At 47.3% G+C, this 62626-nt stretch overlaps 1 protein-coding gene across 1 annotated transcript; it reads left to right on the top strand.

Annotated features, from left to right (window-relative positions):
• Positions 1–21591: 21591 nt before the first annotated feature.
• Positions 21592–60700, top strand: LOC132322466 (serine/threonine-protein kinase PAK 3-like). Its single transcript, XM_059836951.1, has 10 exons — positions 21592–21727; positions 22014–22096; positions 48909–49043; positions 49322–49657; positions 53827–53939; positions 54603–54720; positions 55406–55505; positions 55958–56154; positions 59084–59221; positions 60600–60700. Exons 1-10 carry the CDS (start codon positions 21592–21594, stop codon positions 60696–60698), a joined length of 1455 nt encoding a protein of 484 aa, XP_059692934.1. The 3' UTR covers positions 60699–60700.
• Positions 60701–62626: the final 1926 nt, after the last annotated feature.

Here is a 62626-nt window from a genome sequence, read left to right as displayed (position 1 = left end):
GGGCTGCTGCACTGACCCAAAGAAGCCACTGCTTTTCCAGTGCAGAACAGAGCAGGGCTTCCATGGTCCCACTGCTGCCCTCAATCTCCTGCAGGAGCCGCACCATCTCTTGGTGCAAATATTTCTCACGCTCCAGCATCCGTTTCACTTCATGCTTATCAACTGAAAGTTCCACCTTCAGCCCAGCATGGGTGGCTAACAGGGCCAGGACGAAGGCCAGTGTTGGAAACATGGCCTGGTGGAAGAAAGGGGGCTCAGCTCGTCTGGCTGGGAGGGAGCAGGGGGCTGGTGGCACTTGGAATGTCCCCAGAGCCTCTCTGGGCACCTGCCACACTGAAAGCCTCAAGCCCCTCTTCCCCCAGCCCTGAGGACAGCACCCTGCCCTGAGGGTCCCAGCTCTCACTCTGGCTTTAAACCCCCAGGCCACCTTTCCCAGCCCCTATCCAGCCCAGCTTTCCCCCTCCATGTGCACTCACTGGCTGCCAGAATCCAACTGCCCAGTGCTGCCCCTGGACACAGATGCCAGCATGACCTGTCCTCTGTGATGTCACAGCCAGCTGAATCATGTCATTCAGCTGCCAAGCTGGCCGTGCCCCTGCTCACAGCTCCCACTGTGACCCATGCCCTGGCATGTCACAGCCCCCAGAGCCACACCTGCCAGGCCACAAGCCCCAGCCTTGCTCCCCACTGCTGGCCTCAGCAGTTCCAGGGCATCCTCACCCTGAGTGCAAAGCCAGCCACAGGAGTCCCCAGGGCACTCTGGATCCAGGCTGCAGACACCTAAAGCCACCACTGAAAGGGACATGGATGGGGACTGCAGCTGGATCTTCCAGTGCTCACCACTCCTGACTGCCCTTTGGGTGAACCCAGACCTCACCTGCTGCACCTTGAGCACATTTACCCTTCTCGCCCATCCTGGAACGTGGTGTTCCCACATCATACATGAGCCCTTTGGAGGGAGTGACCAGCTCCCAGCTCATCTGCTACACTGGCCTTACTTTCTGTTTCCCAGCAATGAACTTAATGGATACACTCATGAGAATCCCAGCAGAACGTTTGCTTCTCAAGAGCTCTTAGGCAAAAAACCTCCACCAATCACTATTTTGTGCACAGAGAACAAACTGCTGACAAGCATAAAGCACATGCAGGGCTCTGACATAACAGCTCCTGAGCAGTAGGATTCCATGCATTGCTGTTCCCAGCTGCTTTGCTCATATTTTATAGCCAGTTCTGGACAGGGGCTGCTGCTGACAGGGTAGGAGGGATGTCTCAGCCTCAGCCACAGCAGAGCAGTGTTAGCAGTGAGAGCAAAAAGCAAAGAAAACAGAACCTTACAAGGGGACGTGTCCTGCACGGTGCCGAGTCAAGGCTCTGCTGCCAAAGCACCCATGAGCACATTGCACCGACTCGGCATCAGCTACAGGTGTTCCTCCTGTTCCAAGGGAGCTGGTGCTGGTGCTGTTCACAGCATTTTTCACCAGCTCTGGGTAGTTTGTTCAGCTCTCCAGCAGAGCTGGACACATGATGGACCTCAGGGACTCCTCAAGAGAGCACAGACCATCAGGGAGCTCATGAGGGGCGTGTTGGACATGCCATTGGGTGCCTGAGGGTGCTCCTGCTGCGTGTGCCTCTGCTAACATCTCTCCTAAAGCAAGACACCCCTAAATAAACAAGGCCCAACGTGGCACAGTGTCTGCAATGTGTCGGGAGTCTTTGCTGTCATTGCTGTCCTTTGCTGTCCCGGCTGCTCCTACGAGGCTTCTCCTGCCCCACCTTGCTGGTCTGGCTGCCTGGGGTCACACCTGACAGAGAAACCAGGGCTGGACCCATGGTGGCAGTAACCCCTTTTGTGTGCTTCTTCTATTTTTTATTGGCATTTCCCCCATCTTCTATTTCTTTTTCTTTCATCTTTCATGAAAAAAAAAAGTTGTATTATCGCTTTGGATTCCCAACATGTAACCTTGTTTGTGTTTTAATCTCACTTTCGGGTATATTTAGAACTACATTTCTTTTTGGAGTTGTGGATAAGGCTCCTTACCTTAAGCCTGTCAGAACATCCTGCTTAGCTACTTCCCACATGAAAGTCATTGCTCCATAAATTCTAGAAAACTCAGTATAAAGATCATTCTTGCCTAAGAGTCACACCTCTGTGGATGTGGAGTTTACAACACACATTCATGTTTATGTCTACAGGGCTATGATGTAATGCTTCCACATCCAGCCCCAAAATCTGTAATTCCTTAACTGGGGTTTGAATTTTGAATTGCCTTACATCTGTGCATGTGTTTGTGCATCTGCAGGAGGGGACGTGGTAGAAGTGTCAGAATAACAGCAAGAAGTTGCAAAGAAAAGAGGCTTTATTATTTTATTATTATTATTATTTTATTTTATATTTATCTGTTCAACAAAAACCCAAACCAACAAACTGTAACAGCTAGTGGTCTTACAGTCTCAAGTCAAACTTACTTCTATTAAAGTACTGTAACCTAAGAGCTGTGAAATAGCAGCATCTCAGAGTTACAGTACTAGTTTAAAAACCAAAGAAACAGCACTGAAATGTTTAGGTTCAAAAGTATACTTTACCTAAATTGGAAACATGACAGTTTTTATTTTCCCCTGAAGCATGATGCTAAATGTAACTTTTTAAAAAAATATGTTGGAAACCTAGGACTTAAACATCTTTTGATCATATGGTGATGATTAATAAAGAAATTCTTTTGATCTTCTTTTGATTTATCTATAATGCTTAATCATGGAATTATGGAATTTTCCAGTTAATTTTACAGCAATTTCTCACCTTTATTCACATTCCCAGCTTTGTGATTTAGTTCTGAAAATTAGTTTATTTTAACTGAATCATGCAGCAACTTGCTTTGACTCTGATGGAACTTTCTCTGATGGAACTTGTTTTGTATACAATTTTGTTTGAAGAAATGAAATGCTGGGGTGGTTGTTGAGCTGTTCTTATGTCCCACAGTAAACAAATAAAAATCCATCTGTTTTATGAGACCAGGTTGTATAAAAAAGGCAGATGAGGCAGATTATGAGGTGGTTAAAACTCAAATATTCTTGAAGCGGTAAGTCTGAAGTCTGTTTCCTTTTGCATGAGAAGAAATTAAAGAGAAAGCAAAGCAACTACTGCTGAGAAAGTTAGCCTTACTGCTGTCTGCACAAAGCAGCTCGGCTGCCTGGTGCACCCACCCCATGCACCAGCTGCTGAAGCATGAATTTGTTTCACTCCTCAATTGAAACTGAAATCACTTTGGTAAAGTGGAGAACCCACACACATTTATGGCGTCAAACATGTTTTATATTCATGCCTGTTGGTGGAATTTGCAGCACATCCTTGGGTAAGGTTGATTCTGTTTCTGGTTTGACAAAGTTATTTCTAGGGGAAATGGTTTTTTCCTGCTTAAATTATTTTCAGTTGCCATTTTTACTTTACTTTTGTTGTTGTTTGGTGAATTATGAAAAGGAAAGGATAGCAATCAGCCCAGGCACAAACAGTGGGAAAGCCTCATTCAGCTGCAGTAATACCAAAATTTCAAGGGAGTCCACAGTCCTACAGCGTGGATGAGCAGAAATGCTTCCTGGAGACTGATCAGGGCTCCAGCTGTGTAAACAGTGGCCCTGTGTGAAAGCACAGAAGGCAAAGATCCCGGCTGGGATAAGAACAAGTTACTGGGAACCACAACAATATTGGCAACAGAAGGGATAAGACAAAGAAACGATTTACAGGGAAAACTGTGACAACACCGACCCGGCTCTTTCGGACCACGTATTTTCTCCCACCTGGAAAAGACACCTTCTCCTTGAGAGAGAGAGAGAGAGTTCCTTTCTCTGTCTCTGGCAGTGACCTGAGGTGGGATTGAAGATAATGACAGGGATGTGGCCAGACTCTCATGTTCTTTGGTCCCACCTCACATCACTGCCAGGTGCAAGCAAAGGGACAGGTGTCTTCCCAGTGTGGATTTTGGGGAATGTGGGTCACCAGGTCTCTGTCCAACAGGGGTCCTGTGATGGGGGATGAAGTTGGAGCAGAGGACAAAGCTCTTTGAGCAGTGGGGCCACTTACAGGGCTTCCCTTATTGGTGGGTTCGTTTTTGTTGGGTCAGGGATGACTGCCAGGAGAAGCTCTTCCCACACTCCGGACATTGTAGAGTCTCTCCTAGTGTGGATGCACCAGTGAGTGATGAGGTTGGAGTTGAGGTGGAAGCCCTTCCTGAAGTCAGGGCAGCAGAAGTGCTCTGCTCCGTGTGAATCCGCTGGTGCAGGAGGAGATTGAAGCTTGTCTGAAACCTCTTCCCACACTCAGGACACTCACAGGGCCCCTCCTCAGTGTGGATCCCCTGGCAGCAGATCAGGCAGGAGCTCGTGCTTAAGCTCTTCCCACATTCCTGACACTCCAAGGGCCGTTCACCACTGTGGATGTGCCTAATGAGGACAGAGCTGTTATTGAAGCTCTTCCCACATTCCAGGCACATGTAGGGCTATTCCCCACTGGATCATCTGGTGACAGATCAGATTGGAGCTCTGGATGAAGCTCCTCCTCCATTCCCCACACTCACAGGGCCGTTCCCCAATGTGGTGGTGGGTCAGGCTGGAGCTCCAGTTGAAGCTCTTCTCACATTCTAAGCACTTGTAGAGCTTCTCTCCATCAGGAAGCTGCTCATACACCACCAGCTCCAAGCTCCAGCTGGATCTCAGGCTGCCATCCTGGCACAGGATGGGTCTTTCCTCCTTGGAACACCCTGGGCTGGATTCGGAGCCCCTCCTTGTGCGAGATCTCTGGGGTTCTTCCTCCCCATTGGATTCCTGCACTGTGGAGCTGCTCAAAACAGCCTCTTCCACGAGGTTCTGCCATGGGGATTTGTCCTTCTGGTCTCCATGCTCAGCTCTTTGTCTGGGGGAAGAAGGACAAGGACAGGATGGGATTTGTCTCCATGCCAGAGGAAGGGGAAGGAGATCTCCCTAATCCGTCCCTGGAAGGACGATGTTGGCAGTGGGGCTGTCCTGCAGACAGGGGCGATGCTGGGCTGGGAGATAGAGGGGAAAAGGGGCAGTGACTTCCTCCTCACCCGCCTGGGTGTTCTGGGGCATCTTCCTTTTTCTTTCTGCCTGCTTGTTCGTCCAGGCAAGGTTTGGGAAAGGGAAATCCTCTTTTGGGGGGAAGCAAGATGAGAGTATATTGGGTTGGGAGTTCCTCCTGCCCAAATCTATCTGTAGAAGTTACCAGGTATCTTGTGTCCATTAAAACCTCTGAAACACCAAGATTCCGAAAACACTCCCACCCAGAAGTTCCCCCACACTGGTCTCTCCTCTTTGGGGTCTCCTATGTGGGATCCCCCCTGTCCTGGCTGCTGGAGGTCCTGGGAATCCCAGAGGTTCCCCTTCCTTGGGCTCCCCAGTTTGTTGTCAGAGCGGCTCCAGGGTCTCGCCTGTCAGGGTCCCTGTTTCAGGGCTCTGGGCCACCCATGGGTCCCCCTTTTCCGTGCTCCTAGTACTTCCAGGCTGCCAGAGTTCCCCTCTCTCTGGGGCCATGTTTCAGGGTCCTGGGGGTCCCTCCTATCCGGACACCTCCCTGCAGGCTGCCGAGTGTCCCCCAGCTCTGCTACTGCCACTCTCCGCTCTCCCAAGCCCGGCCCCGCTGGTACCGGTGATCCCACGTGACTCTGGGCAGACAATGCAGGACCTGTCCAGGCACTCCAGTCCCCTCTGCGGGGGGACCCCGCATCCCAGCACCCCCTGCCGGGGCTCTGCTGGCAGCCAGCACAGGGACCCAACCAAAATTCTGCCGTCTCGGAGCTGCTGAGTGCTCCCCGGGCCGCCCAGAACTCGGCTCCGATGGCTCCTGGGCAGAGGTGGTGATCCGGCCTTGGGCAACCACAGCTCACCCAGGGCCTCCTGTTTCACTTCTATCAGAATATTATCTACCATGTTTACTGTGTGGAAGAAAAGAGAGTTAAAGTAATATAATCAAACAACCATAACAACACTTTTTTTTTTTTTTTTAATCAGAAAATGAGGTAATGCCATGAACTGGAAATAATAATTCTGTTTTATTCCACACTTTATAGATTTCCTCATTGCCAGCAAGTGTTTATTGATTTGCTTGAGGAAATTACAGCAGAACCGTAGTCCAGCAATGAGGGCGCTTTCCTGAAGGCATATGGCTCTCAGTCCTCATGGTGGGCATGCAGAATGGGAAGGAGGAGGAGGAGAATGTAACTTGTGATGAACTTTATGACAATGAACACCAGCATGACCTGCCTGGGTGTTGTGGTGGTGGTAGCAAATCGAGAACCACTTAATGAGGAAAGCCAAGGCTAGTCAAAGCATTTTCAGCTAAATGCAGTTTACATAAAAGGATGATAGATAAAAAACAAAGATCACAATCCTTCTGCTTACTTTCCTTTTTTCCTTCTAACATTCCTTGGGGAAATCTTTGGAAATATTTCAGGATAATGAATCCAGGCTAATTCAGGACAGTTCATAAGAGTCCCCCTGTGACTGGGGAACTCTGATGAAATCTTTGGCCAGAAAAATGTATACGTCCTTCTGGTAGATGGAATAAAAAGAAATATTAACACCCATCTGGTAAGGACAGGGTGTTCCTTTCTGGCAGTCTCTGTGAAGCAGAGTCAAACTGGCTCATCCCAAGCAGGGTTTTCACTCAGTGGATCACAGGTCCCTGCAGAGGTGTCCGTGTGAGCGGCTCCTTGGAGTCCCATGTGCTTGGTTTACATCCATCAAGTCAGTCAAAGGAGAATGTGAGATGACTCACAGGGACAGATGAAGGTGCCCGTTTTGGGATGAAATTAAACATTCCTGCAGCTTCCTTGCCTGTTGTCTGGGTTGTGGATGGCTGTACAGGCAGATCTGCCAGTCTTTGTCCAGGGAGCCTCCTGGGCTGCAGGAGCTGCCCTAAATTCCTTTGTGGAGAGAGCAGGCAGCTTTGCTGAGCAGAGGCTGCCCAGCAAGTGCAGTGTGACTGCAGGATCCAGCAGAAGCAAGGCAGAAGAAGAGGAGGCAACGTGGGCACAAACTGATTGAACAGCAGCACTTTTTAGCACTTACTGCCTCAACCCTTAATTGAGGGATTCAGCCTGTGTCAGAGAGAAGAAAGTCCCTAATCAGCCTTGTTCATTTTCCCATCCTGGAAAAGTTTTTTACTTTCCTCTGGAAACAGAGGATATATTGGATAGCTGTGTTTCATTTCTTAGAGGGTACTTTACTTTTTTTTGTGAAAAGCACAGGGGACTTGCAGTCACTCAGGGTCTGGCCCAGATGAACAGACCCCTGGACTGCCCAGGAGATTGGTGAGAGGTCTCCAAACTTGGAGATCAAAATGAGGGATGGGCACAGATTGGTGACCCAAAAATGAAGAGGATTTATTAATATGAAAATAACAAACAGGATGAAGGCAGGCCCAGTACAGAGGAGAGCACCAAAAAGGCCAAGGGCAAGGGTAAACACAGCTTGTATCAAGTAGGATAGAGGTGGAGTTTGAGGGTGGGGTCCAATAGGAAAGAAGGATTAGGAATATGCAAAATACTGCAGCACTTTCAAACCAATAATTTCACAGAGAACAGAGAACTTTCTGGAGGTGATGGCATGGGGGATGCTGGGACGCCCTTCTGCTTCGGTCTTGACAACTTTATTTCACCCCAAAAAATCATCATTAAACCCTTTAAATTCATTAGTATCAAAAAGAAAAAGGAAGTGCCTGATAAAATGCCATGCATTTGTGCTATGAGTATGTGCAGGAACTGCAATGACACACAGCGATGGTGCTAGCCCCAGAGCACTTGTGCCAGTCACACACCCCTGGGATGAGTTGATGCTGAAGAGCCCCAGCAGAGCAGTGAGAACTCAGTACAGAAACAGCCCCAGCACCTCTCTGTGCTGTCCCGGCCCTTCCAACCCTTCCTGAGGTCCCACAGCTCAAAGCCACAGCCTGGGGCTCACAGGGAGCCATCGGTGTCCTGGCTCTCTTGCTGGGAGGTTTGTGATGGTATTGCTGGGGGTTTCCTCCTCTCCCTTGGGAGGAGGAACACACTGATGTTGGTAGCCCCCTCCTACCTGGCTTTGGGTCCACCTGAGTTGGTTTTCATAGGTTTTCTCCCCAAAGTCTGCCCACAAGCTCCCTTTTATCCCCTTGGTTCCCCGTTCTGCAGTTTTCCTGGGGTTTTTGCTGTCTCCAGAGCCGTCCGTGGCCGATGAAGCTGAGGGACCCTGCAGTGACCTGTGCCCAGGCTGGCCTCTGTCCCGGTACTGTCCCCTCCTCTGCCCCAGTGCCAGTGCAGCCGTGGGGCTTCACCCCACACCAAACAACTCCTGGCACCGTGAACTGAAGAGAAGCTGCACTAAGCTGGGCTGTGCTCTCCTGCTGGTGAGAGAGCTGCCCCAGGCTGGAGTGGCCAGGGCTGGACAGAGCCCGGGGCAGCCTGGAGACGCTGCAGTGTCTGGCCAAAGCAGAATTGGTGTCCCTGGTAGCACCCAAGTGTCACATTCCTGGGCTGGGGGCACAGAAGGTGCAGGACAGGGACAGCATGAGGGTGAGGCCCGTGGGACTGACCAGCCTGCTGCTGTGGGAGAACCTGATGTCCCTGTGTGCTCGGAACAGGCGTGGAGGGTCCCTGAGGCACCCTCAGAATGGGCTGTGCCGTGAGCTTTGCTTGGGCTGCTGCAGATTTTGGAGATAACTGTGCATAAGAACAGGCACTAGGACCAGACCCGGGGCTGGCATGCTCTGCATTTCCAGGATGGCTCTTGGACCGGGTAAGGTGGTACCGGTGCACTCTGGATACAGCTGTGATTCTATGGATACTTCAGCAAGAGAAGGTTTTTTCAGGGTGATTCAACCTTCACCCTTGCTATGCTTGCTGTGACATTTGCATCTCTCTTTGGTAAAACTTCAAAAACCTTAATTGTGAAACGTTACAAGCATCAGCAAAAGTCATCATAGTTTGCATTCAAAAATACGTAATTTTTTACATTTGGGAACTGGAAAGAAACCAATTTCTATTGCTGATGATACCAAAGAGGGCAGGTTGTTGCCTTGGGGCCTATGTCTGCTACTGTTGACTGAAAAATACTTTTTGAGGTGGCACCCTATGGCCCTGGATGGCCAGAACCGAGGTCCAGGAGGCTAGACAGGTGTTTACTACCGACTCTTTGACCTTTTAAGCCAAATAAAAGTTATAAATTCTTAGAACTATGCATTTATAAAACAAAAGTATGTTGTATACTTGTGTGTGTGTGTGTGTGTGTGTGTGTGTGTGTGTGTGTGACACCTTGAACATACCACATTATAATAACACACTCTCCAAACATCCATTCTTTTTTATGACCATTATCCATTAGGAAATGCCATGTAAAATTTATTTCTTTGTTCAGAAGTACCTCACCTACTGACAACAATTAGAATTTCTTACAGGGCCTCAGTTGCAAATGCAAAACATTCAAAACTCAAACTAATTGGTTACATTAGAAAACACACTTTGCTTTCCTCAAGAGGTTGATTGAGAGCTGTTTCCTGAGCTATTCATGAAAACATCCTGGGGCTGTTTGCATCAAACACTGGGATCTTCTTAGCAGCAAAAGAGGGAAAGTGCCCCATGTGTGGGAAAGTAATTCCCTCACAAAAGATGTGCTTGGGGGCTACTTAGGCCAAAAGAATTTAGTTTTAGTTCCATGGGCTGAAGAACTGCCCATCGTCTGCTTTATCAGAAGAAGAGGGCTGAGTCTTTGGCCCCTTTCAGAGCCTTAAACGACTAAAGCTGAATAGATTTCCCTCAAAAAGCAAGGAGTGTTTTGAGGAGCGTGGCCATACCTGTCTGCAGAACTGACCATGGGCTAAGGGAAGGTCCTGCTGCCCAGAGCCAGCCCGAGGTGTCCCTAAGGATTTGTCACATCCTCTGCCTCCTCTGGCAGTGCTGCCACAGAGCACAGCAGGAGGGATTCCAGGGATTTGTCAGCACGGGGAGGCAGAGCGTGAGCTCCTACTGATGTTTCCATCCAGGGCTGGCACTTTCAGGCCCGCAATGACAAATTCTGCAGCTCTGGCTGCACAGTTGTTGTTGGCAGTGCTGTGACAGCCTCTGCCACCGAGCAAGAGCGTCTGCAGGGGCAGGATGATGCAGAGATGTCTCTCAGAGAACGGAGAGAACACCTTCAAACAGCATCTGGCAGAGCTAATGAAGGGGTGGTGAATCCCTTTGAAGGGCATGGGTTATAAAAACCTCTCTCTGTGAAAAAAAGAGACCATAGGAGTGAAGAGGGAATGGGAAAGGGGAAGGGAAAGGTAAAAAAAAGAGGAAAAGGGAAGAGAAAGGGAGAGAGGGAGAGGATAGAGTCCTTGGAATTCTGATTTTATCTAAAGGACATTTTCTGACAACACAGATGTTTGCTACAATAAATAGCGCTTTCCCACAGGCTTTGGCTTTCTAGCTCTTGATATTAACTGAACCCAGCAGGTTTTAAAAGAGGTAGAAAAAAAATTAGTACAAAGTTTTCCTTGAAGACCAAATATCTGCCAGAGACTGAATGCTATGGTTAATGGCTTTTGAATAATAACAGGTATGATTGAAGCATTAAAGCAATTAAACTGGGCTCTCAGAGTCCAGCATAGGTTGTACTGGTGAGGAGATTAAACAGAGATTCACATTGCACTGTGTGTTTTACAGTCTTGAAAACAGAGGCTTAGTAACAGTATTTCATGCACACACAATACCATAAAGAATGACAGCTCATGCCTTTTTGTCTGGTATTTGCTGCAGCAGCCACATTTCTTCCAAGTAAAAATGTGTTCAAAGGTTTTTTCCCTGTTTTCTGTTGAAAACTGTTTCATATCAAAAAAAGGATTAGACCCATATGTGGTCTTTCCTTCTTGTCAAGGAACGAGCTCAAATCTCCAGGCAAATATAAAAGGCTACAAGATTGTAGGAGTATGTAAATTACAGTGTTAATGAACCTGAATAGAGTTCAGTTTTGACTTCTGAAGAATTAGAGATCCAACTGAGAATGACACAGCCTCACCTTTCCTTAGTGATATGTGAAAGGTCAGAACAAGAAGAGAGAATCTGACTTACTCTGCTGGTGCCTGCTGAAATCAACATGTACTGAGAAATTATTGTTGTTATTGAAAGACCAGTTTAAATTACAGGAGGGTCTCTTGCCTTGGTGAGCTCTTGGCCCTCTGTGGTACACCTCACCTCAATGCAGGCTTGAGGTGGTTTGTTGTTTTCTTTTTCTTCCTCCAAAACACCAAGAGACCAAAATTCTTGGTAAAAACAGGACTTCTACTTTCAGTCAAAGCCAAAGAGAAGCTCTGCAGGGCTTCTTCCTGGACACAGATAAAATACTCTGGTGATCTTACCACACCCTGTTCTCAAACTTTTGGCCCCAGATTCTACTCTTGAACACCATGACTTCCTGCAAGAGGGAACAAATCAAACCTCATGAGTAGGTCCTACCTTTAAAACCAGTGTTCCTCCCACCAGAAACTTCCTTTCCTGTGCTCTGCAATCCTCACTGTTTATTACTATAAAATACATCTTTTTAAACTAGGTTTACATCAGTTGCATATGCTTGGATGAGCTTGTATGCCTTTGTATCTATATATGTTAAATACCACTATCTGCTTATTGCAACATTCCAGGAATCCCTTTTGACTCTTCTCTCCATATTCCTGCAGAAGGTCAGGTCACCCTGGGTTTTACACCAGTAAAAATCCAGGTTCTTCAGATCCTAGGCATGACAGGCAGGCACAATTTCCCTGCTGACACAGAGACTGAGGACAAACCCCTCTGCTGTCACTGAAGGCAAAAGAAAGGAGGAAGTTTCTGCCCATTGGAAAGTCCCCGTTGGCCTGAAGGACTCTGCCTCTTCTTTCTCAGCAGCAGCTCAGCAGTCGGACGCCAAGAAGGACAAGAGAGGGAGGGATGGTTGACTGGTGTGACAGTGTAACAGCACTTGCAAACAAGAGCTGAGTCTGCCAGTAAGATCTCTGCGGAGGCAAGTCCTTGCTGAGGATGAGGAGCTGTGTCACTTGTGCTTAGTTTGCATTGAGTTAAGGGCACGGTGGGTTTTCATCCTGCAGGTGTGGCCCCTGTGACAACAGCCTGTTCATCCTTCAGGGGGCTTGTGCCCACAGGGACAGTGCTGCTCTTGCCAGCACACCAGAGTTTGTCCTCATGCCAAAGAGTCCAGGCAGAAATTACTTCCTAAAGTAACATTTTCCTTTTGCTCTCAAACCAAGGATTTAGATGTAATGGTATAATAGAAACAAATCTTTTTCTCCGTTGTCTGTCAGGACAGGAGGAAAATCCTATCACATGCAGATAGCAAGGCATTGATTTCATTTCCACTGTGGAAATGACTTGCAGGAGCAAGTGAAGTAAATTCTGTGCTGGAACAGTGAAGTCCTGCCACCATAAATCAGTGTGGTGCCTGAAGGGTTTTTTAGCAGGTTTGCAACTTAGTTGGTGCTCAAGAAGTTTATAAGGTCCAACATAGACCTAAGGTTTGCAGAGCAGAGTTTAGGAGTTTAGGCTGACAGCTGAGGGAGCATAAATTAAATGGTCTTTCCAACCCAGAAGGCTGATGAGAAATGTTAGTGTTTGTGCTCTCCTTCCTTGTTTAAAAGGATAGCAACATGTTTGATGAGATTCTGGAATTGCAGCTAAAAATCATGGCCAGATGAAGTCACGTAAGTGGCTGCTGTGCATTTATAAATGTGGAGGTCAGTATCAGTGTAGCTGCTTCTGGTGATACAAAAAGCTCTTTCAAGACACTTCTTAAGAGAAATGTCTTTTTCCTTTTCACTCTTAACTGCAAAGCCCCTCCAGGACGTACAGCAAACAAGTTATCAGTTATCTAGATGTCTTTTCACAATAACAGAAAACTTCCCCTTTGATCAGCCTGAATTGCACAATTCTCATCTGTATGAAAGAATTTCACTTAGTCTCTGCTGTAAATAAGTGATTTCTATGCAACAGGGTCGATAAAGGACAGACCCAAATTAACAAGAGGGGTATTTGTTACAGCTACCATTACTCATCAAACACTTTAAACAACCCATTCCAGGGCTATGGGATCTAGCCCAGAGCTAATATGGCTCTGTGTTAAACATTTCTGATGGATTACACATCCTTGTGTGAAGATGGAATTAGGATTTAAAGCCAGTATTTCTGCAAATACAAGCATTGTGCAAGAACATTGCATATTCAAAATGGAAACCAAATATCACCTGTACAGGGTAAACGCTGCAATAACATGAATACACTTCTCCCTTCAGGTTCACAGGCAGCTTAACCAATTCTGTGCTTGCAAATCATCTGTTCTGGCATCTTTTGGGGCCCTGAACAGAGAAAATCACACCGAAATTCTGTGGGACCATGCAAATTTCTCCAGATACAAACCAGTCTCCAGGTGACACGAGTGACTGCAGCACCCTCCAATAACAGTGGGGGGCCAGTTTTGCTGTGCTCTCTTTGTCATTGTGGGTTTGTAATTCAGACTCACAGAGGGGCTTGGGTTGGAAGGGGCCTTAAAGACCCTCTAGATCAACCCCTCTGCCATGGGCAGGGACACCTTCCACTAGACCAGGTGGCTCAGAGCCCCTCCAAGCTTTGGCAAATACCCAAGGAGACCTTTTTCTCTGTTTTGCAAGATCAGATTTCCATGCTCACCTTCACAGATGGCTCCAGTCTCACACACAGCATTGCTGGTTGGTCACTCTTATCTCCACAGCCCAGCAGAGATCCTATTTTGGATGGCTCTCACTGCTCCCAAGGCCCCAGGCACTGGCCACTGCCTCTTCTCTTCTGCTTTCCCTTCCAGGATCAGAGATTTCCTGCTGCTTCCTCCACGTCTGAGACAACTGGAGGAGATGAGGGGCTGAGGATGTGGCTTCTGACAGAGAGTTGATAACACTCAGCTGAGTATTTTCTTCTCCTGCCACTAAGCTGTCAGGCTGCTTACACAAATTCCTCCTGCTTGGAAAGGGCTGGAGTTAGCAGCAGGAATTGTTGCCGGCTGGAACTTTTCCAAGAGCTGGACAAAAGAAGCATTTTGTGGAAGGCCACCAGCTGCCCTCAGTCATCAGCACGAGGTGTCAGCTTCTGCTGGGAATGTAAAGCTTTTCCCCTACTTTCCACAGCACATAAAGGAGCAAACCCAGCTGCACCAACCCCCAAATTTCACTCTAAAATTGACAATTTTCATTTTCCTCTATTCAAGCCTTGAAGAAAACAAACTTTACTTGAGCGAGCTGGAGGCACAGTGCCCTCCAAGATCATTCTTGAGCAGGACAGTATTCCAGGGGAAGATTGGCAAACCCAGAGTTTACTGGTGCTTAGGAAGCCTTGCAAAACCTTCCCACGTGCGGTGCTCTGGCACCCTCCGGAGCTCCTGGAGCCCTCACTCACCTCAGGCACAGTTTGGACAGCAGGAGAGGGTTCCGTGAGACGTGGGGACAGGAGGAGGGAAGGCTTTGCAAACACTGCCACGAGGGCAGGGCTGTTTCCATTTATGGTGCCAAGTGGTAGTACATCATCTTCGATTTAATGGGAGGTGCGGAAGGGCAAAAATTCTCAGTGATGAGGAGAGAGTTTCTACAGTCACACAGCAAGGGAAGTGAAGGGGAAAGTGCAATCTGTATTTCATGGGAGGTGTTCAGTTTTTAACAAAATATTTTTGCAGAAGACGTGCCAAGGCAGTGGTGATTCCAAGCATTTCATCAGACTCACAGAGTATCCCCACATCTGCTCGGCCACATTTTCTCTATTTTTTTCATTGTGAATGATTGCTCCTGCCAGGGTTGCTCCTGCTTGGAGTTCTGCTCTCAGTGGAGTCCCGGAGTTTTCTCAGCAGGCCTCTGCAGCGAGTTCTGAGCCAAGGCGTGGCTCTGTTGCCAGCCCAAATCTGCCCTTCCCTTGCCCAGCCTGAGTGCAGGTGGGGCATGTGCTGGCCATGGCCGGAGATTTCCATGGCCAAAATCCTCCAGCATTTCCATCTGCTCATGGCTTTGGGTAGCACAAATCACACAACACCCATCGCAGCTGACAAATGGCATTTCCTGCAGATTGCCACAGCCACACAGCGATCTATGAGAATCAATTTGAATTTCAGTTGAAAAATGTCGTTTGTTACATATTGCTACACCCATGCTGACAATACAGAACTAAACAGATCTCAATTTAGGGTAAAACCAGGAATTTATTATTGCTGATTATTACAACCAGTCTAGGCAAAAATATACAAATACTAACTTCAGTTAACAAAACTTGATTTATTGCTAGCCTCTACTATACACAACTCACTATACACAAAGATCAATTAGGCGTTTACCAACTTAATTTATTACATATTACTACCAACGTAGAGCCCATATAGAAATACAAAAATATGCATTCCCTCTCTAAATAGCCCTACACTAAGACATCAATAGAGTTTTACAACTATATCCTCCAAACGTTTGAACAGAATTTAATACATACATATATGCACATATATAAATACATATACAAGTATAACAATCTACAGATGTAAATATAGATTAAACATCACATACTACATACAATATATATGTAAATATATATGTGTGTGTGTATATATATATATCAGTAGATATATAAACCAAACCTATCTATAACTATACAAACACCATTCTGCCAAGCTAAATATCCATCCATCTGCATCAATACATAGAGCTATACATCTGGACACACATGTAAATAATTATTAAGAGACAGAAAAAGAACAATATACATTTAAAAATACACCTATCTCCTAATACAAATTCCAATATACCTATTTAAAAACCATATACCTATATCTGCATCAGTGTAAAAAGATATGTACACAGCAGTAAAGCTAGGAAATAGAACTAAACACAGATATAACAACATACATATATACTTAGATACGTATATACACATTTATGTAATTACAAACACATATGTATATATATGCATACATATATATGAAATACATCCATAAATAAAACAACATGTATAGAGAATTATTCCTATACAGATAGAAGCCTAGACATGTACATATCCATATAATTATCCCTTTCTATTGTGTAAGTCCAGACATCTATAAACCGCACTGGTAGCAGAGGCCCCATCTTCAAAGCCGCTCCCTCGGTCTCCTCCTCCCGTGCAGAGCAGCTCTCCTTGACAGGGACAGCAGATGGGACATCTGGCAAGCAAATGGAACTCTGAGTGAGTACGGGGACGTTTCCCTTGGCAGCAGCTGCACTTCCATCAGGGAAGAGGAAATCTCAGAGCCTCCCCAGAAGGGTTGGAAAGAAAAAGCAGGTGAGCGGGCCAGGCTGTGGTGAGCGCAGCCGCGGCGGGACTGTCCCGCAGCCTCGGCAGCCTGGCACAGGCGGCACAGCTGCCGGGCCCTGCCGGCACAGCTGCCTTGGCCAAGGACAGCCCCTGTGCCGGCCGGGGCAGCTGCGCTGAGCGGCCCCAGCACGGGCAGGGCCCGCTCCTGCCCCGCCGGGCAGTGCCCACGGCCACAGCCCACGCCGCCCTCAGCCCCACCCTGCCTGCCCGGGCCTGTGGCCTCAGCCAGGCTCTCTCCAGGCTGGCAGCAGCAGGTCCCCGTTCCCTGCTCCTGCTGCTGGCCTTCAGCTTCTCCCGGCTGGCTCCTGTCAGTCTCCGGCTGTCCTCAAGATCTTCCTTGCAGCTGGGGCAAAAGTGGAGGCTCTGGAATTGGTTCCAAGGCCTGGCAGAGCTGCAGTCCCGGAGTGCTCTGTGCTCCCTGCTGGCCCCCTCCATCCCCTCAGCCCCGCCATGCTCTTGCTGAACCCCCAACCCCCTTCAGTTTCTTCAGCCCCTCACAGTCCTCTCACCCCCCTAAGTCCCTTCTGACCCATCCTGTTCCCCAAGACCTGGCAGCCCCTCAGCCTGTGCCACTTCCCTATCACCTCAGTGCCACCATGGCCCTCGGCTGCCCCACAGCCCTCAGCCCCAGCAGCAGCTCAGGCTCCCCGTCCCTTCAGCACCACCGCCCCCTCAGCCCCCTCAGCCCCCTCTGTCTCACCGTCCTTCAGCAGCTCCTCAGGGGACAGTGCCTGGGGCCAGCGGCAGCTCCCACCGCTCCAGGGACAGCCGGGGCTGGAAGTGCTGCTCCGGCCGGCCCGGCCACCAGCTTGGACCCAGCACAGGGAGAGGGGACACAGGGGGCACAGGGGGAAAAGCAAGAGGTGAGAAAGGCAGGTGAGGGGGGAAAGAGGTAAAAACGCAGCCTAGACCTACACGAACAGCAATCTATCCATCAATCTATCCATCTAAACATTCATATTTTTTTTACTATATAACTATATACATTCATAAATATAACTTCATATATATTTTTTTTACTCTATTCAAATATAAATTTAACTCTGAAAACCAGTAAATAAAATTGCATATATAGAAATATATCACATCTGTTACAGTATACATATCCACATTTAAGTATACAGATCTATCAGTATATGAAGATATAAACAGAATAGTCTAAACTATAAATAGAACTATACCCATTGATAAATAAAACCACAGCAATCTATAAACATATTTACAAACAGAGGAATTCTACCTGCCCAATGGTCACGGGCTCTCCTCTGTCTCCTCCTGCCATGCAGGGCAGCCCTCCTGGAGATGGTGGTCAGATGGCATCTGGGAAGCCAAGGGAACGCTCAGTCAATATTGGCCCTTGTGCACCTTTCCCCTGGACAGCAATTCTCCTTCTACCAGGGACTGTCGAAGATGGCCTGAAAGGCAGACTCTCACTTGGCAATTTGAAGCCTGCCCTTAAAAGAACAGGGACCATTCCAAGTGTTCAAAAGTGTGTTTCAAAACACTGAAGGATCTCGATAAAGTCTCAGCACTCGCAGTGCAAAGGGCACGCACGAGAGCTTGAAACACACACAGCCCCAGGTGCCACAAAGAAGCCCAGCCTTGTTCTTTCTCTGTGCTGACAGACAGACCTCAGTCCTCACTGAAATGCCTGAAGCTGAAGGCTGCTGGGAGCTGAGTCATGAACCAGCTCCATTACCAGGGCCACTTACCAACTGCCCCCTGCAGCGAGCAGCAGCTGCTCCAACTCGACCATCGGCTCTGGCAGGAAGGGCTGCGAGGGACAGAACTCCCTACGAGGCCTGCAGGCTGCACCAGCTTGGCTAAGGAATGGATCCAAAGCGCTCCCTCTCTCCTCTTAGGTCTCCCTAATCAGGGTTCATTTAAGCTTCCATTCTGATACTGGACTGACTGTGATGTTTCACTTGGCTGGCCTCTGACGTTCTGCTCCTTGTTTTTCTGGTGGGTCAGCACCAATACCAGCAGACTGGTACTACACTGAGTCAGTGATCTGGACTTCTAGCCTGACTTTTTGCTCTTTTTTTCCCCTGTTCCTTCAAGAGTCGCTCAGCTAGGCCTCCCCTGTCAGCCTGCAGCAAATTTATCCACCGACTTCAGCACAAGGCTGGGACACCCAACTTGGTGACACAACTCCCCCAAGGTCAGCTTTATTCCCTGCTCTCTTGCCATGGCACAGGACTCAGTGCCAGAGCCTCTGGAGAAGTGTGGAGGGCAGGGCTCAGGCAGCTTGTGCCAGTGCAGGATTTGAACTCAAGGCACCAGGAAGCACCAAGCCTGCTCAGAGCAGCCATCTCACACCTCTCTAAACCAGTGAGTGCTCTGTCCTTACCAGGCTCTTTGGGCTCCTGGGAACCGTTCCTGCAGCTCTCGGTGCCAGATGAAGCTTCCTCTGCTGCAGCTCTGTCCACAGGCTCCCCTCCTGAGGAATCGGGGGCAACACTGACATTGTCCTGAGCAGAAAAACAGAAAGAAAGGAACCCAAAGATCACTCACTATTTTGCTGGAAAAACATCAGGGATACGTTAACTCTCCTTCTCCACTCCCAAATGACATGGAACACAGAGGAGGGAACACTGCACACACGGTTCACATGAGCAGCCTTTTAAACTCAGGATTCAGGTGGCCAAGGTGAAACTGAAGCTCTTACAAAATGACCTTTGAGACAAAATATGCGCATAGCGAACCAGGAGATACCAAGTGAGGGGATGTGTCCTCAAGCTCTGACCCTGGCTCATGCCAGAGCTGGGAGAAATCAGCCAGCAGAAAGCCAGGGGCTCTCCCTGCTGCCAGCAAGGACAGAGCTCGCTGCCAGCCCTGCCCAGGGCTGGGTGCTGCAAACCCCCACACAAAGAACACATTTCTGCCTGGGCGTCTCACCATCCCCAGCCAAGCGCTCACACAACCCAGCACGAGGTGGTGCTTTTTGGAGCCCTCTGCTGCTGCCCCATGGGTATGATCCAGGCAAACATTTATGCAACCAGGCTATTTCCAGTATCACATTTGTGATCAGTGGCAAAAATCTGTACATTGGGACAGCAGGAAAAAAAAACAACCCAAAAGACAGGAAAAGCCAGATAACCAAGTAGTGTTTCTATTCCACCAAGGAAGTAAATGTCCACAATGAAGCACCTGCAAATTACCTTTGGACACAAAGATATTCTCACTATAAACAGCTCCAGAATATTCATCTCTTCTGCGACAGCTCGGCCATCAGAACCCCTAAAGATCCTAAAGATGGTTCCAAGCCTGCAAGGTTTCCTTTTATTATGGAATAAAATGCTTCTGAAAACTGCTATGTCTGACTGTACAGAAGACAAAAGTCATGCCACTTGAGAAGAAGGCATTGGTAAATCCAAAAAATCCATCTCCCCACCTTGAGTCTGCCCCGCCTCATAATCATAAATGTACTGCAGCCAATGTTTAGCACATGAATAGAAAGAGAGATTCTTTGGCCAACACATATAATAATCTGCAAAAGGACAGAGAGCTGCAGCTCCAGCCCAGCCCCAGCCACGGCTCTGGGAGCGCCTACAGGGCTCACAAAGCACCAGCAGCAGCAGCAGCTGCAGCCCAGCCCTTGCTTTGCCTTGGCCTTCCCACCCAAAAGAGGCACAGCCCACACCTGCTGCTGGAACAGAGGCACCTCTGGCATGCCCCTCCCTACACGGCACCCTTGGCCTTCAGCGGCAATTCTTCAAACACTCTTCTCTTTCCCAACAAGAAAAACCTCTTCTTCATTTCTTCATCATTTCCTCCTTTAGAAACCTTTCTTTACCAAGAATAATTAAATAAACTAAATAATGATAAAATAAGTTCAATTAAAGAAGCCTTTTCTTCTCAGCCGTGTAAAAACTTTCGAAAGCTCTCAGTCCAGCCCCTTTTAACCCCATCCAATGCAATTACCTGAGCAGAGGGAGATCTTTCAGACACGGACATCCTGATCTCCCGAATCATTTTCTCTACGGCAAGGCTTAGATCTACTGGTGGCCATCCCTCCTGCCCAGGTGCGCTCTGTGCTGAGCTGCAGGCCGTCGATGCTGCACAAGCCGCACTGCCGGCTGGAGCGCTGGGCCCTGAAGTGCCCGGGGTGGCTGCAAGAATCCAAACGCGTTGGTCAGGCTTCACAATGTGGCTGGGGGACACAGAGCTCGAGTGCTGCCTTGGGTCAAACATCACGGGAAGCAGCCAGGAAAACCAGGCAGAGAATCTTTTTGGCCCCTTCCTGGCAGGCTTGACAACTTCTGGCCGACAATGACAGAGCCTTGTGGAAAACTACTTCAAAGGGTCACTTTTCTCAACCTTTGGCAAAAGCGAGGCCACAAGTCTTTTCCTACCTTGTGAGTCGTAGGCTGGGGGCTGCTGCTCCCTGGGGAGCTGCCAGAAGCAGCAGGGCTGGATGCCGAGCACGCCGCGCTCGGCCGGAGGCAGCTGCTCACCGCAGAGCTCCTGCAAGTGGCTGCGGGGCCCCTCCCGGCCGAGCGGCAGCGGCTGCTCCCCGTGGAGCCCGAGGAAATGGCAGGGCGGGATGCCGAGCACCTCCCGCTCGGCGGGCGGCGGCCGCTCCCCGTAGAGCTCCTGGAAGCGGCTCGGCCCCTCCCGCCGGGCCGGCCCCGGCCGCTCCCTGTGCAGCAGGTGGAAGCTGCAGGGCGGGCGCCGGACGAGCAGCGGCCGCTCCCCGGGGGGCTGCTGCAGGCGGCCGGGCCGGGGGCTGCGCAGCTCCCGCCCGTCCGGCAGCGGCCGCGCCCCGGGCAGCTGCTGGGAGCCGCTGGGCGGGCGCCGGCGGCCCTCCCGCCCCGCCGCCGGCCGCTGTCTGTTGGCCGCGCTGCGGCGCTTGATGCGCAGCAGGAGGTTGGGGCGGTCGCGGCGAAAGCAGGGGTTGCTGTAGTGAAGCCAGGCCCCGGCATCGCCCGGCGCAGCCGAGCCGAGCCAGCCCGGCACCTTGTGGAAGCCGTAGCGGTAGAGCTGCCGCACGAAGCTGCGGAACTGCGTGGCCCGGAAGGTGTGCGGCGGCGGGGCCCGCCCATCGCCACCGCCCCTCTGGGCGTCGCCCGAGCTGAGCAGCTCTCGCTCGAAGAGGGAGCGGTCGATGAGCAGCCCCGTGGCCCGGCTGTCCCAGTGCACGGAGCGGACGCGGGGACTGTTGGCCAGGCGCCAGAGCTTGGCGGGGAAGGTGCTGGCGCGGAGCCCGGCGGGCAGCGGCAGCTCCGCCATGGCGTCGATCGCCGACTGTGGCCGCAACGCCCGCGGCACAACGGCCGCGGCTGCGCCGGCGGCGCGCGGCCTGAGGGGGGCGCTGCGCTCGGGCCCGCGCGCGCCCAGCGCGGCCCCGGCGCGGGCCGGGCTCGGCTCCGCACGGCCGGGGCAAACCCTCTCTTTCCCTGGCTGCAGTCATCCTTCTGCCTTTGCTTTGCAATTCAACCCCAAAGCACCAAGGCAGGGAAAATAAAATGTCCGCTTTCCAGCCCTTCTTGATGCCCGGGGTTATTCCTGCCCAGGTCCAAGATTTCTCATTTCCCTTCCTTGAACTCCATCACATTCCCCTCAGGCCAATTCTTTAGCCTGCCGAGGTCCCTCTGATGGCAGGAGCATTTGGGCTATCAGCTGCTTCTGCCACTTTTGTGTTCTCTGCAGACTTGCTGAGGGTAAACTGCTCCTCCAAGCGGGCCATGAATGAAGACATTAAAGAGTATCTGCCCCAGCATCAGCCCCTGGGGGTCAGAGCACCCGGGACTTGCCTCCAGCTCTACTTTGTGCCACTGATGACAGCCCTCATCTATTTTCCAGCCTTCCTTGCTGGGCATTTTGGCAGTTTGTGTTTAAGGCTGCTGTAGGAGGCTGTCTCAAAGGCTTGGGTAAGGCTGGGGTAGACATCATCCATTGCTCCACCCATATCCATCAGTCTGGCTGTCCTGTCACGGGCATCGGGTAGGTTAACCATTACTCCCAATCAACTTCTCCATTTGTCTGGAATGGTTTCCAGGATTAGTTACTCCATCCCCTGTCAGGGGATGAAGGCAAGGTTGACTGACCTGTATTTTCCTGTTCTTCTGACTCCCTTGGAAGAAATCAGTCTATTAGAGCAATTCTGGCTGTTTCTAGCTAGGCAATTCCAGCACAAATAACCAGTAAGAAAAATCAAGCTCTGAATAGAGTCTATTAAATTCTTCTATCTGCTACCTTTCTAGGCCACAAGAAAGATCTTGTTTTCTTTCCAGTGTTAAACAGCTGACATAAAAAAAAAAAAAACATAAACAAAACAACAACAACAACAAAAAAAAAAAAACCCAAGCCGAAAGTCTCCTTAATAGAATGTAATTATACCTGTTTTTCAGAAGACACCTAACTTAGATTTTCTTTCCGGATTAGACTGAGGTGATAGGACTTGAAAGCTTCCAGAATTTTGATATTTTTGTTGTCTCCAAGTGTTTGGAAAACTGTTTGAACACAATGAAGACGTAGTGCTTTTGAAAATGCCATTCTGAATTTTATGCCTGTATTACATATAAAAGTACCTACAAGAATTTTAGGAAACCTGTAGCGGAGATGTCTTCCTTTCAAAATGAGGAAATGCCAGAGTTTTTTTGATCTTTGGTTTTTTATCTTGTGTTTCTGATTCCCATACTTTTATATGCATATGTATCTTTTTTTAGTATCGTGGTCACATAGTCCATTTTCCTTCAGATCCCCAAATCATCACTGATCAGAATAGCCAGTGGACAACTAATCAATATTCTTTTTCACCTCTTTTATTTCATATTAAACTCAGACACCATTGATCTCTTGGGAATCCAGGACAATGCAGGGAAGATTCAGCTATCAAGCCCTGTGAATTCTCTCTTCTCTCCTTTTCCATTCCCCTTGTCCTTCATCTCTTGCCTGACCTCAGGGCCCTTTCCCCTCCTGTCAGCCCCTCTGTTTGCTGCACTGCAGTGAAGCTCTCAGCTGTGGGTTCCCCAGCGTGGCAGCTCCAGGCTGGGAGCAGCAGAAGCCAACTGTGGCTGAGAGCTCAGACGCGCCCTGGGCCAGCTCAGCTTTCAGCTGCCAGGGCAGCACGGAGGGAAAGGGGGCAAGAGAGAGCTGAGGATGCTGCCAGAGCAGCCCTTGGGCAGTGCAGGGTGAGAGTGGCTTAAACTGCAACTGAGCCCCACTGCGGGGGCACAGGAGGCTGCTCTGCCACGGCCGAGGCTGTGCCATCCATCCAGGCAGGAAGGCAGTGCCAGTGGGCTCTGATGGGGGAGAGCAGGCTAACCCATGGTTAGAACATTTTTCCCTCCTGTATCTATTCCCAAAGGTTCACGAATTGCTCAGCTTGTTCCTTTCAAGTCTTGTGTCCCCTGTACAAGCAACAAAGAGCGGGGAACAGGAAGCTTTGGTTCCACAGGTAACCCAGAAGTATATTGGTCCATGGACATCACAAGAGGTAAACCAGACAAACAGGTAACCTTGACACATCCTAGTGGTGATTCTATTATTGAAAAACTCACAATTGACACTGGAGCAGATGTAACCATCAAATGCAATATGGCCTAAAGATTGGGCATTGGTTGATCCTCCTTTAGGCATTGCAGGTATTGGAGAGACTCAGGCAACTCAAATGAGCAAAGATGTAATTGCCTTTATTTTCCCAGATGGAGTGAATGAATCTGCAAGGCCTTATACCATGCAATCTCCTGGTACTTTACTAGGTTTGGTTGGTAGGGATCTGTTAAGCCAGTTAAAAGCTACCATTGTCACAGAGTCTTTTTAGCAGCAGCCACTGGGGGGAAGCTGATCCTCAAAATCAGCTGGACCATTGATATGCCTGTGTGGATTGATCAGTGGCCACTGTCAAAGGAAAAGCTGCCCATATTTCAACAATTAGTGCAAGAGCAGCTTGAGGAAAGGCACATAAAACCATCCACTAGCCTGTGGAAAACTCCAATTTTTGCCATCCCGAAAAAGAGTGGGAAATGGAGGTTGCTACAAGACTTTCGTGCTATTAATGCAGTAATGCTAAGTATGGGTGCCTTGCAACCTGGTCTTCCATCTCCTACTATGATACCTGAGTCATGGAATCTATTGATCATTGATCTCAAAGATTGTTTTTTCATCGTTCCCTTACATCCAGATGACACAAATAATTTTGCTTTTTCTGTTCCATCTATCAATACGGCAGAACCCTAAAAAAGGTATGAATGGACTTGTTTGCCCCAGGGCATCAGAAACTCCCCTGTGATGTGCCAAATTTATGTTGCTTGGGCTTTAGAACCTGTCCGGCAGCAATTTCCGGAGTATATCATCTATCACTACATGGATGATCTATTTGTGGCTGGAAAACAATTAGACTGTTGTAAAAACCATGGCAGTTTTGCTAGAGGAGAGGGGATTAAAAATTGCTCTTGATAAGGTGCAGCATTCTACTCCTTGGAAAAATCTTGGGTGGCAGATTGATCAGTCTGTAGTGAAACCACAGAAACTCACCATTACCACTGAAATTAAAACTGTACCTGATGTCCAAAGTCAGTGGGAGATATTCAATGGATTAGAACTATTTGTGGGATAACTATTGCAGAACTTGAACCATTAATACAGTTACTAGGTACTTCATCTTGGGTAGAGGAATGCCGGACTCTGGAAAAGATACAACAGCGGGCCTTGGATCACATTGCCACCAAGGTTGCTACATCACATGCGCCATCATCTGATCGAGGATGTTCCAGTTCAATTGATGATCATCAATCAGAGCAAGGAGGATGACTACTTTGCCAAGCATCCTTTTGCCTTAATTGGTCAATGGGTTAAAACTCAGGCTAATCCTTTAGTTATTTTGGAATGGGTGTTTTTACCTGTAAAACAGTCTAGAACTATTACCACTCGATTGGAAATTTTTACTCATTTGATTATGAAGGGTAGAAGGAGAATATTGGAAATCTGGGGCCATGAACCGTATGCAATTGTAGTACCCCTGGCTAACTGGTATCTTGAATGGGGAATTAGACATTCTGTTTCTTTTCAGATAGCTTTGGCTGATTCAAGGACTTAATGCGCTTTGGCATTATGATACTTTGTATTCTTTATCCAATTCTGCTTTTAGTGCCTTGCCTACTACACTGTGTGCAGAAACTAATTGACCGTGCTTTTAAATCAGTCTGACTTGTGCAAAAACAAGACTGGGGAACTGTTGAGAGTTTTTTGCAGGTTGAGGAGTTTTTGCAGGACAATGGCCATATTCAGCCGATGCACAATCCAGCCTGCTTGGGATAATGGACAATGGACACGTTCACAAACAAGGAATAATGGACGTATTCAGAAAATGGGGTGGGTACATCCTTGAAAAAGATACAAGAAGAAGAGTCATCAGGACTCAGCAGGTTTGTCAGCGAGGTTGGGAAAGTGAGGAAAAAGAGAAGTCATGGGTGGGCCAGACAACTACAGCAAGACACGTGAAAAATTAGATGATCCAATCAGCATCCTATTTTAGATGCATGAACAGCCAGGGTTAACCAAACATGGATTAGCTAGAGACGTGTGGACAGTAGAGACTAATTATAGATACAGTCTTTTTAGGGATAATAAATTTGGCTTCACTGGATCATATTGGTTATGGTGTGATGTCCCTGAAGTTCCACACCCCACATTACCCCGTTTGATACACTGAATGGCTACAACTCCGTAACTTTTGTTTCAAGTTGTACAAGTTTTCATGGTTTTTTTTTTTCACATTTATTTTTAAGTAAGACTGTACAAATAAAGTAAGGAAAAGCACGAAGTACAGTTAATACTGTCCAAAGAGAGATGTTAAATACAGACAGAATCAAATAGTGTGAAACCATGTCAAGCAATTTCTGAAGGCATCTGAAATCTGCTGGTCTGAAGTCGCTGACTGAAAGGAATGGTAGAAAAACCAGAATAAATGTAAAAAAGACAAGACTGGCTATCACATCTTTAACAAATATCCATGCATAAGGACCTGCTATTATGATAAAAAAGTTTCTCCGTGTCAGGCCAGTGAAAGGATTCTTGCTGACTGCAGTGGGCTGGAAACTGCATGCTTTGTGAAAAGACGACAGAGAAAACATTAAACTGGTCAGCATATCCTTTGTAATCAGTCTCTGTTTTCTCCAATAAAAATGAGGTACATGCTTATAAATCACAATCATTCCTCTGCTCTCTGTAAGTCTTATTTTGTATTGCACACCAATCTTAAAATTGAATTTGCTGTTCTCTTTTCTATTCTTCTAGCAGTCACAGGAGTAGGGACAAAGAGTGCTGACAGCTCACAGAGAAGAGTCAGAAAGTGCATCCCACTTGTGTGGTTTTTTGGTTTTTATTGCTAGGTCACATACAAGTGTGACCCTCTCCTTCAGTGAGTTTCACTGTAACCACTCATACCTGCCAATTATCAGCACAATTCAGCAAAGGGATTAATTTGTTTCAAAAGTCAGACTCCTAAAGTCTGTGCCCTTCATGAAGCTTTGTTCCCATCATTGGAGACCTCCTCAACAAAGCCTCTTGGGTTTATCCTGGGAGCTATGAGCAGAAGTGCCAGCTGAGCACGTCTGCAGCTGCCAACATCTCCTGCAGCCCCTCACGCCGCCAAGCTGAGCTAGATTTACATATCTATCTATATCTATATATCTATATCTGTTTATCTCTATCTCTATCTCTATCTCTATCATCTCTATCTGTCTATATCTATATCTATATCTATATCTATATCTATATCTATATCTATATCTATATCTATATCTATATCTATCTATTTATATCTGTAGCATCTTGTCCTTGGCTGACTATATGATGCTTGTATCCCCAGTCATCTGTTCTGGTTTTGCTGAATAATAAGTTTTGCACCTTGAAGTCTTGTTCCAAGAGTGAAGGGGGAGAGAAGAAGCACAGAGTTTCTTTTCAGAAACTGCACTCACTCCTCCACATTCCTGCTCCTGGACTGTGATGTCTGCGGATGGACAAATGGCAAGACAGAGCTCTCCTTTGCTTTTAGTTAGTTTTACCTAGCGGAGGCAAAGAAGTTCCCTGGACTGTGGTTTTTTTTTTTCCCCCTTTTCTTTGGACCTGTTTAGACCTTCTCCAGACTGAACACCAGCAGAGCACCGGCAGCTCGCATCTGTGGCCAGCGGGCCGGGCCTGGGCCGCGGCATTTCCAGCGCCGCAGGGACTGATAAGGGACTGAGTGGGCTGAGCTACAGCCCACGGAGGGGACTTTCTGAGTTTGTCTCTCTTTTGGAGCAGCAAAAGGTTTTATTGTTTCAAATTGTTTAGGTTTTATTGTATAATAAAAGTTTTTTCCACTTTTTTCCAAGGAGATTTTTTTCCTGAACTGGTTGGGGGAGGGGCCAATTGAGTCTGCTTTCTGGAAGAATGCCTTCAGGGGTTCTCTCCCAAATTTTCTCTGAACCAGGACACATCTATATCTATATCTATCTATATCTATATCTATATCTATATCTATATCTATATCTATATCTATATCTATATCTATATCTATATCTATATCTATCTATATCTATATCTATATCTATATCTATATCTATATCTATATCTATATCTATATCTATATCTATATCTATATCTATATCTATCTATATCTATATCTATATCTATATCTATATCTATATCTATATCTATCTATATCTATATCTATATCTATATCTATATCTATATCTATATCTATCTATATCTATATCTGTATCTATATCTGTATCTATATCTATATCTATATCTGTATCTGTATCTATATCTGTATCTATATCTATATCTATATCTATATCTATATCTATATCTATATCTATATCATCTATATCTATATCTATATCTATATCATCTATATCATCTATATCTATATATTTTTATATAAAGATATATATTTAAAGAAGATGAATGTAGCTTCAACTTCAGCAACTCATCTTCTGTACCCAAGACCCCTGGCCTGCACCCCATGTCTGTAGGGTCCATGTGTGTATGGGAGACACTTTTCCTTCTGGAGCAGCCAGTGAAGCACAACAGATCCCACAGGTCGATGAAATTGATCAAGATGCCCTCTTGAAGGCACCTGAACCGAGGATGAGATCTCCACCAGCTCTACAGGCAGTTTGGACACCCAGCTCCCAAGCAGGCACAGGTACATGGGAAACTAAAGTACAGCCTGAAATTATTAAATAGCAACTGTAATCCACCTCGTTTTTACTGGGGGAAATAAGGGCTGCAAAGAACATGCAGTCCTACTACAGAAACTTTATGTAGCTGCCTAAGAGTGTTTGAGAGCATTTTTAAGGGGAGATGCCATTTTTTATTTGCCTGTCCAAAAGGACATGTATGTTCTGGTCTTGGGTGGTATCTGTAGGCTCTTTATGGGCATTTTGCACTTCAAACACTATTAGATGGGTGTGCTGAGACCACAGAACTAAATTCTAGATACCTGGTTATCACACATTTGACAAGGCTTCCTATACAATCTTGGAGCAACCCAGAAGAGCAAAGCCAAAAATCGAAGTAAAACTGATTCTTGGTTTAGATGGCTTAAAATAATAAAATTTGAAGAATATTAAACTTTTTTTTAGTATTACTTTTCCTAGATGGAAACCATAAAGTCTGTGATCTAAACTGTCTCTTACAATCCATGGCTGCACTACACGATTAGCAAGAGCACAAATATTAGCTGAAAGAATAAATCGTGCTGCACATGGATAGTCAGGAGATTTTATCACAGGGTCTGAACAATCCCAAATCTTTGATATTGAACTGCATTGCTGCTGCCTCAGCAACCCCCAGACAAATGAGTACAACAATCAGCTTTGTAATGTACTGTCTTTTTCTGCCTTTCTAAACAGGATATGATGATACTGGCCACTCGGGTTTACAATTCTGCATCACGTGGCTGAACTGTCATTTGATGATTTCTTACAGAATCTGTTAATCAGTTTCTCTCTACTGGCCCATTTTCTCCTTTATAGCCATGGCAATTTCAGAGATTTGTTTTGCTCTCTGCAAATTTGCTGACAGACTGCAAATCAGACCTGTGTTTACTTGCAATGTTGCACAGCTCCAGGGAATTCTTCAGATGGCAGTCGATGTCATTTACAGCACTTTCTGATGCTTCAGTGACAAATCAAGTGATACTGGTTCCATACTGCATGCTGTAGCAATGGGTTTGTCTTTGAAATCTGTGGGCTGGACTAAAATAATCAGCATGAATTATGCAGCAACATGGAAGAAGTGATGAGTTTTCAATCAGTATAAATCTAAGCCATGTAAAATACATTTTAAGTATAACTAGGATGAGCAAGATAAGCTCTTCTTATTGCTATCAAATGATTCTTTGAATCCTTAAGGGTCAGCGTCTCTTATTCCCATCATTGATGAGATCTTCATATTAACTGCTAGACAACATCCTACAGGTAGTTTGTGCAGTCCTACTGGTAACAATGTCTGGTGTTTACCACAGATGAGGCGTCAATTTTGTTTTTCTTTGGTGACAGTTAAAAATATTCTTTGTACTCTCCTAAATCAAACTTCAGGGTTGTCAATATTTTAACTGATTAATTTTTCAAAGAACAGCCGTGTTTCTCTTCCTGATTTTACTGAGAAAGAACAGAATACGAGGATAGCAAAAAATGTAGATGAGATCTTGTTTATGTATAGCATTTATTCAGCTGATACTGCATACCAAGTACCTATACACATGATTTTCAGGTAATGGTATCACTAACTGAGTGATTAAAAAGTGATGTAAAATAACTCTCAGGTCATTGCTTTAAAAGATTTGCTCTCTTCCCTTCCTTTAAGCTTTCTGTTCCTCAGAGCCATGGGTAGTTGCAAATGAGAAAGGAATTCCAAGGTATCAAGGCATTAGTCCAGTGGATTACTGTCTTTAAAATAAAAATCAAAATTATATACATGAATTGTTTCCTAGAAAAAGAAGAAGAGAGGAAAAGAGAAATCTAGTTTTTTATCCCTGAGTATTAATCAGATTTAATGGAAATATTGCACAGAATGAAGTAGAATTTGGATTAGATTTTAAACCATCCCTGAAATTCTCATCCTCAACAGTTTTAGCAAAGTGTCTTTCTAAAATAGGAACCTCAGAAAATAATTTGAAAAAAATTTCTATGGAACCGTGCTGGTGTAAAACAAGTACACTTTCTTAAGGTTACCCCTTCTTCACACTGGTGAATGTTACAAACATATAAAATTACAGACATACATATAAATTTATACACACATATATATGTGTGTGTGTGTGTGTGTATGTAAATATTCTAAAGAAGAGAAAGCTTGGTTCTAAATGCTGAGCACAACCTTTGGAAGCACAGATGGTACTTAATGCAGAGACAGTCAAAGAAATTAAAAATCCAGTATTAGCAGTAGGCCAACAAGTTCTGATGTCTTATAATTTCTCTAATTTATGATCAGGTTGGCTTCCTGCAGCGGTTGGAGCTCAGGAAGCCAAAGAGAGCCAGCAGGACAGGTGACTGCGCTGTGACTGCAGCACCAGGAGGGGTCACCTTGGCGGCTCAGGAGCGGCTCTGCTGTCCATCCGCGATGTGCCCGCTGCTCCTGCGTCCTGCGAGTCCTTCCCTGGCGGTGGCAGCAGGAGCTGCTTCCCGCCGCCGGCCAGCTCCTCTGCCTGGAGTCCCTTCCTGTGCTGGCAGGACAAGCTCCCTCTTGCCTGGAGCCAAATGCCTGCCCGTGCCTTGGGCTGCCTTTGCCAGGTCTCTTTTTCCAAGCATTTGTCTCCCAGGCTTCTGCCCCAGCCCAGGGATGTTTGTCATTTCCATTCCCCAGGTAGGTTTACAGGGTGAACAATTGTGGCTTTACCTAAGAGGTGAATCATTAAGATTGTGGTGCTTTCCTGTACACAATGTCTTGTTAAGACCAAGAAGAAGCTGCTCCTGCAGCTTGGTTTGTGCCTATTCCCACGCCATTTATTCCACACTGCATGACTAAGGAAAATCTATTCTTTTCCTTACTAAATTCAGGCTCCAGTTGAGTGCAAATATGTGATAAAAGGGAATAAATGCCAGAATCCCATTACATTTTTCCTCTCCCCTCCCCATCCACAGTGCTGCCTGAGGGGGTTCTAGAGATGGACGACAGCCCTCAGACAAATAATCTCAGACGGATGTTTCACAGACAAGACAGGTCTGTTACCCACAGCTGGACAGACCTGTGAGGAATTGGGTGCCACGGCTGTCATACACTCATCAGAGCTTCAGAATCAGTGAAGAAATAGGGACAAACACTGATGTGGTCATTCATCATGGAGATGAGAAATCCCTCAAAGCCAATGTCAGTTTGAAAGGGAAATTCATTGCAGATTGCTAGAACTGAACTGCTTAGATACAGTGACCACTGCCTGTTACAAGGTGGCTACAGAATCACAACTCTGCTGACCCTATATCTAAACAGAGAAATGTCCATTTCAGCTGCCACAATTAAGGATGTTACAGCTTTCTAAGTGCTGCCTACATATCTCTGTGTGTGTCTGTATGTAAAGAACCAAACATGGACTGAATTCCCTGCATATCTGCAGAGCAGGAGTGGAGCGCTCAGTGGAGTCCCGGAGTTTTCTCAGCAGGCCTCTGCAGCGATTTCTGAGCCAAGGCGTGGCTCTGCTGCCAGCCCAAATCTGCCCTTCCCTTGCCCAGGCTGAGTGCAGGTGGGGCATGTGCTGGCCATGGCCGGAGATTTCCATGGCCAAAATCCTCCAGCATTTCCATCTGCTCATGGCTTTGGGCAGCACAAATCACACAACACCCATCGCAGATGACAAATGGCATTTCTTGCAGATTGCTACAGCCGCACTGCTGATCCACAAATCCACAAGAATCAATTTCAGTTGATAAATGTCATTTATTACAAATTGCTACACCCGCACTGACAATACAGAACTATACAGATCTCAGTTTAGGGTAAAACCAAGAATTTATTAGATTATTACAACCAGTCTGTGTAAAAATATACAAATACCAACTTCAGATAAGAAAAACCTTATTTATTGACAACCTCTACAACAACAAAGATCAATTGGGTGGTTAAGGATTTAGTTTATTAGCTATTACTACAAGCGTACAGCCCATAAAGAAATACAAAAAACAGCACTCCCTCTCTAAACAGCCCTACACTAAGAATTCAATATATAGAATTACACAACTATACCACTCCATACATGTTGAAATGGAATTAAAAATATACATATATGAAGATATATGTACATATACAAGTATAAAAATCTAGAGATGTAAATATAAAATAAACATATTACATATAATATATATCAGTAGATATACAAAAAACCCTTATCTATACGTATACAAATATCACACTCCTAAATATCCACCAAACTGTATCAATACAAATATACAGCTATACTTCAAGACACATATGTAAATATTAAATAGACAGAAATAGATCAATATACATTAGAAAATATAAAAAGAGACATATCAACCAATACAAATTCCAATACACCTATTTAAATAGACATATACCCAAACCTGCCTCAATACAAATAGATACCTACACAGCTGTAAAGCTAGGAAATAGAACTAAACACAGATATAACAACATACATATATACTTAGATACATACATACACATATATGTAATTACAAAAACATATGAATATATATGCATACATATATATGTAATACATCCATAAATAAAACAACATGTATATAGAAATATTCCCATACAGATAGAAGCCTAGACATGTACGTATCCATATAATTATCCCTTTCTATTGTGTAAGTCCAGACATCTATAAACCGCACTGGTAGCAGAGGCCCCATCTTCAAAGCCTCTCCCTCAGTCTCCTCCTCTCGGGCAGAGCAGCTCTCCTGGACAGGGACAGCAGATGGGACATCTGGCAAGCAAAGGGAACTCTGAGTGAGTACGGGCACGTTTCCCTTGGCAGCAGCTGCACTTCCATCAGGGAAGAGGAAATCTCAGAGCCTCCCCAGAAGGGTTGGAAAGAAAAAGCAGGCGAGCGGGCCAGGCTGTGGTGAGCGCAGCCGCGGCGGGACCGTCCCGCAGCCCCGGCAGCCCGGCACAGGCGGCACAGATGCCGGGCCCTGCCGGCACAGCTGCCTTGGCCAAGGACAGCCCCTGTGCCGGCCGGGGCAGCTGCGCTGAGCGGCCCCAGCACGGGCAGGGTCCGCTCCTGCCCCGCCGGGCAGTGCCCACGGCCACAGCCCACGCCGCCCTCAGCCCCACCCTGCCTGCCCGGGCCTGTGGCCTCAGCCGGGCTCTCTCCAGGCTGGCAGCAGCAGGTCCCGGTTCCCTGCTCCTGCTGCTGGCCTTCAGCTTCTCCCTGCTGACTCCCGTCAGTCTCCGGCTGTCCTCAAGGTCTTCCTTGCATCTGGGGCAAAAGTGGAGGCTCTGGAATTGGTTCCAAGGCCTGGCAGAGCTGCAGTCCCGGAGCGCTCTGTGCTCCCTGCTGGCCCCCTCCATCCCCTCAGCCCCGCCATGCTATTGCTGAACCCCCAGCCCCCCCATTCAGTTTCTTCAGCCCCTCACAGCCCTCTCATCCCCTCAGTCCCTTCTGACCCATCCTGTTTCCCTTAGACCCGGCAGCCCCTCAGCCTGTGCCACTTCCCTGTCACCTCAGTGCCACCATGGCCCTCGGCTGCCCCACAGCCCTCAGCCCCAGCAGCAGCTCAGGCTCCCCGTCCCTTCAGCGCCACCGCCCCCTCAGCCCCCTCAGCCCCCTCTGTCTCACCGTCCTTCAGCAGCTCCTCAGGGGACAGTGCCTGGGGCCAGCGGCAGCTCCCACCGCTCCAGGGACAGCTGGGGCTGGAAGTGCTGCTCCGGCTGGCCCGGCCGCCAGCTCGGACCCAGCACAGGGAGAGGGGACACAGGGTGCACAGGGGGAAAAGCAAGAGGTGAGAAAGGCAGGTGAGGGGGGAAAGAGGTAAAAATGCAGCCTAGACCTACACCAACATCAACCTGTCTAAAAATCCATATACCTCTAACTACATAACTATGCAGATTTATAAATATAGATATATATCTGTAATTCTTACTCTGTACATATATAAATGTAAATTTGGAAATCTATAAATGTGACTACATACATATAAATATAATTCTATCACAACCATTATGATATAGGTTTACTTTATAGATATATATATATGCATATATTAACACACGTCTACACATTTACAAATATGTATATATATAAATTGAATTAAAGAAATCTATAAATGGCTGTATAAATGGAGGGATTCCACCTGTCCGATGATCACAGGCTCTCCCTCTGATCCTTCTTCTCACGCAGGGCAGCCCTCCTGGCAAGGTAGATCAGGTGGATATCTGGAAAGCAAAAGGAACACTGGGTCAATATTGGCCTCTTTGCCTTTGGAAGTAACTATGCTTCTACCAGGTATTGTAAAAGATGGCCAGAAAGGCAGACTCTCACTTGACAATTTCAGACCTGCTCTTCAAAGAGCCAGATTCTGTTGGGAAGGATCAAAGTTTGACAAGAAAGTCTCACAGATATGTCTGCCTCGCAGAAAGATTTTTAAATGTAGAGTAGGAAGAAGAAATAGAGTGGAAGCAAATTTGATATAGAAGAAAAGAACTGCTGAGCCAGTCTTACTTGATAACAAAGGAGGCAAAGGGTATTTTAATTAGAAGGGGTTTTTATGACTTAGAGCAATAGATAAACCCACCTCAAACAAGAAGATGTTTTTACCAAGCAGAAAGATAGCACAGGCAAACAAGTCAGCAGTTGTTGCAAGTAGAAAAAAGGTCTCAGAATTTTTCACTGATAGAAAACTGAAAAACAACTTCTAGCTTATATTGTAGTGTGCTAACTTTTAGGGATTGGAGAATAGTAACATGAATATGATAATTATAGTAGTTATGACAGGCTATATATAAAAGTTAAGGTATAGACTGGTTCTTCTGTACTAAGATGCTCAGCAAAGAAAAGTATATAATGCATTGTAACAAAAATTAAAGGGTCTCCAGGCTTGTCTGCAGCTGGAGCTGACAGCTGGAGGCACAGGCTCTGTCGCCCATGACCCTGGACTGCTGTAACCAATTGGGTGTAATAAACTGCATTTTGAAGAGCCGCCCAGAGTCCTGTATCCCTCATTTCGGCTCTTACAAGAATCCTTCCAAGTTTTCAAGTCTTCTGAGGTTTTGAAGAATCCCAGTAAGCTCACAGCACTCACAGCGCAAAGGGCACCCACGAGAGCTTGAAACACACACAGCCCCAGGTGCCACAAAGAAGCCCAGCCTTGTTCTTTCTCTGTGCTGACAGAGAGACCTCAGTCCTCACTGAAATGGCTGAAGCTGAGGGCTGCTGGGAGCTGAGTCATGAACTAGCACCGTTCCCTGCCATCTACAGCCTGCCCTCTGCAGTGAGCAACAGCTCCTCCAAAACAACCACCAGCTCTGGGATGAATAGAGCTCCCTACCAGGTTTGCAGACTGCACCAGCTCTGCTCAAGAATGCAGATCCTTTCTCCTCCAGTTCTCCCTAATTTGGGATAACTTCGGTTTTTTCTTGAGCTGCTGGATTTGTGACTAATAATTTCCTTGGCCTCAGAGCTTCAGCTGCTTGTATTTTTAATCTATCTCACTACACCTATCAGCAGACTAATACTACATTGCTTTAATGCTTGGAGACAAAAAGCTTGGACTTCTACACTGACTTTTTGCAGGGCTTTTCCTCTCTTGCTTCAAGAGTCACTCAGTGTTGCCTCCAGAGCACTGACACCCTGCAGCAAACTTATCCATGGACATCAGCACAAAGCTGGGACACTGGGCTTGGTGACACAAGTCCCCCAAGGTCAGGTTTGTTCCCTGCTCTCTTGCCACAGCAGAGGACTCAGTGTCACAGGCTCTGGAGAAGCCTGGAGGGCAGTGCGAGGGCAGGGTGTGCCAGTGCAGGATTTGAACCTGGAAGCACCAAGGAAGCACCAAGCCTGCAGACAGGAACTCAACTCTTCTCATCTCCCTTCCTGCCAGAGGCAGGCTCAGAGCAGCCATCTCACACCTCTCTAAACCAGTATGGGCTCATGTCCTTACCAAGCTCCTCGGGCTCCTGGAAATAGTTCCCACAGTTCTTGGTGCCTGGCAAAGCTCCCTCTGCTGCAGCTCTGTCCACAGGCTCCCCTCCTGAAGACTCAGGGGCAACACTAATATTCCCCTTGAAAGAGAAAAGAAGAAACCCTTCTCACCACTTACACAAAACATCTGGTCCAACAACTCCATGGCTCACACTCTTAATCCCTTGTTCCTAACAAGAACTCTGGGCCCCAAAGCCCTTCAACAGTCAGAAAGATTTGACTTCTCAAACACAGTCCAAAAGCTGTCAAAGCTGACAGTGTTGAACGTGGGGGCTGACACTGAACACATGGATTGGCTGCTAAGTCAGCAGTCCTGCCAGCTCCTGGCACAGGGATGTGCTCCTCCCTCCACAGCCCTGAGTACAGCAGTCTCATCCAGGCTGCAGCTTGGCAGGGACAGTGTGGGAACACACATCTCTTCCCACAGAGATGCCCAAGAGCAAGGGGACTGAGCTCTGGAACATGGACAGCAAGACTGGCCAGTTTGCCCAGCTGAGGATTTCCCAGAAGGAAACCGCAGTGCAGGCACCAGCTTACCGAGAGGACAAGAAAGCTGCAGCTCCAGCCCAGCCTCAGCCACGGCTCTGGGAGCGCCTACAGGCATGGCAGGGCTCACATAGCAGCAGCAGCCGCAGCCCAGCCCTTGCCTTGCCTTGGCCTTCCCACCCAAAAGAGGCACAGCCCACATCTGCTGCTGGAACAGAGGCACCTCTGGCATGCCCCTCCCTGCACGGGACACTTGGCCTTCAGTGCCACTTCTCCAAACACTCTTCTTTCCCATCAAACAAAGCCTCTTAGAACCTACAAAGATTCCACCACCTCACCACAAATGCCCCTGCATGAGGGATTCTTCCCAGAAAAACAAGCATCCAAACTTGGCCAACAAAGGCTCGCACATTTTCATCCTTCCTCAGGGGGGAGACATTTTCATTCCCTTTTCTTTAGGAAGTCTTGATTTACCAAGCAAAGCCTCCCCTGTCTATTCCCAGCTGAATTCAATAAGCTTTTCCTTCTCAGCCATGCAACAACATTCACAAGCTCTCAGTGCAGCCCCTTTCTCCCTGTCCAATGCAGTTACCTGAGCAGAGGGAGCAAACATCTCCTCCAGCGTCTCAAGCACCATGTCCAGATCCAGTGGTGGCAATTCCTCTTCCCCAGGAGTATTCCACAGCCAGCTGAGGGCTGTCCATGCTGCAAAACCTGCACTGCCATCTGGAGTGCTGGGGGCTGAAGTGTCTGGGGTGGCTGCAAGAATCCAAACACAATGGTCAGGCTCATTGATGTGTCTCTGGGACACAGAGCTCTAGCGCTGCCTTGGATCAAAAATCACAGGAAGCACAGAGCAACCTCCATTCCAGAAATGTATTCAGACTTACCAGGGGATTGGAAGAGTGAGGTCTTCCTCATAAAAATATTTCTCCTAATTGACATGTACATAGATTAAAGCATGGATTGTAAATCTGATATAGACACACACACAGACCGACACAAACACCTTATAATCACAGCCTTTTGCATTTTCCTTTCCCAGCAGCTTTGGGATTTGGGAAACATTTGGTTTCTCATCACAAAGACCAAAGAAAGTGGATTAACCCAGGAAAAGCCCAGATCTGCAGACATGCATGCTAAACTTGTACTGTGAGTTTATTCTAAAATACATCTGCAATATCCTGTCACCATCCTAGTTTGGCTTCATTCAAACAAAGGAGAGAGTACACCTAACACTGACCACTTGTAAGGCAGTATCTTTTACCCTTCCCTTGTACCCCTACAGAGAGGCTGTCTGGAAAATGCCCAGAACACCCTCCAAATCTTCAGCAAGGAGAGGAAAAGCAGGCAGAGAATATTTCTGTTTTCAAGGTCCCCCTTCCTAGGTGACTTGACACTTTGTACCTGATTCTCACTTGAGATCTACCCATTATAGAGCACTGCAGGAAAACTTTTTAAAGGGTCATTAACCAGGACCTGCTTGGAAAGCAAGGCTAGAAACTCTTTCCCTACGTGATGGGCTGCAGGCTGGCAACTGCTGCTCTGAAGATGTGCAGCTGCTCCTCTCCGGAGAGGCCATGGAAGGGCTGTGATGGTCTATGGGAACCAGAGGAACGATGACCTCAGGTTGGCATTTAACCTCCATTGGAACAAGCAGAATGATGAGATCACGGTGGAGATGAAATTTGCCTGTGCCTGGTTCCTCCAATGAAACCCCAAGAAGTGCAGATGAGGCAAACAGCTTCTTGGGAGAAGCTAGGAAAACCTCAGAGTCCTGAGCACCTGCACTTAGCCTGGGAGGGCCTGGAGGCAGTTCTAGATCCTCAGGTGAGGCAGCACTGAGGTCCTGCTGTGAGAGCATGGCGTAGCAGTGAGGGAAGGAAAAAGGAAGCAAAGGGAAGGCTGGGTCACTGTTGGTCTTTAGGTGTGTTTCCCTTGGCAGCGACCGTACTTCTTTCAGGGAAAACAAAAGCTCCCTGAATTGTTAAAACTGAAAATCACAGACAAAGACTCTCTAACTAGTCAAAGTTAGAAAGTGGTATGTTCCTTTATGCCGGCAGGCAGCACAGGGCAGGGTTTTTTCCAAAATGCGTGACCGCTGACCTGGCTCAGCACGGCACGGGATGGCACAGCAGGTTATGGCAGGACAGGGAAGCGCAAGGCTGGAAGGGAAAGGCAGGAAAAGGTGATTGGAGAAGTGGCGGGCTTTGTCCCCATGTTGTGTCACATGCCTAGGTCACCATCGGTGACAGAGAGGAAGGATTTTGCTCTGTCTTGGTTGGGGAAAGGTTGAAAAGGGGGAATTAGAAAACATTTATTTGGTCTCCTTTTCAGCAGACTAGCTGGTTTCATCTCATCATGTCTGCCTGTCTTAGGCAGAGTTGGCACATTTCTCGTGATTTGGAGTCAGCTCCGGCAGCAGGAAGGGGCAGCAATTTTGTCAGCATTGATCTGAACGCTAAAGTGCTGCCCCATGGATGGATGTTGCTTTATTCAAGGGATTTCTGGCCTAGAGTTGTAGGAAACTCACGCTGGTGTCTTCCCAAATGGCGTTGCCTTTTTCTTTCCTCAGGAATCACCTCTTCTTTTTCTTTCCCCATCTGGGAAGAGTTCAATGTAAATGCCTCCTGCAGCCAACTCCTGTCACTCTAGACTGACAAAGGAGATCTTGCAATGGAGAGAGAGTCCCTAGAGGTGCTGTGGAGAGCTGAAGGGGGAAGCTTTGTCCCTTAGTCTTGAAGTCTTGTTGGGGAGCAGCTTGTGCTCTGGGGGACAGACACCAATGATGTTTACCCAAGCCTTGCAGGTTCATTGCTGAGCTTCCTGACACACCACAGAAACTTTGGGGTTGTCATATTGGCAAACGAATTTCAGTCTGGGGACTTCTTGAAATGCTTCAATTCTTTTTCTGCCAATGTTTCTGCAGAAATACTGTCATCATCTATCACTTCCAGAGATTCTTTTCCTACATTTGGGGAATTCCTTTTGCTGCTCTCCCAGATCAGGCCAATTCCCAGGCTTCCTTCCAAAACTGAGGTGTAGCCCATGGCCTGCACTCTCCAGCTGGAACAGAAGGAAGCAGAGAGGTTGCTGTTGTGGGAGTGGAGCTTCTCATTCCTGCCTGCTTTCCCTTTGGGACAGGTTGGCATGTGCTCCTTTGATAAAGGCAGGTTTAAACTCTGAAGCAGTTGTGTTTCTAACTGCTCCCTTCTCAAGCTCTTCTGTGGGTATCCTTGGAGAAAAGGCTTTTTGGTGGGAGCTCCCCATGGGCAGATTAAGGAAGGAAGTTGATATTTCAGGGTTGTGACTGCTGAAAGCAGTTGATTACCAGAGGTGTCCAGAGCTGAGAGTGGCTCCTTTTCTCACCTGCCTGCAGAAAACGAAAGTTGCTAAGTGGGAATTTCATTTCTGGGGATGGCCACCAGGGGTGTTTTCCAAGAGATGGGCCGGCAGAGAGGCAGGTCTTGTGCTAAAGTGGCTTTGTGTTTGTTTTACTGGTGGGGAGGGTCAGAGATGCAGACACAGACAGCAGCTGAAGGAACAGTGTAATTTACTGTAATGCAAAAGTGCAAAAAAGGGTCAGGAAAGGATAGGCTAAGCAATGCACCTCAGCATTATTACAAAAGGTTGCCTCAGGTGATCAAGAAGGATACATGCCAGGTACCCCAATCCTTTCGCCTTCATCCAGAGCCGCACATCAGCTGGGAGAAGCTGTTCCAGACAAGCCCTGTTGATCCACGGCCGGGAACCGGAAAATCCTGCGGTGCTTCCGCCTTTGCTGGCCTCGAGGCTTCCGACTGCTCTGTGAGAGTAGCCCAGCTCTGATAGTGCTGGACGAGCAATGTGCCAGAGCTTCTGCTGGGGAGACAGCTGGTTTCATTCTCCTCTTGGTTTTCTCCCTGAGCTGTCCCAGGACTCAAGGAGGAACCAAGGCCAGGTGTGGCCTTGTCCATTTCCCTACTGCCGGAAGGTGAAGACGCGTTTCACCGTGAATGGATGCATCGATCCTTTTGATAGTAATACTTGCTTAAGGAGCAGATACATAGAACATTTGGTTGGAAAGATCATCTGTAGGGCAGCTTTGGCTCAGGTCCTGTTGTTTAGGCTTCAGTCAGAGTCTGTTGTTCAGGCCTTAGTCCTTCAGTATTTTGTGGTGCAAATCAATGCCGTGCAGAGCTGGAAACAAGCAAGTCTGTCTTTAGCACATTTGAGACAGGGAACAGGATTAGTCCTGCAAGGCCAGGCTAGGGCCAAGAGCAGAAGGCCAGCACCATGCATTTGCCCACAGGCAGCCCTCCAGAGCAAGAAGCCACTCCTGCCCAGGGGCTGAGGTGCCCGAAGCTGCCTCCCCGCTGTGCAGCTCTGCAGAGGCCACGGAGCACAGGGTCCTGGGCAGCCAGGGCAGGCCAGCATGTTTTCCTTCCCTCTCCCAAATTTAACACAGCTTTTTGAGAAAATTGACTGATGTAGCTTGTGCTGCTGGTGGTGCTTTTGTCTGCAGGTGAGGGCAGGTTAGATGAACCAAAGACAGAGTCCAGTGTTCACATCCCAGCTTTGCAAAATCAAGAAAACCATTCACAATTGGGCTAGCAGTGCTGAGCAGCTTTCCTACTTTTTGCAAAGCTGTGACCTTAAGAAACCCAAGAGATTTTCCTCCAGGATGATACCAGTAGTAGCATGACGCCAAATTTTTCCTCCTCTTTTCTATGTCTTTCTGTGTCTTTTCTGTGTCTTTCCCCCTCTCAGTACAACCAGAAAGAAACCTTTGTAACCATGTCATTTATTAGCTAACTTGCATTTCATAGCATTACTATTGTGTCCATGTTTATTACTTCCTAAAGCATCCTTTTTGCTCACATTAAGCCTTGCTATATTACAGCACAGCAATTTTCATGCTGTGAAAGTCCAGTCAGTTCAAAAGGCATAAGTCATGACTGATAGCAATTACAAGCCATTGTTCCAAAAAGTCTTGCCTCTTCCAAGGTCCTAATCAATTGCTGCTCTGTTCTTTAAGGTTGCATGTCTGACAGCACTAACATCAGTCATGACGTCACTAATTGCAATGGAAGTATCACTGTCTTCTTTATTCAGCCAACACCCCAAACGGTACAATGGTTTCAATGCCTCACCTGAGGCAAGTTGATGTAGAAATAAAGTGGATGTAACTTGTTTTGCAGGGCCCTTAGGTCTGAGATGATCTATTACAGTTTTCTTTAGAATGCCTTTAGAAAGTCTGCACACACAAGCTCACCGGGAAAGGGGCACCTCTTTATTAGGGGACAGAGTGCTCACTTTTCTCAACACAGCACACACACCATACACCACATCTGCATCCACCCCCATCATCTTCCTCAAACATTCACACACTCAAAACACAACTACAATAACAACACACAGTAAAAATAGCAGCAATAAACAGGATATGCTCAGTTAACCCCCAGAATTGCTAGCAGGTCCTTATTGACCCAGCAAATCCTTTCTGCCGGCAGCCAGACCCAAACCCAAACTGTACAGGCGTACGTCGTGCGCAGGACATCTCTGTGTGACTTATGAACAGCCCTGCCCCTTCATACGCCTTAGGGGTTACTTTATAGACAGTTACACATACCCTTTATCCACAGTCCCAGCAGTCTTGTCTGTCTCCCACGAGGAACAGCCGAGAGCGGAGGTCCCTCCAGGAAAGGAATGTCCTGGCAGCGTCCAGAGACCTCCACAGCCCGGTTGTTCTCGCTGGAGCAGAGAAGCGTTCCTGCCGCGGTCACAAATTAGGTGTGGAATAGAACTCGCCTCTGGTTAAAGTTAGAAGGTGGTATGTTTATTACAGTGCCAGGCACACGAGGAGTCGTCTCCTAAAGACATGTGCGAGGAATCAGCGGCTCTGGCTCTCTACCAATCTAAAATATCTTACACATTCATATAAGTCCCAAATGCCTACTACATACTCATTAGCTAACACCGCCTTCCCCCACTTTATATTAAAATGGATTTTAATTGAGTACAAAGTTCCTTCCTGTTTGTGCTACCTACGGGGCACAAACTTCAAAGGTGTTGTTGGGTTTTAAAGTGGAGAAAGGTCTCCTTCTGATGAAGGCCAAGACGTCTTCCTCAATTTGACATCTTTACTTTTGACCTGTTGGCAGGCTTTCAGATCCCTTGTCTGTAGCTGAAGTTTCAGGGCCCAGGTGTAGGCTACAGTCCTCTTCTTTGTCACAATGAAATCCATGTCCCATCCTGCTTCTTTAAACTTAGTAAAGACGGCAAGTGATATATTACCCTAGCCTTAACTACTTTATATGCTAAACAATAACTACCCGTTATTATTTCTATACTTCCTGCTTTACTCTTTCTTCCAACTAAACCTTGCTAAAATTTTAACTCTTCCAGATCTTTTAAATCCTTGATTCTTTGGTCTCATCTCAGGCTCCGGCCATGTGTGAGCTGATGTGATAAACTGAGGAAATTCCACTCCTGAGCAGGCGGTAAAAGGCCTGGTTCTTGGCTGGAATGGTGAGAAGGATGAGATGCACACCGTTTTGATCCACGGGATGTCCTGAAAGTGCACTGCCTACCTGCGCCTGCTGCCGAGCACCACGCTCCATCTCCTTCTGCTCAGCGGATTTTTAGGAGTCCAGGGGTTGGTATATATTATTTGCTACTGCAACTAATAGAATAAATTTGCTTTGCAAGCCCAGTTTTGTCCTGGGTTCTTTTGTGCCTGGGTTTCCTCATGAACCTATGGCAATGACCACCAGGGATGTTCAGGGAACTCCTAATCTCATGTCAATAAAGTCTGAGAAGTGATTTAAGTATTACTAAATTAATAAGTATCAATCAGTAAATACTCTAATTTGGGGGAATATTTAGCCTGTGAGTTTCAGCAAAGTATTAAATATGTCATATTTCCATGGATTCAGACTAGTAAGTGAGATTGCTGGGTGTGCAGGTGCTAGGGAAGGGATTCCCCACACACCCAGGGCTGAAATCAAGTATTGCCTCCTTTTTAACCTTGAGCTGGCAGCAGGGATCGGGCCCTGCTTGGTAAGATTCATTTTGAAGACTTCTGTTGAGCAGGTAAGAAAGGTCAAAATGAAATCTTGTCCAGCTGTTTCCCTCTGGTTTACCTGTTTGAGAGTTATAATTCTGTGCTGCAGGTGTCCTGGGCATGTACAGAGCAGTGCAGCCCCACAAATCCCTTGGTTTCTCCACAAGTTGCCATGCCTTGTTCCCAGGTGTGCCCAGCTCTGGCAGGAGAAAGAGCCCGCAGTGCAGTGGGCACCGTGCCCTGCCCAGCCGGGGCTCTCTGGCACAGAGCAGCAGCAGCGCCAGCACCGTTCAACCGCTCCTGCCTTGGCTTCCCCCGGGACACAGAAGCCCCTGGAAATCAGCACTGCCAGTCGCGTTCCCAGCCTGGAGTGGCTGCTGCTGGCGGGCAGATGCTGCCAGTTTGACTGCTTCCAAAGGGGAATAAAGGCAGAGATGTACATGCACCAGAGCCCTGGGCATGTCCAAGAAATGTGCAAATATGTGGGGAGATTTTTTAGGGATGATTTCAGCTGTTTTGCTAACCGTGGCTGCTATTCTGGTTCTGTGTGTTCTAGATGAGTAATGTAATGGTTGGCTCTGACAACTAAGAAGTAGATATGATGTGGATGTTCAACTGTCTAGTGATGGTATTGTAATATATCCTCCCACAGTCCTCTTTCTCCTCCCCCTTGTAACAGCCTTGGTAGTCAGGGCATTTGGGGAGGGCTGGCTTGTGACCAGGAGGCAGGGTGTAACAACAGCTGACCTCCAATGAAGATGCAAGAAAGTAATCCCCAGCAATGGTCAGCAGAGAAAGAGCTGACTGACAAAACTTTTGGAGAGGCTAAGGGTATAAAAGGCAGAGCATCCTTTTTGTTAAAGAGCATGTGGCTGCAAGTCATGAAGACTCTAAGCGCTGCAATCTTTCCTTATTCACGCCTTTGATAAGGTTTAATGAACCTTTAAAACTTAAAAAGTATGTGCAATGCTGTGGGCTATTTTCTTGGTGTGGTTTCCTTTACTTTTTTCCCATCTGAGTTCTCAGTTGGGGTACAGGCTGTAGGTGCTTGGGGCACTCTTGGAGTTACTCTTGGATCCCCTGAAGAACAGGGTTTGGCCCATGAGGGGAATTTGTGCTGCTTTGTGACAGGGGAGAACTTCCCAGGCTCTTTTGTGTTTGCTGTAGGAAAGGTTGGTTACTGCTTTGCATAAATTCACAGACCAGCAGAGAGGGTTTGCTTTGTGATGTCAGGGCATGGTTGCCACGTCATTGTGATGACATCAGAAGGTTGCCTTGGTGCACGGAAGGCCTGAGTGTCAGAGCAGCCCTAGAGCTTGCTCAGAGCAGGAGCATCCTCCCGCTTGAGGCATTTGTCAGGGTGCAGCTGCACACTGACAGGAGCCTTGTTTTTCCAACTGTTGCAGCAAACTTGCTCAACAGTGCTAAAATGATTCATCATCTTGCTACTGCAGCTTTTGCTGCATATGGCGTTTCTTTTTCCATCTATTACGTGACTCACTTTGCACGTAAGTAGAGGTTTCCCTTCTGCTTAGGTTAGGGTGTAACCTTGCCTGCCTTTTGTATGTCTTCCTGCCCTTTCTTAGTGCCTGAGTTTCTGATTTAGAAACAGAAAGGGCATTAAGATGCCACTGGTTTGGTGAAGCTGCTGTCAAGACACTCAGCTAAAAAGGGGGAGTCTGTAGCCACAGGGGCAGCATCTGCAAGGGAACCTGCAGGGATTCTCTTCCCTCCACGGGAGAGTCTGTGGCAGCAGAGTCTGTCATTTCCTCAGTTTTCTGGGACAAGCGAGACAGCTTTGAAAATGTAGACTGGGAGACCTTCTTGGAGGGCCTTCTAAAAACTCTGCAGTTGTTGCCAGAATTCAGGGAAAGCTTCTTCCTTTCTAAATTTTGTCATGAAAGGATTTGACCAAGGTCCAACTTGACCTTTGACTGAGTGCTAAAATAGTGATTCCCTTGCAAGGAAGTGCAAACTCTAAAGCAGTGAGTGTCTGCTCCTGATCCCTGGAGCTGCTGCTGTGCTGTTTCACAATAGAAGTGCCACAGCTCAGGGGGATTTGGGGAAGCTTTTCTGGGACACTTTTTCTAGCATGGTAATGAGAATGAATGGATGACAATAATTAAAAAAAAGAAATACCTGAGGGAGAGGATTTTAAAAGTAGTTTTATGTGTTTGGTAGAAGAGAAGCAGAGTGTTTAAGAACAATTTGCATTTTCTTGATCATGTTTGTATTCAATGGCAAAAACAAATTCATGTTGGTATTTACTGGCAAAACAGGGCCAAGTGTAGGCACAACCAAGAACATTTTCCTGATCTTTGCTCGCTGTGTGTATGAAATGTGTCTACTGCAGAGATTTTGTGAAATGGAAAATCATCTCTGTTTGGGTGGACTTGTTGTGTGGGATTCAGCAGCCCAGGCAGTTTTCTGACAGCATCTGGTTCATTTTCCCTTGCCCACTACAGGTCACCTGAAGAATGTATTCAGCAGTGCTGATCCTGAGGTGAGTGAGAAAGGAACATTTCATGTTCCTGGTGTTTATGAATGGTAGAGTGAGTAGAAAGCTTGGCCAGTAGCTGTAGAGTGTAGAGGGCCAGCTAGGAGGGCCAAAAAAAATCCATTTTTATGCCTGCCAAAAAAATAACAAAGCATAGATTGATATTTGGTCATTTCCATCCCAGAGCTTTGAAGAATTACAAAGCCAGTTTTGTAGAGAGAACATTGCTTAAAGACAGCAGATAGGGCGGAATATTTTAACTAAGAGCAATTTTGTGGAAAGTTTACTTAAACAATTTTAATTTAGTCAGAGTGCCTTAGAAATCAATTCCATTTAAACTTCATGACATCTACTTAGATGATGAGGTTGTCGAAGACAAAATGGTGGATGCGGTAACAGAAGATAAATGGCATTGTGGCCTGTGTCAGCAGCAGTGGGGCAGCAGGAGCAGGGCAGTGAGCCTCGCCCTGTGCTGGGCAGTGCTGTGGCCACAGCTGGAGTGCTGTGTGCAGCGGTGGGCCCCTGGGAAGCAGAAAGTGATGGAGCGGCTGGAGCATGTGCAGAGAAGGCCACGGGAGCTGGGCAAGGGGGTGGAGCACAAGGCCAGTGAGGAGGTGCTCAGAGAGCTTTAGCCTGGATAATGGGAGGCTCATCAGCCACTTTTAGCATCCCATCACTGCAACCAAATATTTTTGCCATTTGCAGAAAGTGAGATTTCACCCTGGGTTTTTTCTGTTATCTTCTGGTTTTCCTGGCAGAGGAGCCCTGTTCATTTTCTTTTTCTCTCAGTTAAGGTGCTTTTCCTCATTGTTTCCTGCTCGTTTTCAGCATTGTGTCTGGGTCTGTTCGAATTTTCATTTCCAAGGTGTCACTTCTGGATGATGCTGTAGTTTTGCATGAGAACACAGTTTGTGACAAGAATGTTGGTTCAGAAGGAGCTGTTCTGGTGCCAGGCCAGTCAGTAGGCCTTGCATATCACTTTCAGGGTAACTGTGCCCGTGCTTTTTTGCAGCCCAGGGAATCAGTATGTGTGGTGTTTGGGAATTGAGCAGGAAATCAATGCCCTTGCATTCCAGCTGGTCCTTAGAGATCAGAGGAGTTCGAAGGCACTAGGCTGCATTTCTGTTTACAGCCACTTCAGCACCATCAGTGTGGTTGAGTCCAAGAGAAGAACTTGCACTAGCACAGACGCACAAAGAGTGCAGTTCCCAGTGCAATGCTCTGGGTCTGATTGCATTCCATAAGGACCTACAGGCTCCAGATTCCCCAAGAGTGTGGTTTATTGAAGCAACAGGAGAGCAATCTCAGGATTGCTGCTGATCAGGGCAATGGCTACCAAGTATGGATGTGTGCAGCAACAGAAAGGACAGTAAAGAGAATTTAAAAGAGTGAGATATATCTGTCTCTCTGTCTGTCTATCTACCTATCTATCTATCTATCTATGCTATGTAACATTTACATTATTGAATCTTCCCACGTCTGCTCCAAAGCAGTTGGGGTGCAACACTCACCTAAAGCATCCCTTTCAGGAGAGGATTAGAGACACCTTCCATTGACCAATTCTGGGCAGGCAGAGATGTTTCCCCATCCAGATATGGTGGATTTCACCTCAGAGCTGTTTTCCTCCTCCAGTCTCTTCTACTCTGAAGTCTCCAGATAATTCTTTAGTTTTCTGCCTGTCCAAGTGAGGTGGAACAATTCCATGTCTAGGTGCTGTTTGGTGACTCTGGTCATACATGCCAGGCGTTACAGGACACATGGGTTCTTTCACTGGAATCCCCAGGGGTGTGTAAGTGCATTGTTAATGGGGTCTTAGGAGAGTCTCTGTTACTGCTGGTCAGAATTCTTAGTTGACAAAAGAGGGAGAAGAAACACCTTGGTCCTCCTCCATACACTGAGGTGGCCATAGAGGCTCTGTGACCTCCATCAGAAGATCTTTGCACGCATCCTTATCTCCTGAATGACTAGGGTTTCTAACAAGAGTGTAGATGTCAGTAAGGCAAGAATGCTGGTGCAGGACTGAACTGAACTTGAGCTCTAGACGTGTCTCTTACCAGGAGTGAGCTCACAAAGGAAACCAGAGGCCAGGATGGAGCTGTGCGACAGGGCTTGGTGTCACTTGCTACTGAAAGACAAACAGGACGTGGCAGAAGCAGAGGGAGGCCCTCACCAGACCTTTGAGACATGCCACACCTTCCCTGTCAGCTGCCTGAGAGGCTGTTGGAGCTTCAGTCCCAGATGGCCCCTGATTGTAGGGCCAGGGTCACTTTGGAATCTCTGCCTCGCTGGCACGGGCAGAGAATGACCCAGAAGAGCAGCAGCACAGTGCTTTGGGAACGTGTGAGCCCATCAGTGTTTGAGTCTTAGCCCACAAAGGTCATATGGGAAGTTGAGACCCATCATCTCTTGCTCTCTGTGCAGCTCCTTCTAGAGGAAAATCAGGAGCAGGCTGCTTCACCAGAGATGCCATGCCAGACTCAGGCAGAGCTGTTCCCAGCCCGAGAGCAGGAAGAGCAGCTCAGGCAGCAGGTGGAAGAGCCAGAGCAGAATGGCCAGGTAATCCTGAGTGGCCAGGTGGCCAAGAAAAGGGCAGGAAGAGGGGCATAAACCAGAGCTTTTGGGAATGAGGAGGCCAGGAGTCCCACAGGCACTGGAAGCACAGAGCCTTGGAATCTGCAGAGAACAGCACCAGGACACGAGGGTTATATTGGAAGCAGATGTGGGTAGGGAAGCAGAAAGAAGTGGCTCAATAAATGGGATTTGGAAGCTGCAGGATGGAAAAAAGCTGAGCCTCATGGCAGCTCCCAGTCACTTGCCCTGCACTGTGTGTACAGGACATCAAGGCAGAGCCACAAGTAGAGCTGCCTGTAGCTCAGAGTTCCATCATGGCAGTGAAGAGGAGGAACAAGGATGACATGAGGAGAATTCAAGAGGAGTTGAATCTCCATCAGCACAGGGGCGATCAACAAAACCAGGTGAGGGAAAGAATGGCAGCCTCTCCAGTCCTGAAGCGTCCTCTCCCTTCTTGTTTACAGAACATCAAGGAATACCTGCAAGAAGAGTTGCAGAAAACTGAAGCTAGGATCAAGGCATTGGAGAAGAGGCTGGAGGAAGAAATGAAAATCGTCAGAGAGAAAGTTAATCCCTTTCCTCAGGCTCTAGAAAAGCAAGTGAGTGAAAGAGGGATAGCCACTGCAGTCAGCAAACTGGTGGTTTCTGCCCTTTTTGCCTTTCCAGTGCAGAGCAGCAGGGAGTGGGGTGATGCCTCTCAGTGCCATCCTGCTGTAGTGAGTATCACGGTCACTCAGAAGGACATTTTCTGGTGTGCTGAATCTCCACTGCTGCCCTAGATAGTGGGACTTTTCCTTTGGCCCTTTGGCCAGCAGTCATCCAAATTAACTCCTGCTGGCCTGTTCCTGCTCTCCTTGTTTCTTGAGGTGTTTTTACAGGGGAACATGGTGACCCAGATGGAGGATTGAAACAAACTGTCTGTATCCCTTGTCAATCTGTTCTTTCCCTTTCCTCACAGTCGGTGACTCCTGGCTGACAGGGACAAGCTGTAGTCTCTGACTGCTTTGTTCTGTTTGATTTGAGGTACAAGGGTTGACATCTCACCAGGCAGCCTGCAAGGACTTCCAGCAAATGTCTGGCAATGAAGAGCCCCAAGGCCTGCATGAGGCACAGGAACCGTCCCCACCAGAAGTGCTGCAGGTTGAGCACATCCTCATGGGCTCTGGCGCTAAAGCTGCTGCCGCAGCTGCATTACCTGAAGGAATCTATTCTGCTGAACCTGGGAACTCGAGCTCGGGCAGTTTGTTCATCTCCAGTGCTGACAGCAGCATGGCTGCTCAGAAACAGGAAATTGAGGAGAAGTACCTGGAGATACTGGGTACGTCTGGTGTATTTCTTGTCTGATGGACCGGGTATTGTGTGCAGGTGTCAGCATAGCTGTACCAAATGCTCCTCCTGAGTTTGGTGTCACAGGGCCATTTAGGACTCCCCAGAGGAAGTGCTGTGCTCTGAGGCAGCGAGAGAGCGCTCTGGGTTTTCCTGCTGCCTCTGAGGGCACCTGGGACTAGCTTGGCTTTGCCTGAGCTTCCCTCTCTGCTAAAGGCTGAATCAGGGATTGTTCTTGGACCAGCAGAAGGCTGTGACCTTGCAAATTATCTACGCAAGTCCTGTGTGCTGATGGACAAACTGAACAGAATTTTTAGCTTCCTAAATTCTGCTTAGACTCCTGACTTCTAACCAGTCATCAGAGCAAAACAGCTTCACAGAAATTGACTGGCTTTGGAGTTTTGTCTCTTTTTTTTTGTGGATTTTGTTGGTTTTTTTGTTGTTGTTGTTGTTTTGGTGGGGATTTTTTGTTTGTTTGTTTTTTGGGTTTTTTTTTTTTGTTTAGTTTTCTCTTTTGTGGGGTTTTGGTTTTGGTATTGGTAGTTTTGTTTTTGCTTTTTTTTTTGTTGGTTTGTGGGTTTTTTTGGTGGAGTTAGTTTTGCTATCCTGAATGAGCCCTTCTGCCCCACGTCTTGCTGATGTCATTTTTATGACTGTTACTATTACCACTACTATATCTACAGTTTATTTTCATAAGAATGGTATATTTTTGTCAGTAAGAGCTACTTTGAAAGAACATCAGGTTACAGGAGAAATAGAGAGCACAAGGTGTTTTCTATGTGCCCCCAAAAGAAAACCAGATACTTTTATAACAATCTGTATTTAATATCCTAATTTTATGCTTATCAAGATGTGTCCAAGAGACACATCCAAGTGGTGTGATCAGATAAAACTGTACTGCAGGCATTTCCCAAGAGAGAGCCTCCAGCCCACCCAGGGTATATTCCTCAGATCCATGGCACTTTTTCATACCTGATTCCCACTCTTTCCCATGACTGTTAGAATCCCACCCATTGGCCCAAGCCCTGCTCAGATCAGTCTCTAGGAAAACACATCAAGTCCTTTGTGATTCTGCAGCACAACCCAATGAATCTGCTTCTTGCCCATAAGAGCTGCCAGTGCTGTGCTCTCAGATAAGACCTGGTGGGGCTGAGACCAGAGCCCAGTGGATTCTGTGTCTTCCATCACCTGTTGGGACAAAAAGGGCATTGCTCTGCACCCCGGTGTGGCTGAACTCAAAGCCCATCCTGTTGTGTCCTGAATGGGGGCAACAGCTTGTACGGGGCTCAGGCAGGCTGTGGCTTCTTCCCACTGCTTGTCAGTGCTCCTGCTTGGGCTTTGCCAGCCTTGTTGTGCTGGCTGCCCTGCCCCTGAGGGCTGGTGGGACTGCAGAGGCTGGAGACTTCCTTAGCTGGGAGAGGGGCATCTTTGAGCTCAGCCTGCTCATAAACAGGTGAGGGTCCTGATGCTGAAAACCCCGTCGGGATAGGTAATAGCATGAGCTGCTCTGGTTGACAAATGGAAAGGAATTCTTTTGGCAAACTGCTGAAATGGGGGGGAAGATGTCCTCCTCTCCTGGGAATGCGCGTACTGGTGCTTTGTTTCCTGTCACGAGATCTCTTCAAAGGACGGTACAAAATCAGTCTCTGTGAAAGGTTTCTGCATTGCAGGGCTGCCTGTGTTGTTGTTGTTGTTGTTGTTGTTACCCAGCTGACTCGAAAGGGCTCAGAGCCCCAGACAGTGGAGCCCCCTTATGTATCTCCTGGAAGCTGGGATCTCTGCTTTAAAGTCAGCATCTTGCATTTTGTTTCCCTCAGGGAGAATGGTGAACATGGAAAATCCCATCATGAAATACACTGAGCTGGAATATATTGGCAGTGGGTGAGTCCAACTACACTTACTTCTACACAACCATGAGCCAGGTGTTTTTCTGGTGGAATGTCTATCCAGTGTGAAGTCAGGCCAACTGCAAACATTTTGAGACACTGGGGATAGATTGTCGCATCTCTCAGTGCTGCTGAGAATTGGTGAGTGGGCTCAGAATGCATTGTCAGAGACGTCTCCATGCTGCTGAGGTCTTGCCTGCATCAAGGAACAGGACCTGCAAGATCTCTTTGTCTCTCAAGTTTGGGACAGCTGTATGTTAATTTCCTTAGCATTTTTGGATGTCTCTAAATCATTCTGCCCCACTAATGAAAAAAGAAGAAACTTGCTTGCCTGAAAGAGAAGCCTACCCCCTATCAAAGCTGTGAAATAACAGTTCTCAGGACCATTTCTTTACCGTGGTTTGCTGAAGGAAATCCTTAGGGGTCAGGATAGGAACCACACGGTTTAGAAAGTGAAACCCAAGATGAAAGAGGAAGCTGTCTTTAGGAGCTGAAGCAGGAAACTCCAATGCTTCAGCGACAGGCCCAGTGCCCATGGGCTTGAGAGGAAAATGCATCATCTGCCTTCTTCTTGCAGAGCCCTCCTGCATCCTGCAGGTTTTAGGCATTTACAGCAGAGATCTCCTGTGTGGGCTGGCTTTCAGTGCAAGATCTAAACAGCTTTTACTTTCTCTGCTTCTGCTTTGTGTCTAGGACTTTTGGAGATGTTTGTAGAGCGCTCGACAATGCCACAGGAGGAGAGGTAAATGTCATCTGCCCCTGCCGACTCTGCTGCTCTTGAGGGGCTTTCCACTCTGGTGGGTGGGAGCTGTGGCTGGAGCTTTGGGTAGAGCTGTGCTGAAAAGGCACAAGAAGCACAGACTGGGGCCAGCCTATGAAATACATTTGGGACTTTGTCCTCCTCAGCTGCCGGAAGGAAGGCACGGAGGGCAGCGGTTCCTTTAAGAGAAGGAGGCGCTCACTCGCTCTCCATTGCTGAAACAAAAGTGGTGCCTTAGGGCACCTCACTGCTCTTTGGGGCTACAGCTTCAGAGTCCTGAATTCTCATTTCTGGCTGCCAGCAAAGAAATGAGAATTTCTTTGAAAAGAGAATTTCTTTTCTTCTTCTACCTCTGAAAGTTACTGGTAGCTCCCTAGCCACCTTCAGTGCTGCACTTGGGAACTGCACGCAGGGAGAGATCTGCAAGGCGTCCCTAAAAGACCTGAGCCCTGCCTATAGCCCAAGATGTATCCACAGAGTATTAAGGCATGGATTACTTCTTCTGAATCCTAGAAACAGCAGCTGAGAGTGTGGTCAGAGGTTTGTGGGTGATACTTGAGACACCACTGTTTCCAAGTGGACAAGGCAAAACGTCAGTGGCTCCAGGTGTCCTGGAACTGGGCCCAAGGGAGCAGAGAAATGGGCTGTTGGAATGTCAGTCCCTAATTACTGCAGTGCCTAATCACAAGGCAGTTTGGCACAGCTCATCTGTGTCATTGCAAAATCACTCACTCCATGTGCAGTGTGGTCTCGTGCCACCGACTTCTCAAGTTACTGATTTTCCATGTCATTTTAGGTGGCCATAAAGAAAATTAATCTTCAAGGACTGAGGAGGAAGCAAGTAACCGTTAATGAAATCAAGGTTATGAAGAGGTATAGGAGTCCCAGTGTTGTGAATTATTTAGCCAGGTGAGTGGTCATGGTCTTATGCCATGAATCTTCGTTGATATACGGCAAACATGACAGGTTAAAAACCCACTTTGGTCCTTGGGAGAAAGTAGAGCTGTTAATTACTATTAACTAGAATTTCTCTACTCATCTTGAATGGAAGAGAAGAGATTGCGGTTTAGTCTGCATGAGTCTTCCCGGGCACACGTTTTGAAAATTATTCAAAAATTAGTCAAAACCTGTATCAGCTGTATGTCACTAAGGCAATACCCTCTAAGTTCACTGCCTCCACATTTTTTTGGGATTGATTTTTTAAAGTTTCTGAAGTGCTGATGAACCATCCTAAAGTGGATTTTTCTTGGATTGTTGCCCCTCTTTGCCATTGCTGTGCATGCCAGGAAGACTAGGCGCTTATTTCCAGAAACACCATGTGTGACAGGTTTTTTATCTGGGCTGTTACTAAACTGCACTTTTTGCTTCCTGCCCATGTAAGACATCTCCTTTTCACAGCTGGGTCTTTCTCCTTGAGACTGCACAGATTGCAAACAATGTACAGCCAAGAGGCAATGTCTATTAATTTTATTCTGTTCTTGTCTGAAAAGAACCTGGAAACAAGAAACCCGGAAGCAAAAAATCAACGTAGCCATGCATGTTTATCTCCATGCCCTTGTTTCCTCCTTTCAGCTACCTTCTGGGTGAGGAGCTCTGGCTGGTTATGGAATACATGGATGGAGGAACTCTAAATGATGTCATCAATGAGTCTGACATGTTTGAAGGAGAGATTGCAGCCATCAGTCGGGAGGTCAGAGATGTGCTTCCAAGGGCTTGGGCAGGATTGTCTGGGAAACAGGGGCTCAGACCTGGGATTTCCTGTGCCAAGCTTTGTTTCTGTGTTGCTGGAATGCTATGGGCAAGTAAAAGCATCTCAAGTGCAAGGCCTGCCAGTGCCCCTGCACTCCCTGTACTCTGTGCCGGTACTCTTCTCTCCTGCTGTTGTATTCTCACTCTGCCTCATGTATTTGTATTTGCTCTTCTCCATTTTGCTTCCATAAACTTTGGTTTGTCTTCACTGCATTCCTTGCCTGTGAAAGCAAAGGTGCTGGTGGCAGGATTTGAAACAAACAGCAAAGAAAAGAAGAGAAACTCATTTCTCACAGTCCCCAGCTAAAAAGGATAGGAGAGCAGCCAAAATGCTCTTTGCTTCTGAGCACATCCCGCTGCAGCAGGAGTCATCCTGGCTGGTTTGCATGGGACAGTCTATAACAGCAGGCGCTAGGTGCTCTTTCAAAAGCTGACATGCCTTTCCTTAGAAAGGTCCTGCTCTGCAAGTGTTGGAGCAGCAAGCTCTTCCTCTCAAAGGACCTGTGTTCTGCCATTACTCCCCATTCCCCTGGGGAAAGGAAATCTTTTAGATTCTTTGTTTCCTTTCTTGTGTGATGAAATGACATCACTAATTTTTGCCCTCCTGTTTCTATTTTCTCTCTCAGTGCCTGCGTGGACTGGATTTTCTCCACTCAAACCATGTGATCCACCGAGATGTGAAGAGCTGCAACATCCTTCTCAGAACCGATGGCTCTGTCAAGCTGGGTCAGTATATTCTTGGCCAGGTGCAGCATTCCAGGGATTTAGGCTGTGGGGCTGCTTTGAGCGACTGCCAGCTCTCCAAAAATGGTGCTGGTGGCAGTGCAGGGGCACCCACTGTGAGCTGGTGCCAGAGTTGCAACGTGCACAGAGGTAGGACAAGGAGCAAGCACTCAAGCTTGGCATTGCTCTGTGTGTGTCCTTTCCAGAGGGATGGAGTTACAAGTCTAAAGTTTCCAAAGAACAAAAGCCACTGTTGGAGACAGTCTAAAAAATGCGGGGATTTTTAAACTCACCAATGCCACACTTCCTTGGCTCAAGCCCTGAGGAAAATCGAGCAGAGACAGTTATCCAGGAGATTCTACGGCACATTCTCAGACTTCTACTAGGGAATTCTTTTGCTTGGTTTCCTAATTGCACAGAATTAAAATAAAAACAGTATTTTGCTTTCTCCTCAGCTGACTTTGGCCTCGCTACTCAGCTCACCCCCGAGCAGAGCAGACGTTCCTCGCTAGCCGGGACCACTTGGTGGATGGCGCCTGAAGTGGTGACGCATCAACCATATGGCCCCAAAGTGGACATATGGTCTTTTGGAATTGTGGGCATCGAAATGGTAGATCACGAAGCTCCTTACTGGAACCAAAGTCCTGTCACGGTAAGGAGCAAATACTCACTGCTGCTGCTGTCTTTCTCACCTGTCCCATGTTCTGTGTGCCATTGGACAAAATCCGATTGCCATCTGCTGGAACTACTTCCACCAAGGTCCCTTCCTAAAAATGTCCCTGCAATAGATCAGCATCTGTTCTAGTTTTGGTTGCATCAGTTGGGGAACTCAAGCCTGAGCACATGCAAACAAACTCCATTCTGAGGCAATACTTTCCTTTGGGTTATAAGTGGTTCCAGTTCTTTTGTCTGTGTAGATGGCCCTAATAACAGGGAACAAGCATCTAACAACTGCTGTTATCTTTCCAGAAAGGAAGGAAACAAACCCAAACCCAACAAAGTTTCTAAAACAGTTGATTATAGAGAGGAACTGCATCCCCTGTGCAGTTTCTTCTCACTGGGAAATATGCCTGAAAGCTGGGCATGAGGGTGTAAAGGCCACAGAGTATCTTCTGTTTCTTGTGCAGTGTTGCTGAAACCCTCAGTGACCGCGTTTCTTTCATAGCCCAAGCCACATTCTCCACGTCACCAAGCCAGAGCCTGGTGAGGGGAGAGCCTGCCAAAACCTCCCGTTTGTTCCCTGGCACTTTCTGGGATGGGCCTACCATTAATGTATTGACTTGAGTAGGCAAATGAGCAGAGCGTGACCAGAGGCATGGCACCTCTCCGTCTTCTGACCATGAAAAGTTTTTCCTTTGCCACATAAGGGAAGCTGAAATTTTCAGACTGCTGAGAGACAGAGCTGTAGGTGGCTCCTGTATGCCCAAGCAGGCATTTTCATCCCAGTACATTTGTGCAGGCATCTTAACGTGTCTGTGTTGAATATGAGATTGCAAATATTTGTTTCCTTACCTGAGGATTAACTGATGGATTTCCTTTCTTTTCTTCCAATTCCCATTGTTTTCAAGAACACAGAAAAAAAGCTTGATGAGTTTTGTTCTATGGAATTGTTACAGTTTTACCTGAGAGACATTTAGGGAAGTGATATAAAGCTTTTAACCAATGGAAAGCTGGACACAGCTCTGTGAAAAACCCATGTTAAAAGAAAAAAGAAACTTTTTCTTTCCCTTCCGCTTGGGAGTGAGGTAACACGGCCGGGTGGCCCCTGCTACGGGGCAGGGCCGGCTGGTCTTGTCGCGGGGTCAGGCTCCCCCTTCTCCCGGGCTGCCTGCCGGCCCCCTAACATCGGTGGCTGGGGAGGGGGGATGGGGGTGCTGCGGAGCCAGATGGAGCCGGCCTTGTTAATATTTGGTTACTTGTAACCCTTCGCCCAGCCCAGGGCCCAGCTGAGCTCACCCGGCCGGGAGTAGCCCGGCTCCATGCTGGGATTTGACCTCCGCAGAAGTTATTCACAACCATCGGGCAGAAGGAAGGAGAAACTACCTCTCTGGTACCCTGGCGTGTCGCTGTTGAGTTCTGGTCTGGTTGATTAGAGCTGAGCTGCACCCCTAGCCCCAGTTTCTACTGTTTTCAACACCTAGTCCCACTGGGGTGAGGTTGCCCATTTATAGGCTCTAGGTAAAATATTAATCCTTTTAGTGCTCCAGTCTTCCCTTGAGTGAGAGAAAAGAACAAGGTACAAGTATGTGAAGGAATAATATGAAAACATTATCATCAGTGAGGAACAAGTTAAGTCCTAGATGGGAGGGATGAGGAAATATTTTAATTTTCAAGCTGAAATTCTCTTTTAAACTCTAAAGAAAAAGGGCTTTTTTCCTATAACACATGAATTTACGGGGAGATTAAAAGCTCAAATTGATATTGAACAAAGGCCTCCACGTTAAAGTAAGCAGATATCAAAGTAACTATAATCTTATGAGAAGTTGAAACAGAGAAAGAGAGAAGAGTAGTCCTGTACTTCCAGGAGAAGATTTCTGTTCCTAGGGATAAAAATGATTTTAAAAACAGATAATGAAAACTTTTACTTTTGAACAATTCATCTTTAAAACAATACCCCATAAATCAACATGGCCCATAAACAAGTTGGGAGAAGGCTTTTAGAAAATGGGAGAAACTTCACGATACCAGGGTTCCCCAGGCAGCTGTTATCAATGAAGAAATTAGGAACCACAAGAAAACTGGTTTTTCCTCTTGTAGAAAAGTCCGTGACATTAACAAGAGGGGCTTTTCTCCCTAAGTAAACTGAAGAAAGACTTTTTTAAAAGTAGTAAACAGACTGGAAATTTTAGGTTTTGTTTCTTTACATTATCCGTGAGAAAAAAAAAGGTGGTAGGGGGAGGAGAAATCATCTCAAGGGTTTATTCTGATTCTTATTACTCTTTCTTTTACTTGCTGTTAAAACATTTTCTTGAAACCCTTTGAAAGTTTTAAGCCTGTTTTACTTTCTCCTTATTGTATCTTCCTAGCTCACAACAGGAAGTAAGTACATTGCTAATTGACCAAATCCCAACCCACCACATTCTTGAACACATTAGCTGGGAAAAACTAAGGACTGGGGAAATCTTAAATTGCTAACCCAACACCACTAGACAAATTTAGTGTTTCTGCCCAGTTTTGAACTGACACCACCACAGGCAGCTGTGCTTAAGGACCAACAAGAACCGCAGAGATGCCTTTCATGTACTAATCCTTGGAATTGGTCAGTATAGCAAAGTCCCTCTTCCAAAAAGCCTGTCATCCTGGACCGAATCCTCAGGGAAGCAAACGTGTTTTTGGTGATATAGTTCCCAATTACTCAAGGTCAGTCAATGAAATCAGCTGCCAAGGCAAGATGTGCTGAATGTTGGAAAAGCTGTGGCTGCATCGCGATTTGGGTTTTTGGTTGGTAAAGGAAAGTCATCTCTGGGTCTCTGCCAGGGCAGAAACTGCCGCTGCAGAGTGGAGCTTAACCAATGGGATCTGGGAGAGCGGTTACAGATGGGAAAGAAGCAGGTGGAGCCTGGTGTTTCCTTTTTTTCCAGGCTAAACTCCTGATAGCCACAAAAGGGACCCCACGGCTGCGGCAGCCCAACCGATTCTCGCCTTGCCTGCGAGACTTCCTGAGCTGCTGCCTGCAGAGAGATGAGGCGCGGCGCTGGTCTGCCAAGGAGCTCCTGCAGGTAAAATGTGAAGGGGCTGCAGGTGGAACAGGGTCTGAGGGATGGGCTCCTGTTCCACTGGAGTGCAAGGCATCAGATGAGCCGCCTTCCTCCTCACCTCCACTCCTGGTGCTCTTCAAATGAAAACAGTGAGGAATCCTAGACTGGGCTGGGCTGGCAGGGCTCTGTAAAGGTCCTCTGGTCCAAGTGTCCTGCAATGAGCAGGGACAGCTTTACAGAGATCAGGTTGCTCAGAGCCCTTTGCCACCTGACCTGGAATGCTTCCAGGGACGGGGCACCTACAAGGTCTTGGGGCAACCTATGCCAGGGTTGCACCATGCTCTGGGCAAACAACTTCTTCCTTAGACCTACTCTGATTAGATGCGCTTTGTGTTTAAAAATATTTGTCCATTTGTAAGATTTATGCTATTGTAACTGGTCCTGTTAAAAAAGATGTCCTCCACTTTCTCCAAAGCCACTCTGAAGTCTTGGAATGTGGCAAAAAAGTCTCCCTGGGGCCTGTTCTTCACAAAACTGAGTAACTCTAACTCTCTCTGCATTTCCTGAGAGGAGAGGTACTCTGTTTTCTGACTGTGTCTATTGTCCACTCTTGTAATTTGGTGGGCTGTTCAGTTTTATCTAATGGCAAAAGAGTTGAATTAGAGCAATGCAAGGTACAGAGACATGAAATGATGGTGGAGGAACCCAAGGAAGCCAGTCCCAGCGGAGGGGTCAGAGATTTGGCTGTGGGCAGGAGGGGCTGTGTGGGGCTCACTGTGAGCCTCTGAGGGGCCCTGGTTTATGCCCCCAGCCTACCCTCAGGAGTTTCTGGCACGCAAACAGGGACAGCTGGGAGGGACTTGTCCCAGCCCCATCTGCTGCCTGGCATGCTCAAGCAGATAGGAACTGCCCCAGGGTCACTGCCAGCTTGTGTGGCAGAGAGGGAACTGCAGGACCCAGTGCCACTGGGCTGGCCCTGCTAGCAAGGAAGGTGCCCCCCAGCACAGGAGGGGCAGGACATGGAAAGGTAGACACTGCTTTCTGTCCCTGTGGAAATCAGCACAGTGCCTGTCCTTCAAGGATAGGGACCTAAGTGAGTCATTGGAGTTTCCTGAAAGATATAAATCCCAGGGAAGGAGAGCACCATTTCTAGAGCACTGGCTGGGCAGAAATCCCAGCAAGATGAAGACATCACAATAAACAGATGAATGGGATTCTGGGCCAGGTTTGCCTGTGATGGCAAGGTCCTGCACATGATGATTTGGGAGCAGATGGTCCCATTGCTCCTCTTTCTTGGTCTTTTTCGGTCCCAGAGGAATCCTGATTGACTCTGTGAAGCACTGAGCTTGGAAAGTCATGGTTCACTGTTCTTTGTTGTATTTTTTTCCCCTGTGGACAGCATCCATTTGTTACTTCAGCCAAGCCAGCGTCCACCCTGGCACCACTCATCAACTCAGTGAAGAAGAAGAAGGAGGAGGAGTGGAGAAGAAGAATGTAACAATCAAGATCTTATCTCCATAACTAGCTTAGAGTAGGATTGTAGAGTAGGACTCTAGAGTAGGATAGTTGAGTAGTTTGGGTTTCTAGAGTAGGTTTACAGTATAGGTTTCTAGAGTAGAATTGTCAGTAAATAAAATTTTTGAAACATCAGCTCATTTGGAAGATTCCCCTCCTTCTGACCCCTTCAGAAACCTCGGCATTTTCCTTTGAATTTCCAGTTGTTTTTAACTGGTGCTAAGTCGCACTGAGGGCTTCTTTGGTACAGTTTGTAAGTGGAGAAGGTTCTTCTTCATTCATCCTCTCCAGACCACGCTGCCTTTGGAATATGGCCCACTGGCTGGTTTTGGCACAGCTGTGGTATTTCTAGTTGAGGCAGAGAAGGCAATGGCATTTGCAGACAAAACCAAAGGAGGAGTGGGGCAGCCAAGACATCCAGCGTGGATTCAGGCTGAGAGGAATAGCGGATTTGTCTTTACAAACAAGCTGTGGGTCTGCTGGTAGATAAAACTAGCCCTGGAAGATAAAAGAAACAATGAGAAGGATTCCACTGATTGATGAATGGAAAAAAAAATTGCTTTTAACAAGTAAACTTCCGGTTTGCTGATAAGCGAAATTAGAGATTGAGAGATGAAAGAAACAATGGGGAAGAAAAACCCCTAAATTCCTTAAGAATTAAAAACTAAAGGGAGGGTTATACATTAGAGGAAAATCTTTGGGAAATCTTTGGTATCAGGTGTATCGGGGAGTCTGTACCTCTCAAGTACCTCAGCCAATGGGGAAAGAGAGAAGGGAAATGGGGCCGGGAAATTAGGATAGAAAGGAGGCTGCGTACTCCAAAAATGCCCTGTGGGCTCTCCTTTATTCAAATATAGCCAGAAAGGACTCCTCTGTCTCCTTTTTGGACATAAACCTCTGGTGTTTGTGGATTAATTTTCCTAACTACTGGGGGTTCTTCTGGGATCTTTCCACCGTCCGGGGCGGTGGGCAGTGAGCGGAGCTGGAGGTGCGCCTCACCCGGTGTGGGTGCTCAGCTCCCCTTGCTGGCGGCCAGCTCCGGGTGATTGGTTGGGTTCCCAAGACTGTCCAGGAGACAGACGAATGGTGGACCAGGGGGGTCCGTGAAGAGTCCACAGGGACTGACCACTGAAAATCTCGCCGGTCACTAAAACGGGATCTTTGGGGAGCAAACCTGGGAGGGCACCCATGGAGGGTAGCACAGGTAATCCTGAGAGGGCACCCATGGAGGATTGCAAAGATAAAGCCGGGAAGGGGGCCCGGCAAAAGGGATGGCGATCCCATAATACCCCCGGAGAGTCCCTTGGGGAGAATGCTGAGGTCTTGGAACAGATTATACATTCACCCAGAGGTAAGTATGGAGATCAGGGTAAAATATTTTTATTTTGTGTGGCCAGAGTATGAGTTGCCAAGAGGGCCACCTTATGGAACAGATAGAATTCGTTTGTGTTGAATTTTGTGGAGTTATTTAGAGGAGAATTGCAAAAGAAAGATTGAAAGGGAATGTGGGTTGATGTGGATTAGACAAGCAACAGGAGAAATCAATGTATTAAGGAAAATGGGAGAAGAGGAAAACGGTGAGGATTGGGATGTTTTTCAGCACCTTCCCCCATCTTGTCCTGCAGTGTTGCCAGCTGACCCAGGGCCAGCTGCAGGTCCCCTGTATCCTCAACTCCCGGTGCAAGGGGAGCAGGGAAATGTTGTTCCTACGGCTCCACCAGAGAATAGTGGTGGTGTGGGGGGAGGGGAGCAGCATATTGTATCTCCCCCTAGAACTAGAAGAGGAACTCAATTTAGGACATCAGAAGCCCCCCAGACCCAAGAGACAGGGGTACACCAGATGCCACTCTGCCAAGTTCCTTTGGGGAATCAAGGGGAAGGGTCTGGGTTTGTAATTGTACCCAGGATATA

Source organism: Haemorhous mexicanus, chromosome Z (genome assembly GCF_027477595.1).
Source record: "Haemorhous mexicanus isolate bHaeMex1 chromosome Z, bHaeMex1.pri, whole genome shotgun sequence".
NCBI lineage: Eukaryota > Metazoa > Chordata > Aves > Passeriformes > Fringillidae > Haemorhous > Haemorhous mexicanus.
The sequence above is the reverse complement of the archived record's forward strand: the minus strand, read 5'-3'. Positions and strand labels throughout refer to the sequence as shown.

Excerpts from the sequence above, each read along its gene's own strand:
- LOC132322466 (XM_059836951.1), top strand. The coding sequence starts at position 21,592 with ATGGCGTCGATCGCCGACTGTGGCCGCAACGCCCGCGGCACAACGGCC. Across the intron at positions 49,658-53,826 it reads CTCAGGCTCTAGAAAAGCAA|GTGGCCATAAAGAAAATTAA; the intron begins GTGAGTGAAAGA and ends ATGTCATTTTAG. Across the intron at positions 59,222-60,599 it reads CTGCCAAGGAGCTCCTGCAG|CATCCATTTGTTACTTCAGC; the intron begins GTAAAATGTGAA and ends CCCTGTGGACAG.